The sequence below is a fragment of the Falco punctatus genome (assembly GCF_963210335.1).
Source record: "Falco punctatus genome assembly, contig: scaffold_22, whole genome shotgun sequence".
Lineage (NCBI taxonomy): Eukaryota > Metazoa > Chordata > Aves > Falconiformes > Falconidae > Falco > Falco punctatus.
In genome coordinates, this window is record NW_027660223.1 from 109,635 (window position 1) to 180,443 (window position 70,809).

The 70,809-nt window shown below is 51.9% G+C and overlaps 1 protein-coding gene and 1 long non-coding RNA gene across 2 annotated transcripts; both read right to left on the reverse strand.

Moving 5' to 3' along the window:
• Positions 1-7,433: 7,433 nt before the first annotated feature.
• On the reverse strand, positions 7,434-25,235 carry LOC308057546. Its single transcript, XR_013925325.1, has 4 exons — positions 25,071-25,235; positions 23,613-23,803; positions 20,821-20,993; positions 7,434-11,429 (listed from the first exon to the last, which is right to left on the reverse strand). It is a non-coding gene; the product is annotated as an uncharacterized lncRNA (long non-coding RNA).
• A 5,418-nt stretch (positions 25,236-30,653) lies between these two features.
• On the reverse strand, positions 30,654-34,004 carry LOC308057522 (acrosin-like; the record flags this gene model as incomplete). Its single annotated transcript, XM_080411604.1, has 5 exons — positions 33,826-34,004; positions 33,306-33,507; positions 32,267-32,443; positions 31,559-31,808; positions 30,654-30,748 (listed from the first exon to the last, which is right to left on the reverse strand). Exons 1-5 carry the CDS (start codon positions 33,912-33,914, stop codon positions 30,654-30,656), a joined length of 813 nt encoding a protein of 270 aa, XP_080267730.1. The 5' UTR covers positions 33,915-34,004.
• Positions 34,005-70,809: the final 36,805 nt, after the last annotated feature.

Sequence of the window (70,809 nt, forward strand, 5' to 3'; positions counted from 1 at the left end):
ATGATGCATCTGCTTTTCCCACTACTTTCTAGCTGAGCTTGTCTGTTAAAATGGGAGTTTTGAAATAAATCTGTTCGCTTTTGTTGGCAGCATACGCAATTGCAACAGGAGTCCTTTTGGACTTCACAAAGGATTGAGAGGAATTCTGTAAATACTTTTGAGTCTCCTTCCCCATCTCCTCTGTATTGTGCTCCACAGGTGCACTCAGCTAGTGAACACAGCTGTACTGGACCTAATACCTGCGGCTTGTGCTTCCTCTTCTAAAAGAGCACGGGAGAAGGACCAGATTCTGATGGGAGGAATTTTTGTTTGCAGCCCGTCTTTCTGGAAATAGCGATCTCAGAATGGAGCAGGGGGAATTTGTTACTTCTGGATTGAAGCATTTAAGATGATGCTGAGACATTAAGGAAAAAAACTTTCTTTCTCGATGGCTGACCATATACTTTCTGTGAGTCGTCTAGTCCTTCAAATAATCTGATGACTTTCTCTGACTATTTTTCTTTTTTTTCCTGCAAGAATGCAGACATAATACTGAGATGCCGCTGTCTCAGGTGAATCCAGCACTATCATGCTGCAAGGGGCCCTAGACATTTACCACCCACTCCCATGCCACTGCAGTTGTGTCACCGTGCGTTCTCTCTCATTCCCTCCAAGGTAAGTAGATTTCTGGGTGCAATTGCAAATCTTCATTCAGGCAAGGTCTCCCATGCTATCATCTGTTCCCTTGAACTGTTTCCTGCACCTTCCAGCCAAAAATATTGTTAATATTCATTTAGTTTTCCTAGCGGGTCACAGTGAGATCTCTTCCTGCAAAGGTGTTAAGAGTTAATGTGGGGACAGGCCTGGCCCTGAACTCTTGAACATCTGTGTGAAGCCCAAAGCAAAGTTGCTCTCGGGGGTCCAAGCGGCAGCTGCTTGCTCCAGCTCAGTTGCCATTACCTTGATGTCATTATATATTCATTGAAGGCATTTCAAATTGCCTGTCCTGGCAGTCTGCTCTTTGGGATGAGTGGATGTTATACCCTGTGTCCTAACTTGACATAATTTAGAGGTGCATCATTACAAGCCCCCTCATTTCTCCATCCCTATGCGTTTTCAAGATGTGTTCCCAACAGAGTCTGCTTTGGCAGGAGGCAGCTGTCAGAAAGTGCAAAAGTGGTGCCTATCGGGCAGGAACTTTGTAGTACAGAGAACGAACAGAGGCTGGAAGATGTGAATGTGTCTGTTTAGAGGTTAAATTTCTTGTGGGTGATGTTTGCAGTGGTAGCGCTGTTGTGACTTTATCGGGGTACTTGTTTGCTTTCTTGACCTGCAAGATCTGGCCATACGTGGCAAGTATCTCTGTTTTGCTGTGGATCGAGGTAATTGTCAAAAAAGGAGCCTCTTGTTCGTCCTCTCTGTGACACCACGACTTTTCTCTGGGATCCTGGCGCTGGCTGTGGTGTGCTTTGAGGCAATTGTGGTAAATCTGGGTAAACAAAGGGATACGGCACAAGCAGGTCAGGCCTTTCTGTAGATACTGCCAGGGGTTTATAGTAATTAATGTTTGGCTTTTGGTATCCACGGTAGCGAAGGCACGTCTGAATAATACATACTGAGGAATGGGAGCACTTTTCTTATAATCTGCTTTGTTGGGTTTTTATATTTAAATTTTTGAAAAATTGGAAGAATTCCTATTTCTTTAAACAGTAGGCCTCAGGTGATCAGGTTATAGTCTGACATTGAAAGCATATTTTATAGTACCTGATAGAAATGCGATTGCTCTGAATGCTGCCAAGGGAAACATATGCAAGCACTGATACGTACTCAGCACTCCCTTTTCTTCCTAGATCTCCGTCTGCTGGTGGATGTACCTCGGAAGCGGGGGTGCTTTCTGGAGGACAAAACAAGAGAGTGAGAAGTGGGTGACAAATGTGCAGCAGCTGCCAGCTGGATTCCCCTGTCAGACTCCAGCAGCAGTGGAGCTTTGCCCACAACAGCCACTTTGGATCACTTCAGCTGTGTTTAAAAAAAATCAAAAAACCAAAGACCACATGCAAAAAAGCCCAAAACAACAAAAAAACAACAAATAAAACCAACAAAATAACCAGCCCCACACCACTCTATTTTTTGCTTTCTCTTTAACTTGGTAGGGTATTGTTTAGTAGGCCTCTTTCATTACATTTTCTACCTGTCAAGTTATAAAGCACCTAGTGGTCAGAGTAATTAATATGAAGTAATTACTTAGCTGTATGTATTCTTTAGATATGGAAAGTCTGAACTTTACAGGAAACCTTAAAAACTTTCTTGAGACATCCTTACTGGGAAGCAAATGGGTTTTAGTGCTCTCTTAGGAATCTATTTAACTCGTTATTTATCTATTTAATGTTGTTGGGAGCTATAGTGTGCTCAGCATAGATGGTATCTGGTGCTCTCGCTTGTCTTTGCTTGCAGTCATACTGTGGCCCTTTACTGGGGATCGTGTATGAAACAAAAGCATTGGAAAGTCGCAAGGTTCTGGGTCTGAATGGGTCAGAGATTTCAGGAGAGCAGCTAAAGGAAAGATGAGCTAATTTTCTAAGTGATTAACCAGGAAACCTTCTTCCTTCCTGAACCAGCTCTCTGTTTCACCAGCAAGTGTATGTATGTCACAGCTGCTGATCTTTTACGTTCCTGGGGAATTCTTCTGGTTTAATAATTTTCTTTTGATGTTAATGCTATCTGTAATGATAAGTTATTTATTATTATTATTGTTATTTATTGTTCTAGTACTCTGTTCTACTTATGTCTTGAAAATATTTTTTAAACTTTTAGAGGAAGATTGTACTTATGTTGATAGCAGACCTTAAGTTTTTAATAGCTATACATTTCTGTTCATGTTAAAATACTGTTTGAAGGATAAAGGGGGCACATCCTCTGTTTGTGGTGTTAAGGAGATCCATGTGGAAGAGCACCTAAACCATCAATGTAATGGCTTCATGCGTGCTCATACGAGCCGGCCCTGAGCGAAACGCACGAGAAGGGAGCAGAGAAGCTGTCAGGACCACCTCGGCTTGTGTAGCTCCCAGCTGTGGCCAGGATGTGCTAAGGGAGCACCGGCCAGTAAGATGAATTGAGGCGAAACCTTTCCTTACAGCTTCTGTAATAAGATCTTTCTTAAGCAGTAGTAACTTCTGTAATAAGATGGTTTGTAACAAGGTATTTTTCAAAAAGGTAGTAACTTTTGTAATAAGATGTTTTGTAATAAGGTATTTTAAATAGGTAGCAACTTCTGTAATAAGACGTTTTTACCGACAGTCTTGTTACTGGGAGCAGGGTGTGTAGGACAAGGCCTCAAGGACAGGAGTCCAAGTACTGATAGCCTGATGAATAGAGACTTGTTAGAACTTGCAGGGCACAAGCCCTGGGAACCAAGGAACAAGCTAACTGCAGACCCCTGAGCCGTTACAGCTGAGGAGGCAGCCAGACGGACAGAGAAACAAGTAGCCAGATAAGGGAACGGATGGCGCCGATATGTAACTTTGTTAATCAAGAAAGCCGCGTAGAAAGAAACCCCCTAATTTTGGAATAGAAACTGTTGCTATGTCAAGGGAAACTAATAAGTTCCTACTGTTCTAACGGTGTGCCTTAAACATCAACCAATCAGTGTTTTTTACGCTTAAGATTTAACCAATCAGTGTGCAATATGTAGAAGGTAGAAACGTATATAATTGTAAGAAAATCACTAATAAATGGACAACTTGCTTGCATCAAGCTGCGTCCCGTCTCCTCATTCGCCGCAAGGGTGGTATGAGGTTTCCCTTGTGTGTCCTGTTGTACCCCTGCCCAGGCAGGGTGGGCCTCAGGTGATCAGGTTCTAGTCTGCCGTTGGAAGCGTATTTTGTAGTGCCCGACAGAAATGCGGTTGCTCTGTACGCTGCCAAGGGAAACATACCCGAGCCCTGCTGTGTACTCAGCACTCCCTTTTCTTCCTCGATCTCCGTCTGCTGGTGGACGCACCTTGGAAGCGGGGCTGCTTTCTGGAGGTGACAGATGTGCAGCAGCTGCCAGCTGGATTCCCTTGTCAGACTCGTAGCAGTGTTGCAATAAATGAAGCTTTGGCACGGCAGTGGGTGTCACATTGGGTTCTCTGCGTGTTCTCGATGACCAAGGGTGAGCTGGGCACAGCTGGAAGAAACAGCTGCTTCCTGTTCCAGCGGTTCTTGCTGACACGTGTATCCCCCAGCGGCCGCTGCCCGGCGGAGCAGTTTCCAAGCCGGCGGCCCGCTCTTCCTCTGCGCCATGTCCCAGTTCCTGCGGGGCGGCTGCAGGGGCGAGCCTGGCTGCGCGGCAACGAGCCGCCCCGGGCCCTGGCCCTTCTCCGGGAGCCGCGGCAGCGGCGGCGGCTCCCAGCGCCGCGCCGGCCCGTGCGCGCTTTCTGCGCGGCTGCGGAGGCTTTGCGGGGTTTCCGCGCACGCCGCTTCCCGGCTGCGGCCCCACGCCGCGGTTCAGGTCTGACCTGCAGCGTTACGCACCGGGCAGCGCTGCCAGCGCGGAGCCCCCGCCGAGTTCCGGGCCCCTGGCATCAGCCTGAGCCCGAAGCTCCCGGCGGCAGCGCCTCGGGCGCGGCAGCGGCGGGATCGGGCCCCGGCCGCGGCGCTGCCCCCCCGCGCCCCGGCGCTGCCCCCCCGCGCCCCGGTGCCCCCGCCCGGCTGCAGGCGGGCGGCGGGGGGGGAGGGGGAGCCCGCGGTGCCGGCCCGGGGGAGGAGCGGCCGCAGCTGCCCGCGCCGGGGGTCGGGGGTCGGGCCGGGGGGCTTCGCCGCGCTTGTGCCGGGGCGGGGCGGCGGGGGCTGCCCGCCCGCGGGGGGCCGGCGGCGCCGGGCTCCGCTGCCGCGCTGCCCATGTGCCCGGCGCCGCTGCCCGCCCGCTCCCGGCGCCTGGTGCCCGCGGCCGCGGCAGCGAGGGGGGGGGGGGGGGCGCCCCGCGGGGGGGGCGGTGCGCGGGGATCGCGCTGCTGCGGACACTCCGCTCCGCTTCGCTCCGCTCCGCTCCGCTCCGCCGCGCCGGCCCCGCAGCGCTGCCTGCGGCGGTGCTGCCCTCGATGCTGCCGGGGGCTCTGGGCTCCGCTCGCACCTGCCTGCCCGCTGCCTGCGCGCCGCGGGGCTGCCTGCTGGCTTCTAACCCGTTGTTATTAGTAATACCCACTGGGGGGGGTGGGGCGTGGGGGGGTTTAAAGACCGTGACCAGACATCACCAGACCCACGCAGTTTTCTTACGCTGCAGGAAATAACTTTGGCCCAGGATTTACAGCCCAGTTTCCACCCGCCCCGGCACTGGGCTTTCCGGGCTGGGCCGAGTTGAGCTTCTCATCCACCAACACCCCACAGTCCTTCTCCTCAGGGCTGCTCTCCATCCATCCTCTGCCCAGCCTGTGCTTGTGCTTGGTATTGCCCCAGCCCACACGCAGAACCTGGCACTTGGTGCTTCTTTCCTGTTTCCGTTAGATCTAGAGATGTGGGTGACTTTCCTTCTACGGAACGTGCAGCAAGAGCACTATGTCAAATCAAGGTTCTCGCTCTTTGAGTTTCAAAATTTTTTCACAGATTGGTACTTGCGTAACGGCTGCTTAGAAAAGAAATCTTTGCCCAGAGGAGCCTGCTGTGTGGCCCAGCTCCCAACGAGGTGTTCAGGCCTGGACATAACTTTTAATACCAAAGTGCAAACCACTTCTGTTTTGATGGAGTTCTGAGAGTTCCGATACCGTTCAGGTAACAGCATGAAATGTTGGCATGTGGCTGAACTCTGTTGATTCAATAGCTGGTAAATATTCCCTGGTCAGCCTTCCAAAAGTAATCTGCCCAGGGGGATGCAGGAGGCTTGGCAGCAAGTAAAGCAGGGCTTTGCAGGGTAGGGGGGTGGTTTCTTGTTGAACGTGTCCTCAGGGAGACTGACATGTTTGAAGCAAATGGGAGGCTGGTGGAACAGGTGCACACAGCCAGTGTGCATGTTGTAAATAGATGTTATGATTGCTAGCCTTAGGCTCTGTGTTAGCAATTACTATATCCAAATATAAAAACATTGGAAAATATCAGAGCTGCACAACAAAGGACAGCCCTGGGAAGCACAAAAGCCAGGAAACAAAACCAGTGCATTTACAGGAACCTTAACTCCGCATCTTCGTGTTACATGGTTTGCTGTTAGATGCTGGCAAAACAGAGTGTATTACTTCTGGAAGAACTAAATTCTGCAGCAGAGTAATAATGCGTGCTGCTTATCGTATGGAGCCTTTCCCTCTTTGTAGACAAGTCAGCTAAGAAGTTAATTGTATTTGTGATTGTTTTGCTAAAAACGGTCTGGCACTGGAGGCTGTCCCAGTGTGCCTCCCCAGCCGAGGGCAAAGCCGTGTCTTTTTGCTACTCTAACGTTGTTCCTTGCTTGATAATACCGCTGTAATGGTACCCAGTCATTTACAAGCGGAGCTGCAACCCTTTGCAGCCTGGGGTCAGATGAGAAGATGCCGACAAGTGATGTTACAAGGTGGGACAAGTGCTTGCCCCTGTGTCTCTCTCACTTTCATGCACTCTTCAGCCTTTGCCCTCAAGATTGAAGTCTTTTGGCCAGGAGGCTCCGTGAGGGCCATGGCTGCTTCTGGAGTGTCTTGTGCTGCATGAAAGGGGAAGAAATGAAAAGCCCTACACTCAGTTCCTCCTCCTCCTCGCTCATAGTTCAGGAGAGAGTGGAGAACCCAGCTGGAGTGTGTGCATTCCTGTAGGGGACTCTGTAAGCGTAAGACTGGTAGACTTCATAGCTTTGGAGAGCAACTCTGAATTCATTGGGTCACAGATCTATACAACATGACACCAAAGGTACCACGTGATCAGTTTTCTATACAAAGTATAATTTAGCTGCTAGGCAAAGCAGAAGTTCAGGTCTCCATCTCTGGGTCCTCAGTGGAGATGTACAGCAGAGATGCAGGAGCCTCCAGGCACAATAGTGAATTGTGTAAAACAAAGCCAAGGATGCAATTAACTATTTAGCTGACTGCAGAGGCAGACGGGCATTGTATGCCAGCCGCTCCTCGTTATTACTCTCTGCCTACACAGCCACCTTAAGGCCTTGGGACTATGTTAGCGAGAGCTCCTCAGAGACACTCCGCATCACCTTGCCTTGTTCATGCTGCAGGGCTGTCAGGGCAGCAGCGGGAAACCAGTGGGCATTGCTCCAGCACCACGGCCGCTCAGTCTCGGGCTCTTCAGATCATGCCAGAGTGGGCCAGGAGTTTAGTTGAGACTTGAGAAATTAAAGCACTTGTAGATGTGCCTCTCAGCTGGGAACCTTTAGGTGACAGCTGTGTAAACCCTCTCTTGGCTTTTTCTTGTTTCAAGCTAAGCTGTTTGACTTTGCATTGTGGATAAGCACTTTGGCCAGAAAGTAACAGAGAGGTTACTTGATGCTTTCTGGATGATTGTTATGGGCTAAATGGCATGTACTGATGGTATCAGATGCACTGTAGCCTTGTGCTCCAAACGAATCTGGGAGTAAAAGCTCAACTGATGAACTACAAATGCACCGCATACTCTGGCTTTGGGTTCTTGAGTCATTAAAAGTAAACTGAGGCTCTCTAAAGAATAATTTTGTCCAAATACGTTAAAACACTATGGCACCTTCTGCCATTCCAGTTTCAAGAAAGGAGCTTTTTCCTTTCCTTCTCCTCCTCCTCCTCCGCCTCCTCCTCCTCCTTCTCTGCCGTGCGCGGCGGGCGAGAGGTGTGGGCATCTCGTCTGCTGGGCAAGCTCAGTCGGCAGCCTCTGCACTGCGAGGTCCAGCCAACTTGGGCGAATCGCCGGAGCCCCGGCGCGGCAAAGTCCCTTCAGTCCCTTCTGGCCACCCTGTCCGGACTGCGCGGCCGGGCTGAGGAGGGGGGTGGTGGCATCAGCGAGGGGGGCTGCTGCCCCGTCTCTCCCTCCCTCCCTCCCTCCCTCCAGCTCCCAGGCAGGACAAGCAAGCCAGCACCAGCGGGAAGCGCACGCACCATCATGTCAAAAAAAAAGAAAAATTGACTCCGAGTGCGGGGTGTTCCAAGAAAAGTGGACTTCTGATTATTTTTTCACAGAGTACAAAGAAAGAGCTGTTTGTCTGATATGCCAGAATTCAGTGTCTGCGTTCAAGGAATACAATTTGCATCGTCACTACGAAACTCAACGTAAAGATAAATATGATTCTTTGGTCGGACAAGTGAGAAAAGATAAAATATTAAGACTGAAACATGGATTGACAACTCAGCAAAATACTTTTGTGAAGCAAAAGCAGTTCAATATATCATCACTTTGAGCAAGCGATCAAGTTGCCAATCTCATAGCTTGCACTGGCAGAGCATTCATAGGGGGAGAATTTGTTATGTGTTTTGGTAAAGCATTTAGAAGAAGAATTAAATTATTTAAAGTAACCCTGGTACTGAATTGGAAATTATAATTAAAAAACATACCTGCACTGTGGCAAAATACGTAGATACACTATTCATGGTGGGTGGTTTGTTTTTTTTAATGATCTACACAAGTGAGTAAGTGCTTCGTATGTGAAACTATTAGGAGTCATCTGAAAATAGTGAAGAAAAATAAAATATTGTGGAGGCAATACTGAGGCAAAACTCATCACTCGGATGCCTGGAAAAGGCAAGAGCACGCCTGCAGTTCCAGGCAGTGAGGCTGTAAAGAGGCTGTGTAAGGACACTGGTGATGACTAATACGTTGTCCTCTCTAGATGCAGACTTGTGTGGTTTGCAGCAAAACAAAGTAGCATGTCAGCACAGGATACAGATGCATTTCCACAAGTCATGACAAAACGAGCTGGTTTGCCTTTACAATTCATTTATCAAAGCCGCGGGGGTCCCGGTCCCGGGGTCCCAGTCCTGGTCCCGGTCCAAGCCCCGTGGTTCCTGGTCCCGGCCCGGTCCGAGCCGCAAGGGTCATTATCCCGGGGTTCCTGGTCCGAGCCCGGGGGTCCCTGTCCCGCTCCCAGTCCCGAGCCGCAGGGGTCCCGGTCCTGGGGGGCCCGGTCTTGGTCATCCAAATCCCGAGCCATGGGCGTCCCGGTCCCAGTTCCAGTCCCGAGCCGTGGGGGTCCTGGTCCTGGTCCCGACCTCAGAGGTCCTCGTCCCAGTCGTGGTCCTGAGCTGCGGGGGTGCCGGTCCCGGCGGTCCCGGCGGTCCCGGTCCCTGTCCCAGTCCGAGCCGCAGGGGTCCCGGTCCCCAGGTCTTGGTCTTGGTGCGAGACACAGAGGGTCCTGGTCCCCGGGGGTCCTAGTCCTGGTCCCTGATTCGAGCTGTGGGGGTCCCGGTTCTGGCCGTCCCAGTCCTGGTCCCTGTTTGAGCCACGGGGGTCCCAGTCTCGGTCCCTGATCCGAGCCGTGGGGGTCCTGGCCCGGGGATCCCGCTCCCGGTCCCGAGCTGCGGGTGTCCCAGCCCCAGAGGGCTTAGAACTGGTCCCGGTCTGAGCTGCGGGGGTCCCGTCCCGAGGGTCCCGGTGCCGGTCCCTAGCCGCGGGGGTCAAGGTCCCGGGGGTGGCGGTCCTGGTCTCGAACCGCTAGGGTCCTGGTCCCCGGGGTCCCGGTCCCGAGCTGCAGGGGTCCGGGGCCCAGTTCGGTCCTGAGCTGCCGGGGTCACGGATCCCAGTGGTCCAGGTCCCAGTCCTGAGCTGTGAGAATCCCAGTCCCCATCCCGTCTGAGCCGCGGGGGTCCCAGTCCTGGGGGTCCAGGTCCCGGTCTCGGTCCCCAGCCGTGGGGCTCCCAGTCCCAGTCCCTGCTCCGAGCCGCAGGGGTCCGGTCCCGGGGTCTTGGCCCCAGTCTCGGTCCGAGCCATGGGGATAACTGTCCCTGTCCCAGTCCTGAGCTGCGGGGGTCTCGGTCCCGGGAGTCCCAGTCCCGGTCCCTGGTCCGAGCCGTGGGGTTTCCGGTCCCGGGAGTCTCGGTCCCTGTCCCAGTCCCTAGCCGTGAGCATCACGGTCCAGGGGGTCCCGGTCCAGGTCTCGAGTCGCAGGTGTCCCGGTCCCGAGCTGCGGGAGTCCCGGTCCCCGGGGTCCCGGTCTGTCTGAGCTGCAGCAACTAGCGAACTAGTTGTCCGATACAACAATTGAAGGGAAAGTCTCGCGCTTCCCCTGTTCCAGCCTGGTAGTCCTGCTACTTCTTTTGTGTGGTGAGCATAAGGACCGTTCAGCTGACGGGAATTGACTGAAATAAGGACTGGTTGAGCTGACCAAATAGTGAGTTTCCCCTAGAAAAAGACCATTCCTATAGTCATACAGCAAACACCCTAAAAATCATTCTTCTTGTTTAAGTTGTATAAGAAAAAAAAAAAAAAAAAAATATTTAAAGAACTGTATAGATCTGCGCTGGAAAACCCAGGACATCTACTAACAGGTAGTACAGTAGAACTCCTTCTTACTGATCAAAACAATCCATCCAAGACACAAGCTGAGGAAAAACTTCTGCTGTTTTTGACTCGGTTACTGTACTCTGTCAGCAGCGCATTGCTGGAGACAGAAGAGAAGAATTAGGGTCTTCTGGAAGAATACAGTGTCCAAAAGAAATGCAAACCCAGCATCACTAAATTTGTACCCCAATCTAGAACGTTAACTGTTTCCTAAGCAGCATCAAAACAGGTTTGCAAATGCATGAAATTTATAACTATTGCATGTATTGTTGTGATGACGCAATGAAAATAAAAGGCATACCCAGTGACTAATGTTCACTCTGATTGAATACTTATTCCCATTGAATTTTAAACTCACTGGGTGAAAAACTTGCTCAACAACTTTTTTTTTTTCCTGGAAAGGATCCCTTTAGCAAGTGTTGTGACCACTTCTTAAATGGTTTTCAGTTCATCGGTCCCCCTAAAGAATTCTCCAGTTAAGCTCATTCTATTATGCACGTGTGAAATATTTTTTTCTTATTAGCCTGAGGTTTTCTTTTAACCTGAACGTAGATAGCTTAAATTGATATCACCTAGGCTCTTTGATATTTATGATACTCTTTTCCAATAGCCACGATGTTTTGTTTGCCTCTCAGATGGGAAAAGTGTGTGCTTGTAGAATGGTAGTGCATTTTTGTCCGTGGGGCACAAAAACAAGGGCTTATTGGAACCCTGCAGTTATGGGTCTGAACGTTAAAGCTTGATCTAAAAAAAAAAAAAAAAAAAAAAAAAAAAAGAGTTAATAGAATAGTGATTTGAATTTAAAAAAAAAGCGAAAAGGGGGTGGGGGGGAGACACGGACACGACAGACACCAGAATACAGTAATATTATCCAGAAATCCTGCGTCTTTGCATCTCACGTACATTCTCATTGTTTCTTCACTCCTTTCCTGTTTGCATAGGTGAAATGGACCAGCACTTCATCGGGCAAGTTGTTTCTCTTCCCTTCCTCCTGAAGGGGAGGCAACTCCCTGGTACTCTTGGACTTCTTTGTTTCAGCAATACCTTGATGGAGCAGATAGAGATAAGGAGCATTAGATGCAGGAGCTGGAGCAGTATCAGAAAACTGAAGCCTATAAAGTCTTTAGCAGGAAAGCACAGGACAGACAAAAAGGCAAATCACACAGACAAGGTATTGAATGGGACAAAAAGATGGGCCTGGAACAACACAAGATTCCCAGCTGGTTGTGCAGACTGACGCTCGTTTACAGCCTTTGATGTAAAGGCTTGTTAAAACGTGGATGCTCATTTCAGGGAGCTCATCTGTGGGTGTGAAATAGAACATTTTTCTTCCGGCAAATCCTAGTTTCATAAATAGGACATACAGCAACCTACACCAGAAATAATAATTGTCATTATTTTGTCACAGCAGTGACCAAACCATTGTTAATTGTTCTCCATTGTTCTGGTATTGCTTGTTAAAGAAAATGTGTTTTGAATTCAGAAATTTAAAGTGCTAAAGCAGCTAAAGTGGCAGAACCAGGCCCTGTCCCTAGTGTAGCCCTAATCCAAGCCTGGTTTAACACCCAGTCCAGTTGATCAGTGGGAGAACAGAGAAACAACAGATGATCAACTGTGCACAAAGGTGCTCGCAGAAACACAGGTGTTTTGAGAAAAAAAATCAGTATATGTGAATAGGAATTGCTTGTTCAAAGACTAAGTGTGCTTGAAGGAGCGTGTGAGTTAAAGCAGGCAGAAAGATCACGATCCGAGGAGGAGCTTGGAACCGAGGCAGAGACTGGAAGCAAATAGATGAATCAACAGGGACAGGGTCAGGTGATGGATTTGCAGAACGGACAAGACCAAAGGAAACTTCTAAAAACCTTGGGCATTGACAAAATAATGATTTGATAAGTGTGTATAAGCTGTGCTGTATCCCTTTGCTCTCTGCCACTCTCTGGGGCGGTGGCCCAGCTCTGAGTGGCGATTAAAGCAAACCTAGTGGTACCCACGTCTGTGTAAATTTCTCCCGTAACACTATATGTGAAGCATATGATGAAGTGCTGGTAATCCACCGGTGTTGTGACTGTTGACTGATGTCCCATGTTAGAATAAATACATGTACAATGGCTAACAGGCCTCACATGCATGAAGAACATGAGAACGGTGGTGCTGGGTCAATGGGTCTGTGCTTTTCTCTAGTGCTCTCCTTGCTACCACCTCGCACTCAGCTGGCATGTTCACGGGCACAGCCAGGACCAGCCCAGCCTCTTGTTTTCCAGGGAGCCGATCACCACACAAATGGGGAACAGACAGTAGACAAGACGTAGTTCTTCATCTTCTTTCCATTGTTTTGCTAGAGAACCTAAAGTTTGATATACCTTATTTTGTTCATATTTACATTGGCACTTCAGTGGGTCCAGACTAAATGGCAACTCTCTACCTGACTGCTGCAAAAATTGGTTTGAGCCCTCGGTTAGTAACCAGCCGTTGGTTAACTTTGTCTTTGAAATACAGCAACCTATGGTGGAATAGGAAACTGAGACAGTTAGGGACATCGGTTGTATTTACTCGAAGGAGGTGGAAAATTTTCTAGGGAAATTTTTTAATAGCGTTAGCATAAAAATCCTGTACGTGGCACATGAGCGACTGCTCTAGGCAAATGGCTTTTTAGAATTAGAAGCCATCCCTGCCTTAAGTGACACATTTAGAAAAATGTGTCACTATGTGAATAATAAGCTCACACAGCAAAGCTGCAGCTACCTGATAGCACAGTATTTTTCCTGGTTTGGAGGATTTTTTTATTCATCTAAAACTTTCCAACGGTCGTCACTGCTAGTTTACTCCCTGTATGACAAATGACAATATGTATGACAAATAAGTAGTAAATGAAGGTGTTTTCATACAATGGAACAATCTGCGTGCTTGCATATTTTTAACAGCTGTTGCAAAGAGGTACTTGAAACCCTGAAGAGCTTTTGCTTTTTATACTACTGAAAACCATGCTACACAGCTTTTTGCAAATTTCCAGTTTGGAGAATTGCCGAGTAATTGTTCATTTGTTTCCATGAAAGAAAAAAACCCCAACACATCTTCCTTTAGAGGCAATATTTTGCTGCAGATTTTAGATCTATCTTTTCTATTTCATCTACCTCTTCTCCAGCTCAGAAAGGTCTACTTCTTTAGAAATTCTTTTCATTTGATATGTCAGAACATCTCTGTGTATTAGTGAAAAAGGAACTGGACCTGCCCTTTGTCTCACTAAATTCTCATTTTCATAATACATGCAGTTTTCCTTTACTTATTAAAGAAAATTACCAAATCCCATAGAGCTGCCTGGGATCATGGATCAATCTGAATATGCGTGGCCCAGCATTACTTTTTGCAACTGATCTAAAATTCTGTGCCAAATTCTATCATAACCCAGGAATGGAAATAATAGGGATGACGTACTTTGCATATCTTCTCTGCAGGTTGTTATGACCCACTGCAAGTAAATAAGAAAAAATACAGGTAGTGGACATTTCTAAATAAACCTCTGACATCTGAAGAAGTCATTTTAATATCAGATTTATTCTCACCATACTTTCTGCATGGAAGACCAGAAGAATCTATGCTTTTAATACAATTTGTGCAGGAAAGCATTGGCAAACACACTAGAGTACTTGTAATGTTTGTTCCTACATCAAACATGCCGAGGTGAGGCTTAAAAGCCCACCAGTGAATTCACATCTGCCGCAGTGCTGTTAGTAAAAGCTGTAATTATCCGTATTTTTTTGAGAATGCTTAAAATGAAAACACAACCTAACTTTCAGTTATACAACAGTGTAGCACAGCAAAGACGTTATCATCTAATTTTTTCATCATAAGATGTGGGTGCATAACCAGGAAGAACACTAACAGTTATTTCTCAGTAAACCTTTACAGCATAAAACCATTTAGTGGGGCAGTGCAAATCAGAACATACTCTGACTTTAACATGAAAGAACACTTCTGCTGTATAGGTAGACAAAAAAATAGACTTAGTGGGATATTTTCATTCTCACAGTGCTGTTTCCTCTCCTGCTGTTGTCAGTAACCTAGCTACCCAGTGATTTTTGTGGGACGTTAGGGTTAGCATAGATGTTAGGTTAGCTTTAGATGCTTTACATATTAGAGATGCATTCCTCGTGATTCTGCTCCACGCACAAGAAAAAGCCCGGTTTGCCTTTGCCTGGAGTGGGACTCAGTATGTTTTCAGACAGTTTTCTGCAAGGATACAAACACTGCCCCACTATCGCTCACAATGCTCCGGCCACAGTCCTAGCACAGATCACCATTCCCCCTGGCCCCACAGTGTATCGATACATTGATGGCATCCTCAGCGGGGCAGAAGGGCCAGAAAGCATTACAGGTGCAATGAAAACCGTTTGGGCAACACTAATCAAGTTGGGACTGGAAGTCCCAGAGTCAAAGTGCCAAGGGCCAGCACGAGAAGTTAAATTCCAAGGAGTCTGGTGGGTTGCAGGAGCTGCCTCTCTTCCACCAGAGTCACTGGAAAAGAAAGAATCTGGGCACAATCCATCCAGTACGCTGGAACTACAACAAGTTCAAGGGACTGTGAAGTCCTGGCGTAACCATAGTCCTGCCTTTTCTGTCATCGCTCGTCCCTGGTAGAATTTGTTATAAAAGGGAAAATCATGGCAGTGGACATCTCATCAGCTCTGTGGTACCGTCAAGTTCCCCTTCCTGCAGGAGCATAACAGAGCCTGGCCGCGGGGTCTCCACTCCGCTCCAGCCCCCGTTACTCCTGTCAGCACGTGCTGAGGTTGCAGGCTGCGTTGCTTAGGGAGCCGTGGCAACACACATTTAGGATGGTGAATGCCGGCCATCCTGAAAGCGACAGCTGTCTTTTACCCTAAAAAGCTTCCTGTAATACTATGCTTCTCTGAGGTCCCAGTTTTCTCGAATTGCCCCCACCCCAAAGCAATTTCCCCACAGGGTCCCTAAGCAAGGCAGCAGAGGAGCGGCTCTCTCAAACTCCCTCCCAGCCCTGCCCTGGCTGAAAGAAGGCAGAAAGAAGCCTTCAAATGAGGAAAGTTCTGGCTGCAAGAGAATACAAGCTGACCAGGTCTTGGGATCCACTGACATCAACAGAAATTTAGGTGAAAACTCCCCCTTGACATGAAACTCAACTCCCAAACTGAAAAACAGTTGTGATGGGAAACTATGGTGTGGGTGGGAAATCAGCACTGAGGGCAGGAAAGCATCAGCAGGATGGGAAACCATTGAGATGGGAAGTTGTTCTGTCATGAAAAGTCAAACTGTCACAACGCTGGCTGACCCAGGTGCTGGCGGAATGATCGCCATGGAGATGGAACCCCAGAACACTGTTTGCCCCAACAAACGCCACGCTGGCCAACTGCCACGGCATAGAGCAGCACGCTCCTCGTGGTGCTCCTGCCCTCCGGGTAACCCCCAACCAGCTGTGCCGGCCAGCATCTCACCCCATCACCCCCCTTCACTTCTGCCAACAGAGAGGTTCCCCCTCCAGCTGCCGACGACATCAGAGGTGCCCGGCACAAGCTTCACCACCCTGACCATGCCGCCACTGGTCACTGCTGGTGTGCTGCCCTCTGTCCCGGGGCTGCTGATCACCATTCGGCCTTCCCAGCTCCACACTGTCACCCACCAGCCCGCCCAGGCAACCTGGCAGGGGGTGCAGGGGCCCCTGGGGGACTCGGGGCAGGTTGTGCAGCTGCCACACGTGCTGCAGCTCCCCAGCGCTGTGCGGCTGCCCCCTCTGCCTGCTCCTTGTCCCCCTGCCTATGGCCAGGGACAGCAAGTGGTGATGGGGACACTTGTGCCCCACCAGCCAGTGGGGCTGGGACCATGGGACGTGGGCCAGGGGCAGCCCCTCTACCCTACGGGCTGCACATCCCTGCCCATGCTGGGCCCCTGCCACCCCAACACCCTGCGGCTCAGCACTGCGTGCAGGTCCCCCCTGTGCTCAGCACCCATCCTGGCAGCGCCCAGAAGCTGTTGGAGGCCTTTAACAACGACGTGGTGGCCAGTGAGGATGGCATCCCTGCTGCCACCCCCTGCCAGCCCGCCCGGGATATGCTCTCTGGCAGAAGCAGGACCAAGCACCAAGGTGAGGTCTGCAGGGTGGCAGAGCCCATAGGGGGTGACCTGCACCAAGGAAGGCTTGCATCACCCTGGGGGTGGCTTGGCTTCGTTTGCTTTTTCAGAAGTGGTGACCACCCTGGCAAGCCCGGAGAACCTCCTGGACCTGCCCGAGCTGGGGCCAGATGCCTTCAACGAGGCCTCTCCTGAGCTGGCAGAGGACAATCTGCAGTTTCAGGATGAGCATTCGGCCACCATGGACAGCAGTGACCTGCTCACCTGGCTCTACAGCATCCTGGAGCTCCCTGAAGTTTTCAGCGGCTCCTGCTTGACCACCCTCCTCAACAAGCTCCCGGAGCTCTCAGAGTACGTGGCAAAGGGTGGCTGCTCTAAGGAGCAATCGCTGGTGGCAGGGCTGGGGGACAGCAAGGACACTGACTGTGGTGTCCCTGATGTCCCTGTCTTGACCACCACCCTCAACAGGATCCCTGACCTCTTGGAGTGCATGATGGAGGGCGACTGTCCCAAGGACCAAGTGGTGGCTGCAATGCAGGAGGACACCAACCCCTCCTGGCAGAGGGTGGCAACATCCCCCTTGCTGGACACCAAAGGCAAGCAGGGTGGGCTGGCAGCGGTCTTCCCCACCCGGCTGCCAGAGAGTCCCATGGAGCCCTCTCAGGAGGGTCCTATGGACACTTCAGAGGAGAGCCCCTTGAAGGGATGCCCAGAGGGTCCCCACCAGGGTCTCCCAGAGAGTCCTCAGCAGATCCTGCTGAAGAGACCCCTGGCCAGCCCCCCGACTGCATCATCCGCCCTGCATGGCCAAACTGGTAGAGGAGGTGCTGCGGAGGCAGCCCCGGGTCATTTTGACCCGCTTGCCACCACCACCGGGCATCTCCTCCTGCCGGGTGTGCCCAGATCAGGCAAGGCTGCTGGCAAACAGGCCAAGCGCCCCACATTGGCTGACACCCTCAGGATGCCAGAGACGTCCCCACAGGGCAGCATGCCACCCAAGAAGAGGAAGAAGATGGTGGTGTGCCCGGTGGCAAAAAGCTCCAAAACCCTCTGGGAGGGGAAGCCACACAGGGATGCCACGGCGGTGGGCTGTAGCGGGGAGCAGGGGGGCAGCAGCAAGCAGAGGGCATCCAATAGCGACTATGTGCCCACCAAGCGAGCCAGAACCCTGAGGAACACCAGGAGACAAAGTGCTCCACACTGCCCCAGTCACCGTTGATATATTGATAAAGAAGGTGTGGAGCTGGAGCACAGATCCCTCTGACGTGTGACCTGCACCCACCCACTGCAACCCCAGCCCTCTACCAGATCTGTCTTTCTTCATTCATGAAAGGCTTGATGTTCCTTGCACAGTGCCTCTGCCTGCGGTCATTCACGCAGCGGGAGATGAGGGTTAATGCAGCCCCTGCCACATGCAGAGATCTGACCCTCCACCTTCCCCTCTGTCGAGCTGACACCTCCACCAAGCTGACCCACTCTCTAGAGTATTTACAAATGGAGGGACTCTCATCAAGGGAGGCAGCCTTGGCAGGGGTGATAAAGACCAGGTAGTGAAAAGAGCACCGTTATCTAAGTTGCGCAGGAAGAAGACTTCCAATGAGGAAAGTTCTGGCTGCAAGAGAACACAAGCTGATCAGGTCTTGGGATCCACTGACACCAACAGAAAATGAGTTTAAAATAGTACAAAGATAATTGTGGTAGTGGGAGATAGTGACCTCTAACTGAAATAGTTCTGCCCCAAAGAGGCCAAAATCCCGCTTGGGGAGCAGGCGTAGTCCGTAAAACACTTCAGCAGTGCTACTGAGGATGCGTACGCGTTTGCATTAGAAGCGAGAAACCAGTCACCAAATCTGCGTATGACACATGACCATGCAACGTGTGGCGCTCTGAGAAAGGCCCCGAACCCCTTCTCAGTGTTCCAATTGGACCAAAAAACTTTGCACGCACTTTTTAATCGCTGCCCCCAAAGTGATTTCCCCACAGGGTCAGTAAGCAAGGGGGTGGCGGAGTGGCTCTCTCAGACCCCCTGCCAGCCCTGCCCTGGGTGCCGGTGCCTTCGGCCCTGCCCCAGCAGACGTTGCTGTGCTGATGGAGGGGCTCCCTCCCTCTCCACTGCATTTGCAAAGGGAATGGCTGGCTCACCCTTTGCTGCCCACGCAGCCAGCCCTCACCTTTAGCTGCTGTCATTCCCAGGGGCGCCGGCTCTCTCCCAGCACCCTCACACCTTCTCCCTGCAACACCGCGAGAGAAGCGTTCGCCAGGCACACGGGTGCCGGCACTGCCCTGCGCAGCTGGGCACCCCAGAGTGGCACTGCCTGACTGCCTCCCTCACCAAGCACCTCCACCTCCACAGTCTCAAGCTCCATCCCTTTAGACGGAAAGGGGGTCACTTTACTGAGAAGTAACCGTCCCTCATGAGGAACAGTCTCTTCAGGAAGCAAAATACTTTAATAGCACTTAGAAACAAAGCCGGGGCATTTGGGGGGCCACCTCATCACTACTCCAAACAATGTGACCTTCGTGGAGAAAAACTGAAGAGCTAGACAGTTTCCAGAGGACAGCAAAACCTGACCTGCTGAGAGCTCAGGACAGTGCACCTCATGTTCTTCTTCACGCCTGGTGCACATTTGACAAGCTGCGAGATGATGGTAATTTACTTCCTTCAGAGAGGACAGCAAGACACTGTTGCCAAGTCAGCTTAGGTTTTTTGTTTTTTTTCTGGTTGGCCAAGCAAAGAAACAGAGGCAGTTTCGAAGTGCGCAGAAGCACAGCTGCAGACATAATTCCTGCTGTCACGCAGGCAGCAGGAGTGAACTTCATCCCTTTGGGTCCTTTTGAGAACACCAAGCACCCAGATGGTGCTGAAGGATGTTTTTTTACATAGGGGACCCTCGGAGAGAATCAGACATGTCCAGTTTTATTCCCTGGGAAAATGCCCTGACACTGCCCTGCCCCTCAGGTGGCATAGGACAATTAAACGTATTAGTAAGCATGGGCTGATTCCTGGCCCACCATGATTCGAACAGCAGCCCACAAATCCCTCAACTAGTTTTGTTCTGCCTGTACTTACGACAGTTACATTGCTCTATGTTGTGGGGGAAAGCAGATCACACAGCTTGCCCCTTTGATGCGCAGGGCTGTGTTTCAAAGGACTACGACAAGCCCAGAAGAGCACAGCACAGTACGGCTTACGAATCAAGTCAATATTGCATCACAAACCATAATGCATGTGTCTGTCCGAGAAAACGGGGTTTATGTAGGCACGTGGGAAGTGGGTCTCCTGCTCAAAACCCAGCAAATCCTGTTTCGAAAAGTTCATATACTGAAACGATAAGGCAACATACTTCTGGATTTCTCTCTAAATCCCCACGGAGATGTAATTCCCTCACTGCCATCTGAAATGGTACAGCTTGAGGCACTTTTCATGTAAAGCCAAGAAAGCTCAACTCAGAAGGCAAAGATCCTTCTTAAGGGAACGGATCATCTGTAACTACAAGACACCTTCCCTCCCACTGAAACATAGCAACAGAGTTAAAAGCAGGTTTTAAATTCCAAGTGGAAACACTCAAAGTTTGAAAAGTACAGGACATTCTCTTCCTAGCACAAAATAATCAACTTTTTCCCACTTCTCTGCAAACCTTAACCCCAGTGCTTTGTATTTTTCTCGCTACAGCACAGAAAGCCAGTACCCACAGTTGCACAAGGACTTCCACTGCCAGTGTGCAAAGCATTGAGGAGTCTGGGCTCAGTCTTGGCAGTACACGAGTGATCCACCTCAAATGCACTGCACAGCCTGCATCTGGAGTATCACAGGTCAATAGCTAATCACTGCTTTTCCTCCCAGTGACAATAAAAACAGCAAAAAATAAAATCTCCTTACTTCCACGGCTCTTCTTTACAGGCTAGAGGTTTATGGAAGCGATGACCCATTTCACCCAACATACAAGACACCTTTTGAACAATTTTCAGAGCTGTCCAAAACCCCCCAGATCTTATACAACAATCAGTCCAAAGAAAGTACAGAGGTCTCTGCGCTACTGGACACATGCAGGAACACTGGTGTTTACTGGACACCTTTGTAAAGGGAAAAGGCATTACACCAGCGTACCAGACCCTTGCCCAAAAGACTTTTCAAACCACCTGTTTGTTGACGCAGTCACTGCACTTCAACCCTTCCACCCATGACAACATCCTCTCAGGGGGCAGACTTGCCTGCTCTTGATCACAGAATCAGTCAGCAGAGTTCAGATTGAACCAAGCTAAAAACCGGGCCCAATCTCTACGTTCATGCTTGGGGTACACGGCTCCTATCACAGGGCACACACGGCGGTCCCACCTGAGTTATGTATCTGAAGTTGCATTTCCCATGGGTCAAATATTCCTCTTCAGATCTGCCTTGAAACTGAGGGCTCATGGTCAGCGAGAGAAGAGAGTTCCTTGCCTCCTGTGCAGTCAGGTCACGTTCCCCTGCTAAAAGCAGCCTGCTCAGGCCTCCCATTTGTGTACAATCTGTTAAAAGAATAAAACCAAGTCTGAAGGTTATTCATTTGCTTCCTTAAACATCCTACCACTTGCAGCATCCAGCCCGCAGAAGACGACTTCTGACATAGCAACTTCTCCAAGCAACCTGCTATAAAAGGCAGGTCAACAGAATCACCAACAGCCAGGTCTGTACCCTCAGAGAGAGACTTTCAAAGCGCTTTGGAGGATTGCACTGGATCTGTGTGCTTTAGACCCCACTGCATGGATTTACTATTTCACTGGCAAAGGTTTTATGTACCACATGTGAACATCTTCAAAACACCTACTGTGATGATCTCATGCATAAACAGACACAATGATTCTCTAATATCACACAGGAAGAACTCAATGGATGCTCCTACCAAGGCAGTGGCTCCCTTCTGTAGCCACTGAACAAGCAAAAGGATGGATCAGAATGACATTATCAAGCTCTGAAGCAAAATTTCTGTCTCCCTTTAGCTGTAATTTAGAGCTTCATTGAGTGCTGAAGAGTGTCAGCCTGACAGCTCTGAAGCGTGAAGCGCTTGATCCTCTGTGCCAGAACCGCACCGGCACTGGCCACACAAGCTGCCTGCGTACTCACAGGGTCAGGGTCAGGGTCCGGGTCCGGGTCAGGGTCTTTACTGCCCTGCCACCGTAACATAGAAGTGAGGAAAGTAAAATGGAGATAGAAGTGTTCTTTCTCCACATAGTTGATGCTGGCAGCTTCTTGCCTCCAGCATTCCTGCACCTCAGGAGCTTGGGAAATGACAACAAATGTGAAACTTCCTGATAATAATTTGCCTGACACACCACAGTGTAGCACTTTCGTATGCCCACACCACACTTCTGGCTCCCAGCTGCTCTCCTGTGCTTCCCTGTAGCTATCTGGGAGGCACCTTTTCCATCTCCTCAGATCTGGCCAGCTGAAGAACACCCAACTCATGGCTCTAACATTCTTCCCCTTCCTCTCAACATCTTCCTGGTGGTCTCAGCTTTCTGCCCTCCAGATTAGGGGTCTATCATAACAGGACAAGGATAGCACTGTTGGTTTTTTTTTTTTTTTCTGTAAGGAAGCCAAATACTTAGAACTCTTTATTAAAATATAAAAATTAAGAGGAAGGGAAAAGCCAAAATGACAGCCAAGTGGAAGTTTCATTTGGTGCTCAAACTACCTGAATACTTATGCTGCAGCTGCAGCTGAGAGCTGGCCCTTAGATGGCTGATCAGGATAAAGCCCCAAATCCTGCCACTAAGGTTTCAAATTACAAAAAAACATCATCTAAGGGAAGGCAAAATGGATAAACACAAACATTGCCGTATGTTTACAGGACCTTCACAGCACAATGGTTCTCTTATGGCACTGAGAACTTAGCAGTAGGAAGAATTACAAAGGTCAAGTGCTATTTATAAGCAATGTACCCTTAAATCAACACTAGTGACAGAAGAGCCAAGCACTTGACTTGCAGAACGGCAGATGATTCGTGACTTTCTCCACAGCTTCTACTACTGATGAAGCTTACAACCACCTCACCATTTGGGAACGACATCCGTTGCTAGTGTTGCTCTGGGTGGAAACTCAGCAGGTTGGCATGTTCATTCCTTCAGAGCCAGAAGGAATTTGTCATTACAGGAATTCTCATGCCACTGAACTGGCAGCAAGGTACACAAGCCTCTTAATCCCTTTTTATACTTTTACACTTGTGCCATAAAACCATTCCCCACTCTCCATCTCGCCACCTCTCCAAGCAGAAAAGTCCCATCTGCCACACACTTGTCACAAACTACACAGGATAATGACACAGGTTTCAAATACATCAGAAAGTATCAAATCAGAAACTTTAAAACATAAAAGAAAATTAAAAAAAGGTGGCAGTGGGACATTATTTTCTACCTTGACTGTTAGGTTCACAAGCTGCTAGTAGTTAACATTAATGGCTCACTATTTCACGGTCATGACGGCAACAGTTCTGCAATGTGCGGATACCAGCGAGAGAATTCCTGCCTTGCACGAGTTCAGGTGCTCCACCTATACCTCTTCACAGATTTGAACTTTTTTTTATTATTTTTTTTTAAATGCTTATCAGGGTAGGATCTGCCTATCAAGACCAGATTTTAAGTGAAATTACATTATGCTCCTCTTGATTTAAATACAGCAAGATAGCTCCACTGCTACATTCAGCCACAAGAACGTAAACACCTCCAGCTTCATAGACACCCATACAATTTTTTTTGTAAGGAACAAATGACTAAACATGGAACAACACTATGAGAAAGCAAAAGAATGCACACAATCAGCATTTCCCTATTTGGACCAAAAAAAGAAAATCTCTAACAGCAGATAAGTCTAAATTAAAAATCAGCCACATCCAGATCCCAAATGGGGGAGGGGTTATTGTATGCCACAGACCTGGACTTGACTGTTGAAGGAAATCACACACTAAGGAAGATTTGAGTGGTTCTGCAGAAGTTTAACTAGAGCCTTGGCAACTTCACTTGGGACATGAAAGGTACGTGCGCTATAGTATCACCCACAATAAAGGAAACTAGCTCGTAGTTTGAGTTCAACACCACATCCGCAAACAAAATGAGGCTGCTACATTTGAGGAACACTGATGGAAACCTCACCTGCCATCCCAAAGTTATGCTACGGCATTTCTTCCCTTTCTGCCATTTTCCTCAGCCTTGGTACATCTTTTGCAGAATCTGAAGCAAGGGCTTCTTCCTGTTTCTAACAGTGAATGTCTGGGTATCGCATGTTGGTTTCTTGTGCGGCGCCAATAAGACCCAACACTTGCCTTCATAAATGCATCCGTACACTAGGGAAGAAAAGGAAAATTACCAGTCTCGACATTGTACTGCCCACAGGGCAACAGAGCGCCCCACTCATAAGCGGATTTAAGACAGTAAATAACCCTCAAATATCTTGATAAACAAGCACAGTTTAATCACGTCCTTTTAAACTGACCACCGACAGAATCTAACAAGAAGACACATTAAGGGAAGCAGAGCTGTAGTTAAAAAAGTGGGGCTTCTCTTTCCTCTCCTGAGGGTTTACCACCAAGAGCAGGCTCAAATTCTGAACCTGCAAACTGCTCCCCCACGCTTCTATGCTTACTCTGGGAAAGAAAGACAGCTGTTTGAATTCTTTTGCAGGTACAGTCTTTCTTTACTTTTGAGTTGGAATGAAATGAAAAGCTGTCATCAGTCCCACTCATGGCACAGAGACACACCTATGTTCCATGCACATGCCTGCACAGAAACGCACACGGAGGAAAACCATCCCTTGGGTCTCAAATACAGAAACAGCACTGAAAACCTTGACTTCTGAGAGTCCCTGCAGCGTTCTCCCAGGTCAATACACAGCACGTTTGTGGCAGGATCACCACTGCATGCGCGTCACTTGCTTTCATTTCCATCTTCATCTCTAACCTGGCACTTGCCACCTCCAGACTGCAGCATGCATAAAAGCAATTCTGTTTACTAGAAGCACAGCACCATGTGAACCTTCTGCATGAAGTCCGGTATTTAAAGAAATTGCTATAAAGAATAAAAAACTGCCGGCACCGCAGACCCACATACACGCTGTGTTTTCTGAACAGGGACGATATATGAAACCTGCAAACTAAGGACTGCAACGCCTCGCTCCTTGCCCCTCTTCTTTTGCCCTCAGGCTGGCGCAGGAGCTGCTTTCACCAGAGCAGGCACACCACAGACACAGTCTCACCGACGGGAAGGGTGGGGAGGGGATAAGGGCAGAGGGAGAAAGGAAAGACCCACAGAAGCAGCTTTGCCGCCCACTGCCAAAGTCACAGCCTGCTCATCCTGTCCCCTCGCCCTGTCTGTGCTGGTCTGTGCCTCTGTCCCCCTTCCCGCCCCTCCGCTCCTCTCCCTGTCCCTCTCTCCTGCTGCTGACCCTGCATCCCTCGGGCACCCCCCTGCCCCTCTGTCTCTGTCCCGCTCCAACCCTCTGCCTGCTCCTCCCCAGTCCCTGTCCTTTCTCCATCCCTGCCCAGCCCCTCCCGCTCCTCCTGCCCCTCTGGATGCCTCCTGTCCCTCTCCGGCCACCCCTCTGCCTTGACCCACCTCTCCCTGTTGCTCGGTGCCTCTCTCCCCCTCGTCCCTGCCCCACGGGGGCTCCAGGGCCTGGGCCTGTGCTCAAGCAGCCCAGGGCAGTGGCTGTGGGGCCTGCAGGGCCAGGGCTGGGGGTTGGTGTCTCCCCACAGGGCCCGACTGCAGGGCAGGGGCACCCCGGGGCCTTCTGGGAGGTGTGCCCCGGGGCATGCTGGGAGCTGTAGGCCCGGGACTTCTGGCAGCCATGTTGTTCCCAGGGCATGCTGGGAGCTGTAGGCCCGGGACTTCTGGCAGCCAGGTTGTTCCCAGGGCATGCTGGGAGCTGTAGGCCCGGGGCTGCTGGCAGCCAGGTTGTTCCCAGGGCATGCTGGGAGCTGTAGGCCCGGGGCTGCTGGCAGCCATGTTGTTCCCAGGGCATGCTGGGAGCTGCTGTTGCCCACCCTCAGCCTCCTGGCAGCCATGTTGTTCTGGGCAGGCACAGCCTGTGCTGGGGCTGTGTCCCAGCTGAGGGGGGCCTGTGGCCGGCCGTGGGGCAAGGGAGGCCCTTAGGCCAGCGCAGGGATGTCTGCTGCCTGCTGGCTGCCTGGGGGTGCGGTGGGGAGGCTCCAACCCCCCGGTGTGCCAGGCCCCTGGGGCAGCTGGAGTCAGGCCCGACCGGGGCAGCCCTGGGGGTGAGCCGAGAGCTAAGGAGGGAAAGAGGTGCCGGCAGGTGCCCTGGGCACAGGCACCAGGCACCCCGACTCGCAGAGCCCCCTGCAGCCGCCCCGGCGTTCGTAGTTCCTGCAGGAATAGGGCTAGCGTGTTTTGCTGCTGGCTCCGGCAGGGCCCTGGCTACACCTGCCCTGCTGAGGGACTGGCAATATGCAGCTGCCTGGGAGAGTCACCAGCTGGAGTATGAGTGCTCAAGCCTTGTTTCCCTTGCTGGAAAACACTCCATTTTTAAATACAGCCTCTCAGCGGTGAGATCCAGGCAGTCGGGATTGCTTCCATTAGGGAGCAGCCTGCTGACTCGAGGCTGCTGCCTTCAGCGGCAGAGCTGGGCGCTTCTCCTCGCTGATGGGATGAAGCTATAAAGAATCACTAGGAGAGGCTGCAACTAAAGCAATGATTAACTCAACCTATTGAATAAGCTCAGTAAGAGGTGGCAAGCTTTCTGAGGCACCTGGGCTATACCAATAGACAAGGGAAGTGGGTTAACGGTGTGTTGCCATCAAAACCATATAGCACAGAGAAGAAATGAAGTTCTGTAACAACAAGTAGAGTGCAGGTGCCCCAGGAAGGTTCAGCTGAAGTTCACCAAGTTGTTGACCACTAACGATCTCTAAAGACCCCAAGAAAGGCCCCCAGGATCAACGTGACATACCCAAGTGCCTTATGCATATGTAAATAATTTTGAGGAAGTAGGTAGTACAAAGTACATCTTCCCATCTGAACATGCTCAGAAAAGACCCTGAGGGGCTGGATATCAAAGAGTGGAGCGTGTTGATGGGTCGTAGTTTGGGTTTTTTCCTTCCCACACAAAATTCCATTTTGTTTTGTGGGTAAGCAAAACTGCATATTGCAATGTGTTTCCTTGACTGGTAGTTTTTTCATAACAGGTGGGATCTCCAGGTTTAAACCCTGGTGCCTGAAAACCCCAACAAGGACACATGCTTGGAATAAGGGTTCACAAGTCTGGGGTATGCCATGCTCCATTGTTCTATTCCACGATTCACAACAAATGGTTCACAAACAATTCCTGAGGGGAGTGTTTTGATGGGGTGGGGGATTTATTCCCATGTTTCAACTCTGTTATCTAGATTGGACAAAAATGTTTAAGGCACCAAGGCCATACCCCATTTGTTAGCCATTTGAAATGCCAACCTGGGGATAACATGCCTTTCTATTCGTGGTGTATGGATTCACCGTGGGGTCTCAATACATAGCGGATCCCCCCTTTGCAAGGGGCACAGATCCCCTGCCCAGCAGGCAGCTCATTGAGGAGCCCGGCAGGACCTTCTTTGCCAAGCTGCTTTCCAGCAAGGTGGCCCCCGCCTGTGCTGGGGCCTGGGCTTGTTCATCCCCAGGGGCCAGAGTCGGCACTTGTTGGACCTGATGAGGTTCATGCTGGCCCCTTTCTCTAGCCCAGCCTGGTCCCCCCATTCTAGCACACCCACTGTGGTACCAGACACCCCCATGTCCCATTTTGTGGGTGCCAGCAGTGCCCACATCCCTACTGGGTTCAGGCACTGAGGGTGACACAGCCCCAGAAGCGAGATGGATGGATGGGCCCCAGCACCAGGATAGAGGAAAGATTTAACATTTCAGATGGGGGTGCACCCCAGAGGGTTCCCAGCCCTGCACTCCGCAAGCTGCTCACTGGCAGGGCAACCCACTGCTCTTCTGGGAGCAGCGCTGCCACCACGGGGGCTTGCAGAAACAGACACAGTGGTGCCGGCAGTCGCATCTCCACCAAGCCTTTGGGCAGCCCCACAGCTGGGAGCAGCCCTCCTGCAGGCACAATCCTGCCCAGCACGGTCCTGAGGCTGCCTGCCCACGTGCCCTGCCCATGGGGACATGGTGCTGGGGCCTGGGGTCTGCTGGGGCAAATACCCAGCAATTTGGTATTCCCCATTCCCCTGCGGGCCAAGCCATCGTTGAATGCATGAATGATACTCTTAAACGCCTGCTTGAAAAACAGAAAAGGGGAATGGCCCAGAGGCACGTTCAGAGAAAGCATGCTATATTTTGAACTTTTTGAAAATCTCTGTCGACCATGCGGTGCCTTCCATTGTACGATATTTTGTGTCAACTGGTGACAAGCAGCAAAAGCACCAAGGTGTCTTAGTACGTGGGAAAGACCCTCATACCAGGCATTGGCAGGACTGCATGGATTGTTAACTTGCGGGAGAGGTGATGCTTGTGTTTCTACAGGTGAAGGTCCGCGATGGATACCTGCTCGCTGTGTGCGGCCTGAGCTTAGCGTGCCGGACCGTGGGAGCGCTGCTGCCGCCAGTCAACCCAACAACTGATGTGTGGGTCTCCTTAGCACAGCAAGTGAACACATCCTGGCTTGGTGTGCCCTTCCTGACTTGCAAACGTTGTTGCAAACGAGTGAATGTATGTGGGGAATGAAGAATCTTGCTGAAAGCCTTGATATCGGGGATAAGTGATTACCTCTGTATAATGTTAATCCAAAAGAAGCTGATATTGTTTGCACTTTGAGCATCGATAGTTGTCTTTACGTAGATGCTAATGTAGTAGGAGGCTATGATGGGACCATGACACCCACATAAATCAACACGTGAACATGTTGATAAGCATAATGCGCTTAAACGCAATATAGCTTTGGATGAAGCAGGTAATGATGTAGTTGATTTATGGAACTGACGCGAACATATTGCAGTGGTTCTTCTCTTATCCGGAGTAACAGCAGGGAAAGCATTCAAGAGTTAAATCACCTTGTTTGTTAGGCAGTTAAGAACGTGAGTCAAATTGGCCACTATTACATACAAAACAGAGCAAGGATTGGCTTTTTGTTGTTGGCTCAAGGACATGGCTGTGAGGATTTTGATGGTACATGCTGCGTGGATTTTAGGCGCCCCATTGCAGCAACATGTTATGAAAATCTTTGAAAATGTCAGCCTTTTTGGCATCCATTCACTCAATTGGCAGTATCGTTTGTTTGCTATTGCCTTGTTTGCCGTCATGTTTGCAAGGGCCCTGCAGAACATGGCAAGCCTGGTACTAGCTGTTCAAAAAAAACCCCCAAACAAACGGGGGGTGGGGGAGGGGGATCCCGGTAACTGTAGAATCGTATGGAACAGAGACAGTGGGATAATGTGCAGTTTTGGCCTTGCTTTGGCGATGTGCAGCTGAGATCCTGCAGCAAAGAGTTCAATAACTTTGAGGGAGTATGAGAAGAAACTAGGATGCGACAGAAACAAAGGAGGAATGTGATGTCACCTCTAGAAGATAAGGAAACAGCATGAACAGTAGAGAGTAGCCTATAGTGAACAGCGCTAAGGAATGTGTTGTATGAATTTGACTGATCACTCGAACTCTATTCATAAGCAGCTTGCAGAGTTGAGAAAAAACGTACAGGCCATAAAGGTTGAGAACGGGTTAACGGACTGGCTACAGAGTTTAGGAATTACTGGAGGGTTAAAAGACTCCTTTCTGCACGGGGATAACGATGTTAATTGCCATTGTAATCTCTTTAGTGATAACGGGCTGCGTGTGGAATTGCTTTATGAGAATGATGAACAGATTGATAAAAGGGGTCTGGATCGCTCAGAAACAAAAAAGGGGATTTGTGGAGTGACTGGAAGACAACGGACATATTATGAGCAATGCAGACCACGTAACGTTGTTGTAATAGCAGGCCAAGCAGGCCGCAGCTGTAACAAGCAGCAGGTGTTGTGAAGGACATATGCAAGGCCAAGAGAGACAAAGAGACTGTGTATTCGCAGAGAGATAAGGGAGCTGGACAGAAAAGTGAGAAAAAACCGGATGCGTGCACAAGGGGGGAGCAGCGTGTGGGCACCACACCGGGACTAATCCTAGGGGAGGTGGAAGCGTGTGAACGAGTCGTTATAACCTATCACCTTTTACATAACAAAGCCTGCGTAGAGTGTGTATTTTTAGCTGGGGGTATAAATTGCTGTGAGTCTGTTAATAGCATCTGTAGAGTATAAATTGCTGTGTATCCCTTAATAAAGTGGCACCAACTTGATCACATTGGTCGTATCAGTTGTGTCCGAGCCTTCTGCGTCAACAGGGTAGTGCCACTGGCTCTGCCATCACAGCAGGCCAGTGGTGTGGGACACAGTAGAGGGAGCCCGGGGCAGAAGAGCCGCTGCATGACAGCGACAGCAGCAGGGCCTGTGCAGACTGGTGCTCCCTTGGCAGAACATCTGCGCTCGCCCTGCAGTAGAGGACGGGGAAGAGAGAGAAGGCTGTTGCCCTGCAGTGCTCATGCACATGTGCAAGCCCACGTGTGCAGGTCCAACTTCTGTTTAGTGAGGACTGGCAGGTTTCTTGGACAGGCACTGGGAAGGCAGTCAGGTGTCGGGTGGCCTGAGGATCCTGACCTCTTCTTCCTCAGCCAAAGTCCCACGAGTCCCAGAATCCCACAATGGTTGTTGTTGGAGGGAACCTCTGGAGATTATCTAGTCCAACACCCTGCAAAAGCAGGCTGTGCTAGAGCAGGTTGCACAAAATCCTGTGCAGGTGGTGCTGCAATGTTTCCAGAGCCTCTCTGGGCAGCCGGTGCCAGTGATCTGAAGCTGGAGTGCTGTGCAAGGGTCCCTGTGCTGGTGGGAGGCAGTGCCTGGGCTAGCTGCAACATCAAGGCACCGCAAAGGGGCAAGGAGATGATGAGCACAACAAGCCCATGCCACGCTCCCTGCCTCCCCACATGACAGTGCCTGTGCCCAGGTCCCTGATGGCTGTGGAGGCCACCTGGCACTGGGCACCCTTTCCCCTGGCTACCCGGAGGCTGCCTTAGGCTCTCTCTAGTCCACTCAGGCCCCCTTCTGAGGCCTTCGTTACACCCCAGACCCCTCTGCAGAGCCTCAAGCCCTCAAAAAGACACCGGACTGGGGGCCCGGTCCCCTAGTCTCGACCATTCCACTCGAGTCCCCGCAGCACACCTCCATAGGTGTCTGGTATGCCCCAGGCCTCCGGTTGCTCCTCTAGCGTGGCCGCTACTACAGCCAGAAGGCAGCCAGGGAGGGGGGCAACTGCCCAGCAGCAGCAGCAGCAGCAGCAGCCTCTTTGCTCCCACTCAAAGCTCATGGTGCTCCCTGCAGCCACTGCAGCCGTAGGCTTGGGCTTGGAAACATGGTGCAGCTGTGAAAGCAGAGCAGCCTGGGGAAGCCCAGGAACTCTGTGGCGTGAGCAAAGGCCCCAGCTCGTGGATTTCCCCTGAAGCCCAGCTGGCCCTGAGAGGCCACTTTCAAGCTGGCTTGCGCCTCGTACAGAAGCCCACGGGGATGCCAGCAGGAGCCAGCCTAAGGCATTCTCTGCTTCCAACTGCCACCCCCAAGGCCCTGAGCCCTCCTATGACCTGCCTTCCTTCCTTCCACTGTTCCCTCATGCTTCTCTCGGAGCAGGCAGAGCTTCAGCCCTTTGCGGTGACCCTTTGTGCCCGACTTGGCAGCCTGCCTCCTTCGGCAGGTGCCGGCTCTGGAAGTCCTTGCCTCGCACAGGAGACTGCAGTGCACTGGCGCATGGTTAGCCATGCCAAGGGAAACACTTTATTGCAAGAAGGCAGCCTGCTGAGTTCTGCCGTTGCGAGGAGCGTGGGCAGGACAGAGCAGGCCTTTGTCACTGAGGCTGCCTTTCATCAGCAGGAATTGCCCCAGCAGGAAATGGTCGTCGTGCGCTGCAGCCTGCCCTGGATGCTCCTCATCGTGCTGCTCCAAGCTATTTCGCTCTTAGGTACTGCAGGAGCTCCTGCAGCCGAGTAAAGAAGTCCAGCAGCTTCTGGACTGGAAACGGGCAGGGTGGAAACCGGCTCGATTCTGTTGGCCTTGGCCTTGGGCTCTGCAGGGGGGTGTAGGTGAAGACTGGCTGTGGCCTTGCAGTAGTGGTTACTGCTGGGCGCAGGCCCATCTGCACCAGGATCCAGTTGTAGAAGTGCTGGGTGGAGGTGTAGACTCCGGGCTTCCTTGCTCTCGCACAGCCCGTCCCCCAGCTGGTCACGCCAACAAGCCAGAAGTAGTCGGCGCTCTTGTCTTGGCACACGAGAGGCCCACCGCTGTCCCCCTGCAGCACAGGAGAGAGGATGGAGGGGTTGTTGGGTGGCCACCGTCAGCCCGGTGGCTGGCTCCTTCTCTCTCAGGGCACCTGCCAGAGCTGCATTCAGTGGCCAGCCAAGCTCTGTAGAAGCTTGCCTGGCAGGGGGCGGTGGGCCTGTGAGGCAGGGCTCGCTCTCACCGCTCTTCACGGTGGTGGTGAAGGTGTGTCAGACGGCTGGGATGGTGGAGCTCTGGGATGCCAAGGGCACCGGGTGGGCCTTCTGGGCAGCGTGCCAGGCCTCTGGGACAAGGCGGGCAGGCCCTGGGCAAGGGCTTGCCCATGGGGAAGGGCGGGTAAGGCCCTCAGCGGTGGGGACCCAGCCTTGGGGGTGTGAGTGGCCATCAAAAGGCCGTGATGGCGCACGTTTGGCCGGTTGTGGCGGGGCTGCCTGCGCTGCCGGGGCTGGGCTTGTAGCACGCTCCTACCTGGCAGGTGTCGATGCCGCCCTGCGGATAGCCGGCACAGATGTTGTGGGTGTGGATGGCCCCCCTGTACCAGCCGCTGCTGTTACAGACCCTGGCATCAATGAGGTGGACCTGGGCCTCCTGCAGCGCGTATGCCGATCCTCCAGCTGTGAAGAGCACAGAAAGGAATGAACACCCAGCAGCTCATTGCCAGTTCTCCTCCCCCGTCTGGCTGAAGCCCTCCCCCGGGGCTTGGCTTTGCGTGCGGACAGGCGCTGGACCGCTCTTGCCTTTCTGCCTTGCTCTGGGTCAATGGCTCCGGCCCCTCTCTCGAAGAGAGAGGCTTACGCCCCCACAGCCTGACTCTGGCTTTCGCCTCTGCCATCAGGAAGCGCGTCCTGCTTCCCCAAGCTGGCCAAGCTTGCACTGGCACCGCCACTGCGTTTGGGCCACTCATCTCTTGCTTTCCTGGCACCCCAGCCACTGACGTAGCAGGCTGTCAGCTCTGAGACTCTCAGCGAGGCGTCGGGCACACAGGCAAGCTGTACGTAGCTGTTGCACTGGACAGGCTGGTCCAGTTCCAGCAAGGCAATGTCGTTCCTCTGTGTGACGTTCCAGTAGTGCTGGTGAACCAGCAGCCGCCTGATGGCACGCACCTGAGCCTCAGGGCCCAGCTGAGTCAGGTGCGTAGCACCGAGCACCACGCGCAAGACGGTGATGTGCCTGGAAGGCAGATGGAGAGAGGGCTCAGAGGGAGCGCAGCCACGTGCTGCAGCAGCCCGGCACTTGCCCTGCCTTCTGCTTGACGAGGGAGAGAGGCAAGCAGCGCTAGGGAGGCTGCGACTGCCCTTGCGTGCCTTGGGCTCAAGCAGTGTCGAGCGGGAGGCTGCTGGGAAGCAGTGGCACGAGCCCAGCCTTCTCCTGAGCAGCCTCTCGGCGGGGCTCCGGAGTGCCCAGGCACTGGGCGTGCTGCAGGGCAAGGGGACGGCAGTAGCACGTGCTGCTGCGCTCAGGGCACCTGCTAGTTTGTGGGGCTAGCCCCGACCCCTGGTCCTCCTTACCTGACCTCGATGAAGCAGTGGGCTGCTGTGAGGACCCACTGTGGGCTGATGAGGGAGCCCCCGCAGATGTGCGCCGTGCCTCCTTCCACGAGAGCCTGGATGCTGACGATCCAGGGCCAGGCCCCTGGCTGGGCATCTGTGCCACCCACGACGCGCGACATGCCGTAGTGCAAAGCCATGGGCCGAAGCCCGCAGCTCCCTCTGTAACCAGAAACTCCTTACTGTGCTGCTGGATGGCTTGCGCCGTTGCGGCTGAAGGCCAGCCGTCTTCCCTCCCCACAAGGCATGGCCAGACGGGCCGAGGAAACCCGTGGGGCCAAAACCCGCTCCCCTCGCCCGGCTTTCTGCTTCAGCCCGTAGACGAGTTGTGCCGGCAGCCTGCCGGCTGTCTGTCAAGGCACTGAGCCTCCCACATGGCTTTCAGGAACCTGGGGGGTGGCCATGGGGGACAAGCAGGCCCCCTCCAGTGAAGCCCACAAGGCTTGTCCAAGCTCCCTCCCAGAGCCTGGGGCCACTTACCCACAGCTGTCCCATGTGCCGTGCACAGGACAGCACACGGCCAGCAGGACAACGAGGAGACGCAGAAAATCCATCGCTGCCAGCGACATGTGGCAGCTGCAAGGACGAGGGCTTGTCGCCACCAGTACGGCGGCCGATGTACTGCCCGCAGGATTCCCATTGCCCAGGGTTCCCTTGGACGTGGGGCTGATTTTTTTTGGTGGGTTTTTTTTTGGGGGGGAGGGGGGGGGAGGGTAGGGAGGGGAGGCAATAGGAGGGGTCCCAAGCAGGAGTGGAGGCAGAAGCTGGGACCGCTAACCCCGACAGAGCCTTGTGGAATGCCTTGCTTGCGCCATCAGGGTGGGCAGGCCCCATGGCAGGCAGCGGCGCCTGGCTCCCAGCTCTGCCTTCTAACAGCTCACAGGACAAAAGCGAGCATGGCCTCGCAGCCTCTTTGGGAAGTTCCCCGCCGCCCTGCTCTCTGCAGCCCTATGCCACCAGCTCCTTCCCAATAAAGAGACGCCAGAGAACGGGGCTACTACAGGCAGCACGCGCATGCCTGGGTGTCCAAGAGCCAATCTCTCTTAGGGCTGCGGCCGGCAACAGTGCTGGGCAAGCCAAATAAGCCAAGCGTAGCCCAGCAGTGTCAACCTTGCTGCACAAAGAACAGTGAAATGCAGGTGCAGCACAGTCCTCGCTGGCTATGTCAGTGACAGCAACGCCCTCTGGCAGGCTTCGTGTCCTCCTTGCTATCTATGAGTCTGATTGCAGTTCTGGGCGCACACTGAGCAGGGCATTTGTGGCAAGGACAAGCAAGGTGAAGCTCTCGAGAGACAAGGATGCTCCTGCTCTTAGCCGTACGTGCCATTGCTGTCCATGGCTTTGGTAAATCCTGCGTCAGCCTTGTCTCAGGAGTCTGCCTTCTGCCGCTGCCTGGGGGAGCCTTGCTCACTCACATGCTGGAGTGCAGCAGAGAAGCAGGATCCAGGCACGTGCGCTGCATTTAAAGCACAGCAGGGCTAGGTCCGTGGGGGGCGAGGGCAGTGGCTTGAAGCATGGCAGCCTCAAAGCTTGTGAAAGGTGCGGCAGCTCCCTGCTGCCACCCTGGCTTGTGTGGCGAGGCATAAGGAACACAGCGGAGGGAGCAACTGGGTCCCAAGGAGGAGGAGCGGGCAGGCTCTGCCTGAAAGTGGAAGAGCTGCTCTCAAGGCGCTTGAGGCGCAGCAGGGCTTCCTAGGCCCCAGAACTGGGCCTCCAAGCCAGCGGGCTCAAGGCTGCTTTGTGTTTTGACAAGGGACCTGCTGCCGGTTCCCATGGGTCTGCGGAGAGCAGGCAGAAGGCGTCCTTGGAGAAGACGACTTGTCTGCTGGGGATACGCTGCTCTTCCAGCACCACATTTGGCAGGTGGTTAGTGGGGAATGGCGTCAGAGGTGGCCACGCTTCACAGCTGCTTGACCTTCAAGAGCTTGGGGTCATTTTGCGGAGAGGACTCTGGCAGGGACAGCAGTTCCCAGGCAAGCCCGTCAGCAATGGCACGCAAGTGCAAGGGGACCTAGCTAAGAGCACCCAAAGGCCATGTGTGTTGACAGATGGGGCAAACCTGGGAGCGTGATGGGGCAAAATAAGCGGGGTTGGCCTTGTCTTGGCCAAGGAGAGCAGGGCTGAGAAAGGGAGGAGCCAGGGAAGATGAGGGGCACGTATAAGCACGGCAAATGGAGAGAAGGGGGGATCAAGGAGCCAGGCACACAGAAGCAAAGTGCTGGCTGCTTTGCTTGCCTGAGCCCTGTGCCTGATCACCACAGAACCCGCTGGCCTCTTTTGGAGAGCCACCCCAAAGCCCCTCCTGTGTGGGCCCACTCTGCACCCGCTGCGCGGTGGGTCCCCTGGCCTGGCTGCTCGCAAAGGCTGACGGCAGCACAGGCCATAGGCAGCCGGCGCTTGGAAAGCCCCAGTGTCTCGGGCCAGCTGCTGCTGGGAGCCCTGTGTGCACGCGCAACTCTCCAGTGAACCTGAAGCTGGACTAGGTGACCAGCAAGAGGGGTGAGAGAGCCTTTCAGGCACGTGGATGGCCTGTGGCTGCAGCCCACGTGCTTGCTCATCCCCAGCATCCCCACCTTGCAAGAGGACCAGCCCTGCCAACCACTGGCCACCTCTCCACCTCCTGGAGGCAGGAAGGACTTGGAGGTGCTTAGCACGCATGCCCTCAGCTGCTGCCCACCTAGGCACGCCCCCTCTGCGGGAGCATTTGCGTATGTCTTGGCTTCATTTGCAGTAACACACTTCACAGTGGACAAGTGTGGATTCAGTGTTGTCCAAGTCTGGAGGTCAGTCTCGTTCCAATGAGTGTATCCTGGTCTTAGCCACAAGTTATTCCCATTAGTCCCAAACAGAATGGGGATACCAGCTAGAGGAATTCCTGCCTGAGTATATTCAGGGAAATGGGTACGTACACAACAATCACTCTTCTTAACATACATTATCAATGTTCCCACCAGTTTCAAATGAGTATTCCGTGTCCGTGAGTCCTCCTGATCCCACCAGAGTTGAGAATGTAGCACACCACATCACAGGTCAAATCCTATACACTTGTAAAACATGTTTCAACAAAGAAGAACAAAAGAGTTCAGGGACAAGTTGTCTGGACTGTATGAGTAGTTTATTTTGAAAATGTTGTGATGATTGTTAAATACATGTTAAATACGTAAATAAATACAATGAAATGTTAAGAAGAAAAAGAAAAAAGAAAAGAAAAACCTGGGGGAGAATTGTAGAGGAATTATAGAGGAATGAAGGCAGGTTAATGATATTGATAACGTACAGCTGTGGGCATGCTTCAGGGGTGGTGTGTTGGCGGCTGATGTGGACAATGTGCAGCTGTGGCTGCTTCCTGCACCCGCCCCCCACCCCCCACCCCCTCCCTCCCCTCCCAAGATGGTGGAGAGACAAGGAGAGGCCCCGGGAGAAGCAGGGTGGACTGGCTTGAAGAGGCTGAAGAAAGAGCATGGCCCGTAGATGAACTTCTGAAACCTTGTAGGGGACTGGTGGCTGTGCCGGGGCAAGGCGTGGGAACTACTTATTGAAGTTAACCTGGCATATGATGGTAAAAGCCTTGTAGCAGCCAGCTAGTTTTTATAGTGCTTTGACAGTGTTGGAGCAGTGCGACAAGCTGCCCAAAGAGGCTGTGGAGTCTACTTCTCTGGAGACATTCAAAACCTGCCTGGATGCGATGCACAGCTTCTCCCCGCATCTCCATGGGGAGCCCCCCGGCAGGCTGAGAGCTGCCCCTGGCAGGCAGCATAGTCGCTGCCCAGCACACAGCCCCCTGGGCTGCAGGGACCCTGCTGGCAAGGACAGCACTGGGCACCCCTGCCTGCACAGCCACCTTCACAGCCCTGCAGCCGGCCCCGGGAGGAGGGGTCCACCATGCTCTGTCCTTCCCGTGGTGCAGCAGGCAAGTCCTGCCCTGGAGCATGTCTTCTGCCCCACACCAGAAAATGCAGGAGAGCCATCGGGACAGGTCCTCTCAGCTGTGACATGTGCCAGGTCTAGGAGACACTTCCAGGACCTCCTCTGCATTGCCCTGCTGGCCGAGACTTACCCTGTCAAGGGCCGTGACGATTCCTGCCCTGGTCAGCTCGCACCTGTCTTCCCACCCCAGACTGACTGTAACACCTTGCTCCTGTCCCCTTGTCTGCCTTTGGTGCTACTGGCAGTGCAACGTTGTGCGCTCAGTGCCGAGCAGTGCGGGGACCGGAGGAAGCTTCTGGGGAGGAAACACGGCAGTTTGCTACAGCCCCCGGGCAAAGAGAGCTGCTTCCTTGGTCCAAAGCTTGCTGCCTCTCCATTTCTGCCATGCAATTTCATGTAGCCGTCTCACTGCCAGCTCCTTTGATTTTCTGGTGAGCACCGAGATGTTGAGGTTTGTTCCTCTCAAGCCCCTGGACCTTGGAGTCATGTGGCTACGTCAGCATCTCCGCTGCTGTGCAAAACCAGTGACCTTGCCAGGTCCTCGGCATAATAGACTCGAAAGGCAAATGAATATGTGTGGTTTGATACACCCTTCCAGAAATCTCCCTGCAGTGTTGCCTGTGAAAAGCCACACTTGTGCTGGCATTCGAGACACCTGTGAACGTCGACCCTACAGCCCTGTGGCAGCCTGTAGCCGTGGGAGAAACCTGCATGAGGAGGAAATCGGCATTTCATCCTCGGCGTAAGCTTGGGGTGTTGTTCTGTAGAAGGAGGAGTGCTGCCTTATTGCCCCAGCATGGGGTAGGGGAGCGCGGAGGTGGCGGCTCCTGAGCCTGGGACAGTGCGCTTCAGCCTGGAGGCAAAAGCCATCGGTGGGAGTCTTCCCTACAGCCTCCTGCCTGGTCTCTGCAGGGGCCAGGGGACCCGTGCTGGGGCTGCAAACACTGCCATAAAGCCAAGAGAAGTCGCCAGGGGCTGCTCCCAGCTCTGCCTGGGCGCTGCTGCTGTCAGATTCAAGCACTCGCAAGTGATTCCTGGCCCAGGAGTACATGAAAACGTCTCCATTACTTCCACCACAAACCTGTGTCCACCTTGAAAACACAGAACCTTTTGCATCAGCAGTACCTTGCCAAAAATGTTGGGAGGAGGAAAACAACTCCTGGTTTCTCATGAAGGTCTCTCACATCGGCTGAGCAGGTTTGATGTGAACTCTTCTTCTCCACAGGAGTTTGCATCGTGCCCAAAAGCCATTTTCTGTCAAAAGGGTTTTTGATGGGAAATGTTTTACTAAACCTCTTTGAAGCCCATCCTAAGCATTGCCAAGAAAGAGAGAATGTCTGAAGCCCGTGTCAGCTACTTGGCGCAGTAAAGGAAATATCACCCGCCTTCCCAGAGCCTCAAGAGGGTGCCTGGGTGGTCCTGGTGCTGGGATGGTGGGGCCAGGCACATCACAGCCCCCGGCAAAGGTGAAGCTAACAAACCAACCTGCTTCCCTCAGCAGCCAGAGCGTAGCCTCCAAAGTGGCCTGAAGCCTTCTAGTGTTTGGCATGTTTCCTTGCAAGGAAGGCAGGCTCTGAATTCCAGCATTCCAACCCAAAAGAGACATCTCTAAGAAGAGCCCTTCCGCATGGTGGGACAGGATGCCGTCAGGAGGAGGAAGGGTTGGAGGAAACAAGAAGTGCTTCCCCTGAAGAGGCAGGCTGTAATTGCCAAGCGATGGGTTTCAGTTCTGCCTCTGGGTGATCGCCCCTGGAGTCTCCAAGCCCCTGGAGGTGGCTTGGAGCTGCCGATGGCTGGAGACCCGAGTGGCTCACTGGCTCCTTGGATTGACGGATCCCTTCCTTAGGGACCTGCTGGCCAGCCTGCAGTGGAGCTTTGGGTCTGCACAGGTTCAGAGATATTTATTACCCACCTGGCAGTCCCAGCCCTGGGCTTTTTCTGGTGTCACCCTTCTCCTTACTAGCCCCACTTAGAATGGACCACCAAAGCGTGCAGATACATTCATGCCCAAGGACGCCACATCTGAAGTCCCCTTTCCAGCAGCCCATCTGCACAGAAGCCCTTGCGCTTGCCTGCTAGATTTCCCTTCCCCTTACTCTTCGATCATTCAGACACCTCCCAACACTCCACTTGCTTCTTGGAGATTCAGGCAGTTAAAAGCTTGCCTCTCCTTCACTACTCCGCCCAGTTAAGCCTTTAGCCAGCTCTTGATATGTCTTTATTTTATCATTTCCTTTTCGTCTGGAAGATTTCCTGCATGGTGATGCCTTGTGGAAGATGAACCTCATTGGTGGCAGCTCGTCCTTGGCATAGGCCTGAGGAGTGTGTTTTGTTTTAACGGTGTGTGTTTTTAACCAGTTGCGGAGATGTTAGCCATGTCCGCAGGAATCTGGTCCACTCTCTCTGCCTGAGCAGGGCTTGCTCCAGAAGAGCCCTGGGTGCGGGAGCCAAGTGGGAGCTACTGTGGGAAGGCCATTGCGTTCTGTTGTTGCTGGGAGCACGGTCCTGTGTTGGAGGACCAGTTCTCATCCCCGCTGCTGAGGGGTGGTACTCTGTGAACTGCCTGTGGAGATCATAGCGGTGCCACAGGGATCTGCTCCGCGCTCTCTGCATTGGCAGGGTTTGTTCCCTGGGAGCAGCCCTGGGTGCGGGAGTATACTGGGAGCTGCGTTTGGAGGGCCCTGGAGCTGTGTTATCCCTGGGAGTGTGGTGACAACTTGGAGGACTAGATCTCCTCCTCCTCCCTGTGGAGCGCTTGCAGTCTGTGGTTTCCACGAAGCAGCTGTGGAGATCATTTCTGCCCTGCGGGGATCTGCTCCGCGTTCTCTTCCTGGACCCATTCCTCTGGCAGCGGGAAGAAGGGCTGAATCGGTGCTCCTCTTGGTGGCTGTCTTCTCGCGCAGTGTGCAGCACATGGTCAAATGGTGGACGGCGCTGTGGGCATGCAGCTCTAGTGCAGGACTCCAGCCTCCTACAGACGCAGGAGTGATGCAAGGGCGTGTCCACATGGGAGGTGATGCTGAGCCCGCCTGGCCAGGAGCTGCTGTCCTCTGCAGAGTCCTCCATGCCCGTCGCCATATCCTGCCAAGAGAGCTGTGAAAAGGTCCTGTCCTTTCCTTCTGGAGGGGATGGAGCAGTGGGAAACCTCCAGAGCTCTCTGAGGCGACAACTAAAGACCTCCCCGAGGCCCTCCTGGAGGGCTGCAAAGGCAGAGGGGCCAAAGGCACACAAGTAGGTTGGATCTAGGGGCGATGCTTTGAGACGGAGCAGCGTGGTGGCTCTGAAGAAAGCTGCAGTGTGTGGGGGCAAGGAGAGCAATGCCAAGACCCCCGAAAGAAACCCGCTGTCCATCTGCTGCCCTGACCCACCTCCCCAGAGTTACCTTAGTCCAATCAGGCTGATCCCGTGGTCCCACAGGGTCTGCCTGCTGCCTGCCACCCTGCTGCTGACCGAAGGAGCGGGCATATGATGGTGCTGGTGACATTGATGCCTGTTGACTAGATTTCCCATCAGAGCATCTGGGGAAAATAAGAAAAAAGAGTGATGTCCACTTAGGGCTGCTCTTGCAACCTCCACTGGGCTTCACTCATCGACTCGGAGCGGTTTGTATGACAGAGAGAAGACATGTCAGGCTACAAATGGGGACTTCACTTGGGGTCTTCCCACCAACTCTGCCCCTGTCACAGCAAGACCTCCTCTTCATACCCGCTATGGCCTCCATTTCGTGGAATCGTAAAATCACAGAACAGTTTGCGTTGGAAGGGACCTTGGCGATCATTTAGGTCATGTCCCTTGCCACAGGCAGGGACACCTTCCACTAGACCGACTTGCTCAAAGCCCTGTCCAAGCTCGCCTGGAACACTTCCAGGGAGGGGGCATCCACAGCTTCTCTGGGCAACCACTTCCACGGTCACCCCACCCCTGCCATAAAGTAATTCTTCCTAACATTAAATCTAGATTTACGTTCCTTAAGTTGAAAACTAATGGCCCTCACCCTATCACTACGCTCACTGAGCAGGAGTTCTGTCCTCCTCCCCACCCCCACCCCCCCATCTTCCCTGTAGGCCCCTTTAGGCACTCTGCTCTCTATCAGCCACCTACAGAGAGCAGACAAATAGCGGTTTACATGGGGGCAGCAGCCTAAAGCCCAGCAAGGGAAGGGAAGGACTGGCGGCAGGTAGGTCACGTTCGACAGCCCTGAGTGGTGCGGGTAGTAATTGCCTCCTGGGACGGAACAACTCAGGAGGATCAGAAGAGAAACAGCAAAACCCTGAAAAGGAAACGTGTTCTGAACACCTGTTAGACCTGGCTGTTACCTGACATAAAACAGTAAGTAGGCTTGCTGCCCGAGAGCTGTGTTGCGGTCACAGTAAGCCACAGACGTATCATCCATCTGGTACCAGAGTCCATTGCTGGCCTGTCAAAGAAAGGCAAGGACATGTGGAGATGAACTGCATGGTTTCTCCCGAACGACACAGGCAGAAAACTACACAAGCAAGAGTCCGCCAACGCAAATCCCATCCAGCTGGTCAGGAGACCTTCTCCCCCAGAACCTTGGCTGCCAGAAAGAGCGCCGCCAAAGTTTGCCTTCCCCAGCACACATAGTCCCCGAGATGAAGGAAGTGGCTCTTTACCTTTGTGTAGCAGAAATAGTGTCCTGCCAAGGAGCTGCCACCGCTGTGCACCAGGACAGCGTATAAGGTGTAGAGGGGCGGTTCTGCAGCTCCCTGAGACATGTATGGCTGGAGATCCAAGTACTGGGGATACTGCACAAACTGTGGAGAGACCAAGATGGCTCATAAGGGATCCTGGCATACGACGTGAAAGAGCCTGGCAAGACCGGGGCCCAGCTGTGTAGAAATACATCTCTGGGGCTCATCAACACTCGCTTGTCCCTGAAGCAGCAGGTGACGCCTTGGGTGGCAGGAAACTGCTCTCGGCCAGAGCAGCTCTGTCGCAGCAGAGCATGTGCTTGCCTTGCCACAGGAGCTCTCCTCTCCCCAGAAGGGAACACCAAAAGCTCCACCTGAACAGCTTGTGACAGAGCGTGCTGCTTTAGGCAATCTCCTGCTCCACGACGAGAAAGAAAGTGGCCCTCCAATTGCGTACACACCTTGCCGATCTTCTTGCCGGAGAAATCAAAGCGTTTCAGGCACAGCGTGAGAACCCTGGGCGCGCGCTCGATTGTAAACCTCTTGAGGGCGGTAACCTTCTTGCCACAGCTTGAAAGCAAGCAGAGAGAAAAGCGCTGAAATGCACCCTAGCTTGCCCCACGGCGGCCAGACAACCTTTTCCACCTCACACGTCCTCACGCCATTTCATGACTCTTCAGAACCATTAGGCTGGAAGAAAGAAAAGCTGTACCTCCTGATTGTGCATGGAACCTCCTGAGGCTCGATGACACGCAGCATCTCCACACAGCTACAAGTCTTAACCTGGTGTTAGTCATCCTCTTACCTGTCACATCGAAAGCTGTTCTCACCAGCCAGCTGCTCGGGTTTGACAAAGTCCTCCAGAGCTGCGGTGACAGATGAGGCTGCCTGGAGGGGTGAGAAAGGAGAGCTCTGAGCTGGTGGAAATGCCCTCGCCCAAGCACTCAGGAGGAGTTGCCCACAAGATCCAGGGAGCTGCCGCTGAGGAGATCCACTGTGACCCTGCAAACCTTGGCCAGAGGGAGGCAGAAAGAGGGTATGATGCCGAACATTTCCCTCCCTTCCCAGAGATTCCCGGCCGGCACTATTAAGAGCTACCTCACCGTGCCACCGCTCAGTTCAGATACCGATGGTGTGCAGGGTCATCAGGAATGAAAACAACACGAGCCATCAGCCTGGGAGCCAGATGGGTGTTGAGGGAGGGCAAAGAGAAGGTGGCTGAGAGTCCCTCAGGGGTGCAGAGAGGATAATGCGTGCTTGTCCAGCTTTAAAGCTGGCATCTACAAGGAGTCCACTGCCACGGCCGTTGCAGGAAGACACCACCCATACCACTTCCCACCACCCCCACAGCTCTCCTGTGTTCACAGTGCACTTTTCAAAGCCAGCCGCACAGATTCTGGGAAGCCACAAGGAGCTTGGGACGACTTGAAGCCCAGTGAGAAACCCTCTTACTGCGATATCCAAAGGCACATCCAGGAAGGCCTCGTAGGAATCGGAAACTGCTTTGCAGCTGCAGCACGTGACTGGAAGGCAAACGGAAATGATCAGCGACAGGTGAAGTCGATTGACCGTGCCCGTTTATGCTCTTCATCCCTACTCGAGCCAGCCCCACGCTCAGCTGTCTCTCACAGACACACGGCAGGGCACAGGCAAGTGTAAGGAGAGCAACAGTTGTGGAAACATACCTCTGGACCTCAGGAAGCCCCCAAATATTTGATGGACGATGGTAGTATATTGAGAAGAGATGTCCCAGCTGGAAGGAAATGGTAAGGCAGAGAGTTATCTCCTCCAAGAGTTTTCCTGTGCCTGAAAGCCCTGGGCATAGGCTTTCCTTGATGGGGTACGTCAAGGAGGCCAAAACGCTGGGCAACATTGAAAGGTCGTTTGCTTGTGCTTACGCGCTGCTTCCAGCCAGACAAGCTGTCTGCATGGCAGTGACAGTACAGCGTAAGAAGTCGTGGGCGTCTTCCTGCATGCCAAGCGTGAAATGCCCTCCTATTCCTAATCAAGAGGAAGGTAGTACTTCAGTCCTCTACCAACAGAGGATAGCACGTCAAAGCAGCTGAGATGACTTACGTGAGAGGGCATTGATGACGGCCCTGGGCTGGATGGCACAGGCTGAGGTGGACAAGGCATCGTTAACGTGCGCTTCCATGATGCACATCATGCAGAAGCCTTCCTGCTGACCTGAAGAGGGAGGGAGGGAAGGAGGGAGGGAAGGAAGCAAGCTGGTCAGGTTAGTCAAAGAGCCGTTGTGATGGGAAACCTCATGGAGACCTTGGAGTTCTGCTAGGACAGTCTCCTAGTCGTCCCCAGGTGCCAATGGCCCAGCAAGCCCACGACATCTCAGTACACAGAAAACATGCTTGAGAGGGATGCCTCGCTGACAGAAGTTTTCTGTGCAACCAGCAAATATGTAGGTTATATGTAGGAATAGGGAACGACGGGCAGCACTAGAAAGAGGCGTCTTTGTGACAGCAAACACGCCTCGATAGGCCAAGCGGCTTGTAGGCTTGAGTGTTCCAAGAGCACCCCCTTGGCGGTGGCTGAGAAAGAAGGGCTGCTTTTCTCCTACATCCAGCGGCAGGTTCTGGGGGTCCTTGGGAAGTGCCCAACAGACTGACAAGGAGATCTTCCAGAAAGTACTCACAGGAGTCGCTGTGCTCACAAGAGAGCAGGTAGTTGGCCAGAGGTGGGGTGTACGTCAGGCACTGCAGCACGGAGTTGAGGAAGCACGTGTTGCCCAGGTTGTAGAGGCCTGCTCCAGCTCTCTGCCTTTGCTGCCAGCCCATGCAAATCTTCTCCGGGGGAAAGAGGATCCTTTGTGGTGGAGCCATTCCCTCGGCAACGACTGCAGGGAAATGATGGTTTTGTTGCACAAAAACCCTGGGTAGGCCTGGTTGCTCTCAGGAAAAGCCCCAGAATTCCCTTGAGGTTGTCCCTACAGCAACGTTGCGGGATGGAACACCAGCCGTGCCCACTGCATTTGGGGATTCACCAAGGCCAAGGCTGCTGGTGAAACCGTTACTCACAGGAGTTGTTCCCCATTGCGGCCATCGCTCCTCTCAGCAGCGCAGCGGGAAGCTTTGGCTGACAAAGGATGTCCGGACGCAGTCCAGAAAAAGAAGATCAGCTCCAATCCCGTCACCTGGTTGCAATGAAAGAAGCGGAGCTCAAGAAAATCATTCAAGCACCAAAAAACCCAGAGGCCAGCAGTCACCATCAAACGTGTTCCAGTGGTCGTTTGAACTGCCTGTAGCGACTGTTGGCAGCCGAGCCCTCTGGCTCTCCAGCCCACATTTGCCCACCCTGTCTGCAGGAGTGACTGCCTTTTGGCTGCTCCTTTAACGGTTGCCATTGCTGGGCTGTGTTTCCGGTCTCCCTTCCTGACCCACCAGTCAAGGTGGGCTTCGGGTCAGGCTACGCTGAGCCCAACGCCTCGGGCTGCCCCCTCCCTACTTTCCTAGCCTAGGCGATGGGAAAGACATAGGAATTAGCCAAGAGGAACGCTCCCCATAGCGCCTGCCTGGCCAGCCTAGAAGGGTGGAAGAGCTCAGCCTAGAGGTTGGGAGGCAGAGAGCGGCCTCCACTTTTATTCCCGATCTACCTCCTGTAGGATCTGTGCCAAAAGTCAAAGCCAACTTACCTTTGAAAGAGGGTGGAAGGTGAGGAGGGGTCAGCAGGAAAGGAGAAATGTTTAGAGAGAGGTAGCCACGCAAGTAGCTCAAGAAGGAGTTGTCCCAACGGGCAGCTCGGCCCAACTGGCCCGCTGCTCAGGATGTCCAGCCCTGGCCAGGTGAGGTCACAAGTTCCGGGTGGGTGTCGCATCACTGCCCCTTTGTGACACGGGGCTGCACGGGGACACACGGTGGCCACGCAGCCACCACCTCCCCTGCAGCCAGCAGGCGGCTGCCGCTGGGCTTCCCCACGTGCTGCTGGCGAAGGGCTGTTTGGCCGCCGGCACAGCTCCCACCTCTTCCCTGCGCCGCACAGCCAGAGGAGGAAACTCCTGCCCAGGGCTGGAAGCTGCCCGTGCACAGCTGTGGCTGGCACCGTCCATTGCGCAGGGTTTCTTCGCCACTCTTCTCAGCTACAGGGCTGTGCACGTGAGACTCGTGGAGCAAAGCACCTGGGCTCTGACAGGTCCGCTGCCAAGGAATTTCATCTACCCGCCGAGACAAACCCTGACCCTGAGGCATCCAGTTTGGCCACCCACTCGCTTGGGTGGCTTTTGTTGACCCCTGCCCCTGGGGACGGCTGGTGTTTCCCCTCTCTTGCCTGGGGAGGCTGCTGGGAGAAGGCGTGCCCCGGGGCATGCTGGGAGCTGTAGGCCGGGGACAGCCCCATGGCCAGGTTGTTCCCAGGGCATGCTGGGAGCTGTAGGCCCGGTGCTGCAGGGCAGCCATGTTGTTCCCGTGGCATGCTGGGAGCTGCCATTGCCCACCCTCAGCCTCCCAGCAGCCATGTGGAGCTGGGCAGGCGCAGCCTGGGCTGGGCTGGGGCCCTGCTGGGGCTCTGCCCTTCAGCGGCAGAGCTGGGCGCTTCTCCTCGCTGATGGGGTGAAGTTATAAAGGATCACTAGGAGAGGCTGCAGCTACAGCAGTGATTAACTCCACCTATTGAATTAGCTCACCAAGGGGTGGCAAGCCTCCTGAGGCAGCTGCGCTATAACAGTGGCCAAGGGAAGTGGGGTAGCGGAGCGTTGCCTTCCAAAGCATAGAGCACAGAGAAGAAATGAAGTTCTATAAGAACAAGTAGAGTGCAGGTGCCCCAGGAAAGTTCATCTGATGTTCACCAAGTTGTTGACCACCAGCGCTCTCCAAAGACCCCATTAAAGACCCCCCAGGAGCAAAGGGACATAGGCAAGTGCCTTATGCATATGTAAATCATTTTGAGGAAGTAGTTAGTGCAAAGTACATCTTCCCATCTGAACATGCCCAGAACGGACCCTGAGGGGCTGGATATTGACCGGTGGAGCGTGCTGATGGGTGGTAGCTTGTTTGTTTTCCCTTCCCACACAAAATTCCATTTTGTTTTGTGGGTAAGCAAAACTGCATATTGCAATGTGTTTCCTTGACTGGTAGTTTTTTCATAACAGGTGGGATCTCCAGGTTTAAACCCTGGTGCCAGAAAACCCCAACAAGAACACGTGCCTGGAATAAGGCTTCGCGCTTCTGGGGTATACCGTGGTTCTATTTCACGACTCACATCAAATTGTTCATGAACAGTTCCTGAGGGGAGTATTGGGATGAGCTAGGGGATTTATTTCCCATGTTTCAACTCTGTTATCTGGTTTGGACGAGAAACGTTCAAGGGACCAAGGCCATACCCCATTTGTTAGGCATTTGAAATGCCAACCTGGGGATAACATGCCTTCCTATTTGTGGTGCACGGACTCACCGTGGGGTCTCAATACATAGCGGATCCCCGCTTTGCAAGGGGCACAGACCCCCTGCCCAGCAGGCAGCTCGTTGAGGAGCCCAGCAGGACCTTCTTTGCCAAGCTGCTTTCCAGCAAGCTGGCCCCCGCCTGTGCCGGGGCCTGGGCTTGTTCCTCCCCAGGGGCTGGACTCAGCACTTGTTGGACCTGATGGGGTCCCTGCTGCGCCCTTTCTCCAGCCAGACTCGGTCCCCAGCTGCCAGCACACCCACTGTGGTACCAGACACCCCTACCCCCCATTTTGTGGGTGCCAGCGGTGCCCAATGCCAGACCATCCCCACTGGGTTCAGGCCCTGAGGGTGATGCAGTCCCAGCTGCAGGATGGATGGATGAGCTCCATAGATAGAACCATGGATAGAGAAAAGATTGAACATTTCAGATGAAGGGGTACGCCAGGGCTGTCCCAGCCCTGCACCCCACCAGCTGCTCACTGGCAGGGCAACCCATTGCTCTTGTGGGAGCAGCGCTGCCGCCACGGGGGCTTGCAGAAACAGACACAGTGGTGCCGGCAGTCGCATCTCCAGTCGCATCTTCTGGCAGATGTGCTAGAATTCTGATGCAAAGAACCTGCAGACACTTAAAGGAGCGTTGTCACTGCGCTGTCCTGTGACTGTTAGTGGGTGGTTACTTGACCACTGGCTTGCAGGGTCCCACCAAACCTCTGTCTTGGTGGGATCCAAGCCTCTGTCTCACTGAAACCCCCCTTCTTCATTCACCTTGATGTCTATAGGGTTGTTCTCTCACATAATTCTCACCCCTCTCCCTTTGTGTTTTGTCCTTTCTGCCTTAGGTTTATCACAGAGGTGCCACTAGAATTGGTCATTGGATCAGATTTGGGCAGGGGCTGGTCCATTTTGGAGTCAAATGAAAGTGGATTTATTGCCATGGAGTCAGCGCTTGATCTCTTCTCACCTTTGCCAGACCTACAAACACCGTGAGCACCACCAAACCCTGGCCATGTAAACCCACAGCATCTCTAAATTCCCCAAGAAGATATGAGGTTATTGATCCTAAGGCTTCTTCACTCTGCTTAAATAAGACTTTTTCCCATTCCTCTCCCTGATTTAGGTTATTTCACAGCAGAGGTGCGCTGGACCACAGCTGTGTCATCAGGGCCAAGATCAGACATATCACAAAAACAGTAATAATGGGTAACAAGTGTCCAAGGTCTGAGGAAAGCAAAGTTTTTTACAGCAGAGAATGCGGGGGTGGTGGACAGAGGTCACTGTAAAGGTGAAATGAGATGTCCCTAATGAGAGCAATCCATGCTGTCCTTGGGGCCAGAGAGATGCAGGGCTGGGCTGTGCAGTGCTGGCAGGAGAGGGCATCGCTGCAGGAGCGGGCTGGAAACTAGGACCATGCGTGGCAATCAGTTAGCTGAGGGGAATGTGCTCGAGCTTGTCTAGACAACAATTAACATGATGAGGCATGTTTACAGAGCACAGGGGAGTGGGAGACGGATGGCGCCAAGGATGGCGCCAAGGAAAGGTAACACCTTGCAGTTAATTGATGGCAGTTAACCACCAATCAGGGATTGCCTAGTATGCAATGCTTAGCTTCAAGAACCAATCTGTTTAAAACGCGCAGCTTCTGAAAGTGTATATAAACTCGTGCTTCTGTACAATAAATTGACATTTGCTTACATCAAGCTGCATCCCGTCTCTTCATTTGCCGCAAATTGGTGACCCCGACGTGATGCGTTTAAGGATCTGACGTGAAGGGCTCTCGAATCGCCTGTCTGAGCGACATGCAGCGAATCCCACAGAACTTTGAATGATCTGCTGAAAGGAAGCAGAAGCCGGCCAGAAATCCCTCCGGAGTTGAGAGGTGAGCTGTGGGAAATCCGTAATGGGGAATCAGGTTTCATCCCCAGAAAGAGACGTATATGGACTCATGAAGGGTCTTCTAGTCAGATCCGGGAGTCCGTGCCTCAGTCTCCTCAAATGGTGACCCCTATGGTGGTGTTCCGAAGCCTTGGAAGAATAAGGACGGAATTGGTCAATAACAAAGACAGCTCATGGAAGAGGGCTGCGTTCCGGAGGAGACGGCTTGGCTGAACGATCGTCTTGCTGTCTGGACCAGGCGGACAACCTAAACCCCGAGGATAACACCTGTATTCATCGAGACAGGTGAGCAGCCAAGAAACTTTAGAGATTTTAAATATTTGAAGAAGTTTTAAGAAGCTTTAGAAACCTGTACTCATTGAGACAGGCGAGCAGTCAAGAAACTTTAGAGACTTCGAAAGAAATGAAAGTGGTCAGTAGAAAATTGTATGATGCTGCTGCGGAGGGGAACTCCGTGTCGGGAATACACTTAACATCTTGGTGGCAAATTCTGACTACTCTTTGCCAAGTGTGGACTAATTCTACTAACGGTGCTAAACCAGAGGAAGCTGTAAATTCCACGGACAGCGCGACTCTTCTCAAGACACGGTCAGCGATGGCGATTCCGTCCACACCTCTGCCCCCAAAGCTTCTGTCACTGATTGCAGCGACCCTCACAACACAGGACCAAGCACGGGAACAGGACAACTCGGACAATGATTTTATTGACACTGATAAACCTTTTGATCCAGGTCCTATAGATCTGGAAAAGGAGCCAGACCTTTCCCCCACCCCCTTGTCTCTCCTGATGCATTGATTATATTTTTGGGGAGGGTGAAAGGGGGTCTGAGGGATTGGTGGCAGGAATGCAAGCGGGAAGGGAGGATTCATAATACATTTGCTGTGTCCCTTCTTGAAGTGATGGCAGAGCCTTATACACTCACACTGCATGATTGGAAGTTATTGCTTTGTATGGTACTAACTGATATAGTATATGATGTGGTTATCTGATTTTTGTGAGCTACGTGTAGTGGCCTTGACTGAAAACTTTAATCGGGGAATTGCTGTTAACTATGAGCCGTTGGCTGGAGAAAATAACTGTGCCGATTCTGTGACTCAGGCAAGGTATCCCAGGGACAACTGTTTGCAACTGAATGAGATGGCTATTAAGGCAGTCCGGATGCGGGAGTCTTGCCACAGTGTTGCGGGGTCCTAGAGAGTCACTAACTTTAATACTAACTTGATTGATTGGCTTCAGAATATTTTGCAACAAGTCGAACATCAGGAAGCTCAAGGGTTGCTTTTAAAACAACTAGCTGTGATAATGCCAATGAAAATTGTAAATGGGCAACTTTCACAATCGCAACCCCAACATGTGTCAAATGATTGTAAAGCAGAACTCACAGCAGACTGTAATTCTCAGGCTGAGTTCTGGAATGCAGCATAATACATTTTTGCTTCTCTAATCTCTTCTGTAAGAATAGTACACGCTCTTAACTTGCTTAGTAAATTAGGCTGCTAGCTTGCTAAACAAAGTAATACTACAAATACCATTTTTTTTTCTGGCTTATTAACAGATGTTGATTCTGTCCATCATATGTTGCTACAGAACCGAGTTGCTATTGATTTTTATTATTAGCACAGGGACACAAGTGTGAAGGCTTTGATAGGATGTGTGACGTGAATCTGAGTGACCACTGTGAATTAATTTACAAAAGTATACAAAACTCAAAAGCCTTAAGCCAAAGATCTGCAACAGAGCCAGGGGCGGGATGCCTTTGGTCTCTTCTCACGGCTGGGAAACTTTGGGCCATGACTCAAAAGTATTACAGGATTTATTATAATTATCTTTAACCACCTTATTGATGTTTGCCTTATGTCTCCCATATCTTTTTTTTCCTGTATTCAGTGTTTAGTTGATTGTAACATAAAGCAGGTCATGGTCACCCAGCTACACACCCTCTTTGCCTCGTCGCAATTAACAAGCAAAAAAGAGGGTAGAGAATGTCTGAAGAGAGAGATACGAGAGGAAGCTGGAGAATATTTGACCTAACAAGAGATGAGAGAACAGCTAGGTATTGTGAAGGAGAAGAGGAAAGATAAACATGGTTATCTAGTGTTTAATAGGTGTCTGCATGCTTGTAGAGATATATAGCTATGTAACTGCATGAATGATTCCTGCCCTGAGCCTGGTGGAGCATACAGCTGCAGTTTGTGTCCGGGCTCAGAGATGTAAATAGGGGATTCTCTGTTATGGTAAAAGTGTTTCTCTTTGCATAAAGAAGAGAGGGAATGAAGGGAATGACCCCAGAGGTATGTTCAGAGAAGGCATGCTATGTTTTGAACTTTTTGACTGAACCAGGTCTTGTTTGGTGTGCTCTTCCACCTATGTATAATGTTAATCCAAAAGAAGATGATACTGTTTACACTTTGAATGTCGATAATTGTCTTTCTGTAGATGCTAATGTAGTAGGAGGCTATGATGGGAACGTGTCGCAGCTGTTCTTCTCTTATCCAGAGTAACAGCAGGGAAAGCCTTAAAGAGTTAAATCACCTTGTTTGGTAGGCAGTTAAGAATGTGAGTCAAAATTGCCACTGCTTTTTGTTGTTGGTTCAAGGACATGGCTGTGAGGATTTTGATGGTATGTGCTGCGTGGATTTTAGGCGCCCCATTGCAGCAACATGTTATGAAAATCTTTGAAAATGTCAGCCTTTTTGGCATCCATTCACTCAATTGGCAGTATTGTTTGTTTGCTATTGCCTTGGTTGCTGTCATGTTTGCAAGGGCCCTGCAGAACATGGCAAGCCTGGTACTAGCTGTTCAAAAACAAAAAGGGGAAATTGTAAAATTGTACAGAACAGAGACAGTGGGTTATTTTGACACAGATGATATGTCTTAGTTGCTTTTTTATTTTTCTATTACTTATACCTTGTTTTTACTCGTTCGGTTTCAAAGGTTCCTTTTGTGCAACAGGAAGGGGGAGATGCAGGAGCGGGCTGGAAACTAGGACCATGCGTGGCAATCAGTTAGCTGAGGGGAATGTGCTCGAGCTTGTCTAGACAACGATTAACATGATGAGACATGTTTACAGAGCACAGGGGAGTGGGAGACGGATGGCGCCAAGGATGGCACCAAGGAAAGGTAACACCTTGCGGTTAATTGATGGCAGTTAACCACCAATCGGGGATTGCCTAGTATGCAAGGCTTAGCTTCAAGAACCAATCTGTTTAAAACACGCAGCTTCTGAAAGTGTATATAAACTCGTGCTTCTGTACAATAAATTGACAGTTGCTTACATCAAGCTGCTTCCCGTCTCTTCATTCGCCGCACATTGCTGCTGTGATGTCTCTGCAGCTACAGAGGACATGTGGTTCAGCTGTAGTTGATGTCCAGGAAGGACAAGGTGCTTTTGATTGTGTCCTTGTCAGTGGACATCCTGTGATCCAGGAACCCTTTGAAAATTATTGGTCTATTTCTCTATTGCATCACCATAGCGATTACTTTCCACAGTGCTGGCTAACTGGGGAGGTCCATGAAGACTGAAGGTTAGTCAAGTTGTGCTCACCTACAAGACAGGCAGAAAGGAGGATAACTACAGGCCTGTCCACCTTATCTTAGTGACAGGGAAGGTTGTGGAGCTGATCATCCTGAGCACCAACAAGCAGCAGGTGCAGGGAAACCAGGAGGTCAGGACCAGACAGCATGGGTTTATGAAAGGAAGGTCCTACTTGAAGAAACCGATCTTCTTTTGTTACAAGATGACCTGCCCAGTGGATGAAGGAAAGGCTGTGGATGCTGTCTACCTGGACGTTACAAAAGCCTTTTTGCTCCATCTCCCACAGCATTCTGCTGGAGAATCTGGCTGCTCATGGCTTGGCTGGGTGTTCTCTATGCTGGGTTTGAGCTGGATGTACATCCAAGCCCCAAGAGGGGGAGTAAATGGAGTGACATCCAGGTGACGGCCCATAAGGAGTGGTGTTCCCCAGGGCTCAGTGTTGGGGCCAGTCCTCTTTCAGAACTTTATCAATGATGCAGCCAGGGGGGTTGAGTGCACCCTCAGTAAGGTTGCCTACGACATCAGGTTGGGTGGGAGGGCTGATCTCCTTGAGGGCAGGAAGGTTCTGCAGAGGGATCTGCACAGGTTGGGCTGTTTGAGTGAGTCCAATTGTATGAAGTTCAACCAGGAGAAGTGCCAGTTCTGCACTTGGGTCACAACAACCCCACACAACACTACAGGCTTGGGGCAGAGTGGCTGGAAGGAAGCCTGGTGGGAAAGTACCCTGAGGGTGCAGGTTGACAGATGGTTGAGCATGAGCCATCAGTGTGCTGGGGTGGCCAAGAAGGCCAATAGCATCCTGGCTTGTATCAGAAACAGTGTGGCCAGCAGGACCAGGGCAGTGATCGATCCCCTGTACTCGGCACTGCTGAAGCCAAACCTCGAGCACCATGTTTCCATCTTGGGCTCCTTACTTCAAGAGAAACTTTGAGGTGCTGGAGTATGGCCAGAGAAGAGCAACAAAGCTGGTGAAGGGTCTGGAGCCCTGGTATGTTGATGAGCAGCTGAGAAGACTTGGGTTCTTTAGTGTGGAGAAAAGGACGCTCATGGGGATTTTACTGCTCTCTAGAAATACCTGAAAGGAGGTTGTAGATGGGTGGGGATAGGTCTCTTCTCCCAGATAACAAGAGACAGGACAAGAGGAAACCGCCTCAAGTTACACCAGGAGAGGTTTACATTGGGCATGAGGCAAAACATCTTCACTGCAAGGGTGGTCAAGCTTTGGAAGAGGCTGCTCATGGAGGCGGTGGAATCACCAGCCCTGGAGGTGTGTCAGAAATATATAAATGCAGTGCTTGGGGACAGGATTTAGTGATGAAATTGGCCGTCCTGAGGTAACAGTTGGATTTGATGATCCTTGAGGTCTTTTCCATCCTAAATGATTCTCTGTTTCTATGATTCTATGACATTGCAAGCCTACCTAGAGCAGATGCTGAGAAAGCTGGTCTAGCTCGCCCTGCCTTAGTATGGGGGTTGGACTAGGTGATATCCAGAGGTCAGTTCAACCTGAAAAGAAGCCATAGAGCTAAAAGAGCATATATAAATTGTGTCAACACCAATACAGGAGTTCATGTGAAGAATGTTTCTCCATTCAAATTACTTTTCTGAAATGTATTTGATCAATCAGGAAGAAGCGAGCCTGCTTTTCTATGGTCAGGTGGTGGGCCAGGAGGAGGGTGATGGAGAGGTATGGTATTAGGAGGGCAATTGAGTCTCAGGAACCCCTAATGCAGGAGGAAGTTCATGGCTGTGAAGGGGCCTGTGAGGCCAGCTCTGTCTCTGGAGGTGACAGGCCAGCAACAGGAACATGTGGCTGGGGAAGTCCCTCTGCCAAGGTACAGCTTAGGACCTCTCCAGGAAAAAAGCTGGGATACAGGTTGTCATGTCCATTTTGCCTGTGGACATGACAAGACAGCAGCAGGCATGTGGTGTAGAAGACCATGTGGCGATTATTTCTCTGTGGTAAGTGGAAAGACCACCAGAAAAAGCAAACAGTGTTGGTTCCCTGCATAAAGGGGGGTTCCTGAGACGGTAAAGCTTTCCTGGGTAGTGGGAAAAAGCAGGAGAGAGGAAAAGATTTCACAAAGTGTCATGTTGAAAATGGAGAGTGGCTGTCAGGAGGAACAACTGTCACACCAAGGGCCCTGCTGCGGTGCCAGAGCTCAGCCAGAGGGAATCTGGATCAGCCCATGGTTTGTGTTTCAAGGAACAGCCGGTGAGAGTGGAGGTACCTCAGCGAAGGTATGGCAATGTTGGGGTGAGAGCAAGGCAGGGCAGCGAGATGGTGCCTACAGCCTGCACGGAAACAGGGGCAGTTGTCCAACCATGTAGAACAACCTGCGGTGGAGATGGAAAAGGTTTTTAGCAAGGCTGGAAAGCCTGAAGAGAACCCAGCTCTTTGTCCCCTTGGCTATGGCAGCTGTTTCTGACACTGAGGCCTGTGAGAAGACAAGTTGTCCTCATGGCACTAGAGCATCGTTGCCTCCGTGCAGCCCCATGGGGAAGCTGGAAGTTGTTGTGCCATTGTTGTCCTTAACACGGCATTGGATCCCCCACCTTCCATGGTCCCCAGGAAGAGCCCTGAGCCCTCTGTGAGGGACAGCACTGACCTTCCCACAGGCTGCAGGTCACGGCTTGGCCTTTCTGCTTCATCAAGCAAGCCAAGGCTTTGCTCAGCAGCAGAGCTGCCTGCACAGCGCCTTTGCCTTCCTGCTCTCACAGCCTCCAAGGATGGGCTCTAACAGGGCCATGGGGAGGCTTTCTCGGTCATGGCCCTCAGCGGGGATTGTTAATGCTTCCAGGGACTTTGGGGTTTGCTCCTGACTTGGTGTTCTTGAGAGGTTTCTTCAGTGTCCTCTGAACACCTGAAGTCCACAGCACTGCAGACACGCTGGGCTCACGATGAGGGAGAACACCCTGACAAGCCATGTCGCTTCCATCAGGGACATCTGGTCTTCAAGTTTAGCTCCTACACTTAATGAGATAAGTTTCAGCCGTACAGTGAAAGAGGAAGGCAGGTAATGAGCACTTTGGAGAAGTGATAGAAGGCTTTTCCAGTTGCTATTGATGCACAGTGTCTCCTGAGGAGATGCGGACAGGTAGGAAAATTAATCCCTGGAGTTAAACACTGCGTGGACAGCCTTGCTCCTCAGCTCTCCAGCCCGGTGATATCTCTCCTCAGTCCCATGGCACTTACATCACTTTACATCAGACTTCTTCAACCAACTCTGCAGCTGAATATAGCAAATTCTTGGCAGTAATTATTGGCTGCTTTCCTTACAAGGTGTAAACAGGAGTGGGATAGAAATTAATAAATAAAAAATACATTTCCAGCTGTATAATTGTTAGTTCAATCAGATCCCCATGAGGTCTATTGCCACAACTGAAGAGTTGCCCATAGGGAATATTAGAGACACTACTGAAAGACAGTCCAACTTTTCCTCTCTGAACCTTAAAGCAGAAGCTACATCGGTAGAATGGATTGGAGTGATCACAGAGGAAGAGGAGAAAGGCATCTGGGGATGAACTTCTTAACCCAGAGCTGTAAATCAGGAAAGCAGCACGTCAGCGTATTCCCAATGTCTTGAATTCCAGAGAAGGTGTGAACTTCCTGGGACTCATGACAAATATTAGGATGTTTCCAAATCTTTTTTTGTATCTGTAGAAGTTCTCCCACTTTGATCTACGTATATGCAACAACTGCTATTAACAACAGCACAGACTCTGCCTTCAGACGCCAGCTTCATATCTAATGCCATTCCATTTTGCACAGCTATAGGGGCTATTCCTCACACTTCTTCCTGCAAAGCCTTCATGGCACCTGCAGGGTCCTTGCCCATCTCTTCCATTGCTGTGCATCTCTTTATCACTGCCTTCTCCAGTTCAGGAACCGCTGACCAAGGAGTAACCAAGGCCACAAGAAGGCTGATGGTCTGGGCTGTCATTATGACACCCATTACATCTGAGAAGCTCATAGGCCAGTAGGAGGCACGTGGCCATGAAGGTGAGTTTGAGGTCCCTGGAGTGTCCAGTTCCCTTGGGGGATGGGCCATCAGCAGCCCAGCTGGTTATGGCTGCAGTAAGAAAGGCACTTGGACTCTGAGACAAAGTGTCATTTCAAATGGCCTTGGTTAGAGCAAACTCTCTACACACAGAGACAACCGTGTCAGCTGTATGCCGTCCCTTCCGAGGCCGGGAACACGGAGTTTCCAGCGTTGGGAGAGTGGTGCAGCAAGTGGTGCAGATCCTGCCTGCAGAAGGCTTATCCCACATTGTCTCCTGTCAGCTCTTGAAGTGTTTTCTGCCAGGGAAACCCATTCTAGTCATCACTTCTTGTGTTCTAAGAGGAGGTGTTCACTTGGGAATTGGTAACTGCAGTCCCAGACAAAGGTAAGGGCGTGCGGTTGGCCATCCACCAGCATCTTCCTGCAGATTTCTTCTTCCAATATGGCTTATTCTGCAACCCAGGGACACACTCAGCACAAGAGGTGTGGCCAAGAGGTACGTGGAGCACAGCACAGGCCTGCTCAGGTTTCCTGTGACACTCATCACTAACTCCTCCATGTACAATGGTCTTCTGCTCAGTATCTCCAAACCTCCTGATGAAAATTAGAAGGAGGACAATGTCTCCTTTATACCGCTAGAGAAAGGGACCTGTACTTGAAGGCCTTGGTTGAAGGGAAAGTGGAAGATGATCCCTGACCAACATGGTGCAAATGCTCTGCAGGACTGTTTTTGAACAAAAAGTTGGCAGGAGTGGTGAAAATTCTAGACGACAACTTTGGGTCAAGTGTGGGTGAAGGTGGTAGGGTACAAAGCAAGAGAGGTCAGCAAGACAAATTGTAGCAGGGCTGAGTAGAGAGGAAAGATAACCACCAACAACCCTTGGGCAGAGCTCTTCCTAATGCAGCCCAGGATGCCGTGGGCCTTATTTGAAAGGTGCAAAGCCAGGAGAAGAGGAGGTTTGGGGACACCTAATAACAGCTTTCCCATGTGGTCTTGGGTCATATCAGCAAGAAAAGGCAAACAGGTTTATGCCTCTTGTGCATGATAGGAGGATGAGGGCCAATGGGCATCAGCTGAAGCAAGGGAAGACAATCTTTCTCCCTATGAAGACAGTCAAGCACTGGAGCAGATGTCCCAGAGATTTGTGCCTTGTCCATCCTTGGAGCTTTTCAAGACCCACTTGAAGGAAAGCCTGAGCTACTTGCTCTGACCCTGTCGCTGATCCTGCTTTGAGCAGCACATTGGCCTGGACATCTCCTGAGGTCCCCTCCAGCATGAATGATTCTGCATCTCCATCCACCATGGATCTTACCTTCATGATGGGATGGAAACCACTTAGGTTCCCGGTGACTGTTGAAGTTAAACAGAAAGTTGGTCAGATGACATGTGACTTTCTCTTCCCACTCCAAGCTTTGTAGCTCAGATGCAGGGCTGCTTGGCAGGTACCCCCGAACAGCCCTGATTGATTCCTGTTCTTCACCCTTTCCTTCTTTGGTACTTCTTTTCCCATGCACAATTGATTCTCATTGACCACCCTTGTATCCTCCCGTGCAAGCAGCCTGCCTCTCCTTTCCCTTTCCTCCCTGGCCATTGTCTGTGTTCCTTTGGGGATTCTGAGCTCTTCACCATGGGAGCGCCTACCATGGTCAGCAATACCGTTGAAGCTCTGCCTCCCTTCATTATCTGTGGCGTCCTGCAGTTCCTTATGCTGTTACCTTGCCAGAGGCACCACGCGTCAGGGTGAGCCATGTCCATGCACATACCAAAGCTGGTCCAAGTAGCAACTTCCAAAACACTGCGATTGTGAAATTGGGACCTCAGAGGTTTTCCAAGTAGACATGGTCAGCCCTTTAGCGGGGGCAGAATAACCGCACCTATGAGGGCACCTGAGTGGCTGAGGTACAAACCCAAGGAGGAGAAGGACCTGAGTATTATGGGGGATGCTTAGGAGCTACTGGTGCATGCTCAGCACATCTAAGGCCATCTGCATGTGGGGCTGAATTAGGGGGTGCGTGGCCACTCAGACAAGGGATTTATCATCCCCCTTAACTCAGCATCATCACCCCTGACACAGCACTGTTGTGGCCACATCGGGATTGTGTGTGTCTGGGCTTTGAGTTTTCTCATTCTGGAGGAGTGGGGAAAAACTGGAGAGGCTGTGGAGGATAACCTGCCTGGATGGAGCTTGGAGCCTGTGGAGAGAGACTGAAGGTCCTGGGTTTCTTGAGACCGGCAAAGTGGAGCCTCAAGGCACTACTGTAGTAGTGTGCACCTGCTTAGAAAGGGAGTGTGAGAGATAAAGGAGTGATTCCTGATATCGGCAGGAAGAGAACAACTCCACAATGTGCAACTTGGAAGGATATGATTGGATGTGAGGAAAAAAACTGTCCCTCTGAAGCTCTGAGGGTTGCCCTCTGATCCCAGTGTTCACCCAGAGGGAGCCTGGATCAGCCCTTGGCTTTGACCTTCAAGGAAGAATCAGGGATGAGTGCAGAGTCATCAGTGAAGGCAGACAAACAAGGGTGTGAGGGCTGGGTGGGAAAGAAAGAAATGTGCCAACCCCCAGAGTGGAAAGAGGTGCCACATGGACAGTGTAGGGCAACTTGCAGTGGGGATGGCCCAGGGCTGCAGCAAGGCTGAATGGCCCCGCAGGGGTCTGAGGCCTCTGTCCCCCTGGCAATGGTAGTTGCCCGTGTCATCAAGGTCTGTGACAGGAAACTTGATTTGGAGGGTCTGTTCTGCCTGTAATAAGTAACTAAGGGTAATTTGCTGATCAAATGGGCTTTTAACAAAAGGAATGATCTTGCTGCAACAGATTTGAGAACCTTCTGTCTGGCGAGAAATGAGTTAACTGTTTACCGTGAGGTTGAGAGATGTACCTTCACAAGGCCAATGTTAAACCATAATCTCATGTTACTATGACAACCTTTGTCTTCGTCTAGACCTTAGTGTAAAAATAGATTAGTTTTGTAATATACAGCTTCTTGCTACGGGACTGAGAGCATAACTGTTTGCTTAAACCGGCTTTGAAGCTGAGAATAACAGGGCTGTGTTACTTGTCAGAATTTGCGAGCCTGGATGGAGCTGCGCCTCCTCGGACGCCCAGCGCGCTGTTTTTGCTTTCCTGCCTTAATAAATACTTAGTGAATTTATTTCAGACTCTAGTTATTTCAAATTCAACTATAACAGGCCCCAGCATCATCCATGCTGTAGGTGTGTGGGTCTCTAGGCACAACCATAGACAAAGTCTAACCTGTCCATGGACCTTGTTGAATCAAAATTTTCAGGCTTACATCCCAGTTTGATTCTTGATGGGGTAACCAATGAAAGGACTTCATGGCCCTCCTAGTCCTAGGGCCTTTCTGCTTCCTTTCTTCTCATCCCTTCATCAGTTGATGGGAAGAGGGGAAGGAAGAGCAGGTCAGGCATCTGGGTGTCACAGACTGAAAGGGGGGAGCTAAACTGTTACCTTCAGCTCTTTCCCAGAGGCCTTAAATCTTCCATAGAACTGGAAAGCACTGACATTCTTCCACCACCCACTTTTAGCAAAGAAGTTCATACTATCCAAGCAGAGCATTTGTTTGCATTCTGTTTATAGCTTCAAGCACCCCATGATGTGGAGGCTGGTCATTGCGTTATCTCCTGCCAAGAACATTCTTATTTCCACATCTGACGATTGCCTATCACATTCCTGCCAGGCACCACAGCTCCAAGACTGGCTTCATCCTCCTGACCACCTCCCCATTGGGACTGGCAGGTCACTAGGAGGCTCCCAAGGCCTTCCCTTGTGCAGGCTGAACAAGGGCCTTGCCCTCAGTTTTCCCTCCCAGGAAAGTGTTCCAGCCCCTGAGCATCTCAGTGACCCTTCACTGAACTCACTCCCAGTCATACACATCTTCCTTGCTGTAGTGGCTTGTCTCTGGCCAAAAGCCCAGCAGCCACCCAGCTGCTCCCTCCCTCCTTCCCTCCCCAGTCAGGGCCCAAAAATGAACACAGTCACAGACAGGTGGTCTAACAAGCAATGAGTAGGGGGCACAATCACTTCCCGCCCTCTCTTGGCAAGGCACCTCTTCATACGCTCCAGGGCACTGCTGGCTGCCTCTGCTACCAGGTCACGGGGTGGGATTGTGTTTTGCCTTCTGTCCCCCAGCACCACCAGGGCCTTTTCTGCACAGACACTGCCCAGCCAGGCAGGTCCCAGGCCCTGCAGCTGCAGGGTGTTAGTCCATGCGAGGGAGGTGCAGGCTCTGCCCTTGGTCCGTCCTGCACCTGTGCAGCCCCTGACAGGGCGGCCACCCCACCTGCCAGGGTTCCCCTCCATGGCATCCCTAGGGCACAGGGATGGTCCTCGCAGTTTGGTGCCACCGACAGACACTGTGAGAGTTGCCTCCACTGGATTATCTTTACAGCTCTTGAAGTGTAAGCAGGAGAGTCCCCTGTGCTGCCCACAATGCCCCAGTGTGTCCCAGTGGCCTCCAGGTGGGGTGTGAGCCCTTCCCCACTGCTCTCTCAGCCTGACCATCCCGCTGGTGTTTTACCCATCTCTTTCTGTACGCACACAGAGTGTCATGGCCTCACTTGGGCAGAAGAACTCTGATGAAGACCATGACAAGAGTTTTGCTGAAGCCGAGGGAAATGACATCCACTGTGGAGCTCCTCACGCACAACTGCAGGCTGTCAGGTTGGCGAGGCAGGATTTACCCTTGGGAAATCCACCTGGACAGTTACCCGCTCCGGTGCCAGGAATGTCACCCAAGGGGACTCTAACTGGTGGCACACCCCTCACCATGGGGGTTTGTGCAGCCTGTGGTTCCCCGAGCTGCACTTACGGACTCCTTCCAAGACAGTTGCAACACTTGCTTGTCCTTTCTCACAAGAGACCTCTGCCTATAAAAGGAGCTTTCAAAAGCCATACTTCAAGGAAATACTGATTTTATACCAGAACTTCACCATCATTATTACAATTATACCAGGTCCTTATTTTCCCCCATCTTTAACATATTTGCACCTGAGCAGGAGACAGTGACGACTTCTGAAGTCATCTTTCCAGCAGACTGTCTCAGCAAAGGCTCTTTCAGTTATTCACCAGTTTTCTCCTCCCTTTATTCTTTGGACTTACAGGTACCTCTCACCTGTGCTGCTGTTTTTACTTCAGGAAGGAAAAGCTTGCATGTCTCCCCAAAGCCAAACTGTCTCCTTACCCAACTCTTCCCCTGTGTTTAGATCTATATTTCCGTATCTAGCACCTAACAGATTTCTCATGAGAGTGTCCCTTGCAGAAAGGCACCTCATCAGAGACAGCTTGGACATGGCATCTGCTTGTGGAGGGTGTTGGCTTATTTATGACACTTGATCATTCTTCACATTGCTTGCAGATTTGAAAAAGTGTTCAGCACCTGTGTGCAGCCTGTCCTCTAAGGCAAACAGGTGGGTGAGGGTGCAATGGAGCTGCAGCACCCACCTGCAGAATTGAGGGGAGAAGTGTGATGTAAGGAGAAGGGATGTGAGTCCCAGGGGACAATGAGAAAAAGGGTGGTCTTGGGGACATTCTGAGCAAGGTTGTCCATCCTGCGTCAGACCTCAAGGGACTGCGTTTCCTACCAGTCCAGACCTCCTCAGGAGAACCTCTGCATCATTATCACTTGGAGATTGCTGCTAGAACCTCCCCTCTAACCTAAAAAGTAGCAAAATATAACCTATGAAATAAAATATAATTATTTTCAGGTGCACTTTGAAATCTCCTTTATCTACATGAATGGAACAGATTCAATTAGCTGCACATGTCTTGAAGACTTGAAGGAAATGACAAAAAGGCAAATACCTCGTTAGGGCATTGGGGCTCCTGCCATGAACCTGAGCTACTGAGAGCAGACTGAACCAACCACTCAAGGAATGTAAGTCAGAAGCAACACTGAAAATACCTTCAAACATTGATGGGTCCCGCTGAGGGCCGTTGCTGACAAAGCGTCCCCATGGACTCGTTAGAGTAGCTAATTAGAGGCCAGAACTGCAGGTAGGCAAAGGCACTGTGTCGGTGGCTGTAATGCTGCAAAACACATTTGGATTTTTTTTAATGAAGCAGAAAGACCAAGCCCCAACCCTTGGAAGCTCTTGGAGGGCAGAACAGAAGACCCTCCAAATCAAGTTCCATGTCACAGGCCTAGATGACATGGGCAGCTGCCATTGCCAAGTGGACAAATCCCTCAGCCCCCAGTTGGGCCATTCAGCCTTGCTGCAGCCCTGGGCCATCTCCACCGCAAGTTGCCCTACACTGTCCATGTGGCACCTCTTTCCACTCTGGGGGTTGGACTCTTCCTTGCCTTCCTACCCAGCACTCACACCCTCATTTCTCTGCCTTTTCTGAAGTTTCTCCCCTCATCCCTGCTTGTTCCTTGAAACTCAAAGCCATGGGCTGATCCAGGCTCCCTCTGGGTGAAGTCTGGCATCAGAGGGCAACCCACCAAGGGACATTTCTTTTTCCTCACATCCAATCTTACCCTTCCAAGCAGCACTTTGTGGAGGTTCTGTCTTCCTGCCGCTATCAGGAATCACTCCCTTATCTCTGACATCTCTGACAGCCCCCTTCAAGCAGGTGCATGCTACTACTGTAGTGCCTGAGGATCCATTTTGTCGGTCTCAAGAAGCCCAGCACCTTCAGTCTCTCTCCACAGACTCCAAACTCCATCCAGGCAGGTATCCCCCACAGCCTCTCCAGTTTTTCCCCACTCCTCCAGAATAAGAAACCTCAAAGCCCAGGCACAGATAATCCAGATGTGGCCACAACAGTGCTGTGTCAGGGGTGATGATTCTGATTCAAGGGGGATGATCAGTCCCTCTTCTGAGTGGCCACCTATGGTGAAAACCTCCAAAGAATCACCAAAGGAGGACAGACAATGGCCAGGGAGGAAAGGGAAAGGAGGGGTGGGCTGCTTGCATGGGAGGATACAAGGGTAGTCAAGGAGAAGCAATGTTGTGTGGGAAAGGTGGGGAAAAGGTAGGAAAGGGTGAAGAACAGGAATCAATAGGAACCAGCCAAGCAGCCCTGCATCTGAGCAGCAAAGCTTGGAGTGGGAAAGGAACGTCACAGGTCATCTGCCCAACTTTCTGTTAGGCTTCAACAGCCGCTGGAAATCTGAGTGATTTCCCTCCCATCATGAAGGCAAGATTCATGGTGGATGGAGATCCAGAATCATTCATGCTGGAAGGGACCTCCCGAGGTGTCCAGGCCTACATGCTGCTCAGAAAACGATCAGTTATGGGGTTGAAGCCAGTAGCTCAGGCTTTCCTTCAAGTGGGGCTTGAAAAGCTCCAAGGATGGACATGGCACAAGCTCTGTGGGACATCTGATCCACTGCTTGACTGTCTTCTTGGGGAAGGACATTGTCTTCCCTTGCTTCAGCTGATGCCCATTGGCCCTCATCCTCCCATCATGCACAATAGGCAAGACCCTGGCTGCCTTTTCCTGCTGATATGACCCAAGAAGATATGGGAAGGCTGTTATTAGGTGTTCCCAGACCTCCTCTTCTCCTGGCTTTGCACCTTTCAAATAAGGCCCACGGCATCCTGGGCTGCATTAGGAAGAGCACTGCCCAAGGGTTGGTGGAGGTGATCTTTCCTCTCTACTCAGCCCTGCTACAATTTGTCTTGCTGACTTGCCCTTGATTTCTACTTTACCAGCGTCACCCATACTTGACTGAAAGGTGCCGTCCACATTTTTCACCATTCCTTCCTTGTCTTTCTGTTCAAAACAAGTCCAGCAAAGCATTTCTGCCATGTTGGTGGGGGATCATCTTCCACTTTCCAATCAACCTAACCCTTGAATTAAACCTATTTCTCTAGTGGTCTAAAGGAGATGTCGTTCTCCTTCTAACCTTCCTCAGGAGGTTGAGAGAATCTGAGCAGAAGACCTTTGCACATGGAGGAGTTAGTGATGAGTGTCACAGAAAATCAGAGCAGGCCTGTGCTGTGCTCCACGTACCTCTTGGCCTTCAGGCTGGGCTGTGCTGAGTGTGTCCCTGGGTTGCAGAATAAGCCATATTGGAAGAAGAAATCTGCAGGAAGATGCTGGTGGATGGCCAACCTCACGCCCTTACCTTTGTCTGGGACTGCAGTTACCAATTCCCAAGTGAACACCTCCTCTTAGAACACAAGAAGTGATGACTAGAATGGGTTTCCCTGGCAGAAAACACTTCAAGAGCTGACAGGAGCAGTGTGGGATAAGCCTTCTGCAGGCAGGATCTGCACCACTTGCTGCACCACTCTCCCAACGCTGGAAACTCCGTGTTCCCGGCCTCGGAAGGGACGGCATACAGCTGACACGGTTGTCTCTGTGTGTAGAGAGTTTGCTCTAACCAAGGCCATTGGAAATGACACTTTGTCTCAGAGTCCAAGTGCCTTTCTTACTGCAGCCATAACCGGCTGGGCTGCTGATGGCCAGTCCCCCAAGGGAACTGGACACTCCAGGGACCTCAAACTCACCTTCATGGCCACGTGCCTCCTACTGGCCTATGAGCTTCTCAGATGTAATGGGTGTCATAATGACAGCCCAGACCATCAGCCTTCTTGTGGCCTTGGTTACTCCTTGGTCAGCGGTTCCTGAACTGGAGAAGGCAGTGATAAAGAGATGCACAGCAATGGAAGAGATGGGCAAGGACCCTGCAGGTGCCATGAAGGCTTTGCAGGAAGAAGTGTGAGGAATAGCCCCTATAGCTGTGCAAAATGGAATGGCATTAGATATGAAGCTGGCGTCTGAAGGCAGAGTCTGTGCTGTTGTTAATAGCAGTTGTTGCATATACGTAGATCAAAGTGGGAGAACTTCTACAGATACAAAAAAAGATTTGGAAACATCCTAATATTTGTCATGAGTCCCAGGAAGTTCCCACCTTCTCTGGAATTCAAGACATTGGGAATACGCTGACGTGCTGCTTTCCTGATTTACAGCTCTGGGTTAAGAAGTTCATCCCCAGATGCCTTTCTCCTCTTCCTCTGTGATCACTCCAATCCATTCTACCGATGTAGCTTCTGCTTTAAGGTTCAGAGAGGAAAAGTTGGACTGTCTTTCAGTATTGTCTCTAATATTCCCTATGGGCAACTCTTCAGTTGTGGCAATAGACCTCATGGGGATCTGATTGAACTAACAATTATAGAGCTGAGAAATGTATTTTTTATTTATTAATTTCTATAACACTCCCCCCCCCCCCCCCCCCCCCGATATGTAATCCCTCTTTTATTCCTGTTTACGCCCCGTTCTCTAAGGAAAGCAGGCAATAATTACTGTCAAGAACTTGTTATATTCAGCTGCAGAGTTGGTTGAAGAAGTCTGATGTCAAGTGATGTAAGTCTCATGGGGCTGAGGAAAAAAACAGTGGGGCTGGAGAGCTGAGGAGCAAGGCTGTCCATGCAGTGTTTAGCTCCAGGGACTGCTTTTCCTACCTGTCCGCATCTCCTCAGGAGACACTGTGCATCAATAGCAACTGGAAAAGCCTTCTATCATTTCTCCAAAGTGCTCATTACCTGCCTTCCTCTTTCACTGTACGGCTGAAACCTAACTCATTAAGTGTAGGAGCCAAACTTGAAGGCCAGATGTCCCTGATGGAAGCGACATGGCTTGTCAGGGCATTCTCCCTCGTAATGAGCCCAGGGTGTCTGTGGTGCTGTGGACTTCAGGTGGTGACTGAAGAGGGAACAAACCTCTCAAGAACACCAAGTCAGGAGCCAAGCCCACAGCCCCTGGAAGCGTTAATGGGCCCCACTGAGGGCCATGACCGAGAAAGCCTCCCCATGGCCCTGTTAGAGCCCATCCTTGGAGGCTGTGAGTGCAGGAAGGCAAAGGCGCTGTGCAGGCAGCTCTGCTGCTGAGCAAAGCCTTGGCTTGCTTGATGAAGCAGAAAGGCCAAGCCGTGACCTGCAGCCTGTGGGGAGGTCAGTGCTGTCCGTCACAGAGGGCTCAGGGCTCTTCCTGGGGACCATGGAAGGTGGGCATCCAATGCCCAGTGAAGGACAGCAATGGCACAGCAACTTCCAGCTTCCCGGTGGGGCTGCAAGGAGGCAACGATGCCCCCGTGCCGTGAGGACATCATGTCTTGTTATGGCCCTCAGAGGCAGAGACAGCTGCCTCAGCCAAGGGGACACAGACCTGGGTTCTACTGGTGCCTTCCAGCCTTGCCAGTGCCCTCTGCCATCTCCACCACAGGCTGTCCTACATGGTTGGAGCCCTGCCCCTGTTGCCCTGCAGGCTGTAGGCACCATCTCGCTGCCCTGCCTTGCTCTCACCCCAACATTGCCATACCTTCGCTGAGGTACCTCCACTCTCACCGGCTGTTCCTTGAAACACAAACCATGGGCTGATCCAGGCTCCCTCTGGCTGAGCCCTCGCACCGCAGCAGGACCCCTGGAGTGACAGATCTTCCTGCTGAGGTCCAGTCTCTGCTTTCCAAGTTGAAACTTTGTGACATTTTTTCCTCTCTCCTGCTGTTTTCCACTGCCCAGGAAAGGTTTACCATCTCAGAAAATACCCTTCCCGCGGGGAATGCAGCCAGGAAGCCTTTTTTTATGCTCTGCTCTCTCACCAGAGAGAAGGAATACTCCCATGGTCTCCCAAACCACGTAACTGCTGCTGGCCTTTCAGCTTCTCCCTGGGACATGACCAAGCCATGTGCCTGCTGCTGTCCCATCATGTCCCCAGGTGCAATGGACGTGACAACCCCTATCCCAGCCCTTCTCCTGGATGGGGCCTATGGGGTCCCTTGGCAGAGGGACTGTCCCAGCCACGTTCCTGATGCTGGCCTGTCACCTCCAGAGGCAGAACTGACCTCACAGGCCCCTCACAGCCAGGCACGTCCTCCTGCATGAGGAGTTCCTGAGACCCAGGTGCCCTCCTGATACTATACTCTTCCATCACCCTCCTCATGGCCCACAACCCGACCACAGAAAAGCAGGCTTGTTTTTCTCAGATTTATCAAATACCTTTCCCGCAATCCATTTGAGTGGAGAAACATTTTTCAAATGAACGCCTCTATTTGTGTTGACACATTCTATATATGCTCTTATATCTCTATGGTCTGTTTTTCAGGTTGGACTGACCGTTAACTGCGCAGCTGAGGCAGGGTCAGCTAGAGCAGCCTGCTCAGCAACTCGTCTAGGTAGGCTTCCAATACCATAGAAGCACAGAAACAGAGAATCATTGAGGTTGGAAAGGACCTTAAAGATCATCACATCCAACCGTAACCTGAGTATCAGTAAATCATCACTGAACCATCTGCATCTGTGTATTTTTGAAACAGCTCCAGGGCTGGTGATTCCACCATCTCCCTGGGCAGCCTGTTCCAATGCTTGACCACCCTTGCAGTGAAGATGTTTTTCCTCATATCCAATCTGAACCTCTCCTGGTCTAACTTGAGGTTGTTGCTTCTTATCCTGTCACTTGTTATTTGGGAGAAGAGACCTACGCCCACCCATCTACAACCTCCTTTCAGGTACTTCTAGAGAGCAGTAAGGTCCCCCCTGAGCCTCCTCCTCTCCAGACTGAACAAGCCAAGTCCCCTCTGATACTCTACAACAGACCGGGGCTCCAGACCCTTCACCAGCCTTGTTGCCCTTCTCTGGACATGCTCCAGCACCTCAACATTTCTCTTGAAGTGAGGGGTCCAAACCAGAAACACAGTGTTCAAGTTGTGGCAGGTCACCTTGTCCCAGAAGGAGATCAGATTCGTCAAGCAGGACCTGCCTTTCACAAACCCATGCTGGCTGGTCTTGACGTCCTGGTTGTCCTGTGCTTACTGTTGGATGTTGCTCAGGATGATCAGCCCCACAACCTTCCCTGGCACTAAGATCAGGTTAACAGTCCTAGGAAGGATCCTCTTTTCTACGCTTCCTTCATGTGGGCACCACTTTGACTAACCCCCAGGCTTCTGGTGCCTCCCCACTTAGACAGGACGCTTGGCAGTCACCCCTGTGGTGATGCATTAGAGAAACAGACCAACGATTTTCACAGTGTTCCTGGGTCACGAGATGTCCATAGCCAAGGACACTTTCCAAAGCACTTTGTCCTCCCTGGACATGAGGTTCACCTGCACCACAGGTCCTCTGGGGCTGCAGAGACAACACAGACAGACATGTCCTCTCCTGCCAGCACTGCACAGCCCAGCCCTTTGTCCCTCTGGTCTTCAGGACAGCTGGGTTTGCTCTCCTTAGGGACATTTCATTTCACCGTTACAGTGCCACCTGCCAACCACCCCAGTATGCTCTGCAGCAAAATTTAGCATGCATGGGACTTTGGGTACTTGGTACCCGCTGGTTTTGTTACATGTTTGATCTTGGCCCTGGTGCCACAGCTGAGGTCCAGTGCGTCTCTTCTCTGACATAAAGAACCTCAATCAGGGAGAGCAAGGGGCCAAACTCTTATTTAACCAGCCTGCGGAAGCCTTGGGATCAATGACCTCACATCTTACTGGGGACTTTAATGACCCTGTGGGTTTACATGGCAAGGGTTTGGGAGCGGTCATGGGGTTTGTAGGGCTGACAAAGGTGAGAAGAGGTCAAGAGTTGGCCCCATGGCCAAGAAAGCCACATTCAGCTGGCTCTGAAATGGACCTGCTACTTCCCTGAGCTCATAAGAAATTCTAGTGGCACCTCTGTGAAAAACCAGTGGAAGAAAGGACATAACACAGTGTGCAGCATTTGTAAGAGAGAGGCGTGAGAAACAGGGCACAGGAACAGCCCTACAAACACCAAGTGAGTGAAGAAGGAGGGGGGGCAGTGAGGGAGAGGCTTGGTGGGCTCATGGAGGCCAACGGTCAACCCACTGACCCCGATGTTCACAGGTCAGCACAGTGACAATGTTCCTTTAGGTGTCTGTAGGTTCTTTACATCAGCATTTTAGCACCACTGCCAGATGGGCCAACAGCTGTGATGCTCAGCTGGATCTGAAACCCTGCGTCACCCCTGTCCACCTTGGCTCTAGGAGCAAAGAAATGGTGGAGTCTCATCTCCCAGGGGCAGTGAGGCAGGAGAGCAGCGGAGTGCAGGTGCCAGTCCTCAGGGTGGCAGGCTGTGGCCGATACTGGGAACTTTCACTGGGCAGTATCACTCAAGGGAGAAGAATTCAGTGCAAGTGGTCGCAAGGAGGCCATGAGGCCCAGGGCCACAGGACAACTCGCCTTCTCATAGGCCTTGGTGGCAGAGACAATGGCCGTACGCAAGGGGACAACCCTTGGGTTCTCTTGGTGACTTCCAGCCTTGCCCGTGCCCTTTGCCTTCCATCTCACGCTGTCCTACGCCGTCCCACAGCTGCTGCTTTTCCCCGGCAGGCTGCAGGCACCCATCTGGCTTCCCCACCTTGCTCTCACCCTGCCCTTGCCACACATGCACCGATGTCTGCCCACCCTCACACGCTGTTCCTGCAAACACACACACATGGACTGATCTCAGACTCTTCCAAGGCTGCGAGCCTTTCAGCTTCTCGCATAGACACGAGCAAGCGGTGTGCCTGCTGCTGTGCTGCCATGTTCTCAGGCAGCAGCGACGTGACAAGCAAGAAATAAGCCCCTTGGTGGGGTGAGCCCAGGTCCTTAGGCAGAGGGGATCTCACAGCCCACGTGCCACCCAGGGGCCTTCTGCTGGCCTGCCCGAGACACGGGCAGATGGAGCTTAACAGCACGTGTCCCAGCCGTGAGTCAGGGGCTGCCCTACGCGCTGTTTCAGGCAGAGGTGACCCCACCGCCCCTTTCCCAGGCACATTGCTGCTGTTGGGCTGTCCCCTCCGCAGGCAGAACTGGCCTCACTGCCCCCGTCACAGCCATTGGCTTCCTGCTGGGATGTGAGTCCCTGAGACACAACTGACCACGAGATACCGTCCTCAGCCGTCACCCTCCCCATGGCCCAGCACCCAGCAGATGAAGGGAAGCTTCTCTCAGCCAATTTATCTCATGGATTTCCTACCCACAGTTTGGGTGGAGAAACATTCCTCAGGGGAACTGCTCTGTTTCTGCCGGACCATGCTTTGTCTCTGCTTCTGCGCCTCTGTTTTCCCTTCTTCCCCCTGCTATCCCATCCCAACTGAGC